At 37.8% G+C, this 72,089-nt stretch overlaps 1 protein-coding gene and 1 pseudogene across 1 annotated transcript; one reads left to right on the top strand and one right to left on the bottom strand.

The window, feature by feature from the left end:
• Positions 1-33,729: 33,729 nt before the first annotated feature.
• Positions 33,730-55,974, bottom strand: LOC120068953 (villin-2-like; annotated as a pseudogene).
• Positions 55,975-64,917: 8,943 nt separating this feature from the next.
• Positions 64,918-67,247, top strand: LOC120068947 (uncharacterized). Its single transcript, XM_039020586.2, has 6 exons — positions 64,918-65,129; positions 65,235-65,387; positions 65,989-66,151; positions 66,263-66,361; positions 66,461-66,599; positions 66,916-67,247. Exons 3-6 carry the CDS (start codon positions 66,074-66,076, stop codon positions 67,110-67,112), a joined length of 513 nt encoding a protein of 170 aa, XP_038876514.2. The 5' UTR covers positions 64,918-65,129; positions 65,235-65,387; positions 65,989-66,073; the 3' UTR covers positions 67,113-67,247.
• The last annotated feature ends 4,842 nt before the right edge of the window (positions 67,248-72,089 follow it).

Genomic DNA, 72,089 nt, shown 5'->3' with positions numbered 1-72,089 from the left:
GACAACTTAGCTGATTCGTTTACAAAGGCTCTCTCGGCTAAAGTGTTCGAGGGTCACCTAGTAGGACTAGGTCTACGAGTTTTGTATCATTAGGGCAAGTGAGAGAATTTATGGGTATTGTAATGCCCTAGTTTATTGTACTTGTACATTTTATTCTCTCCATGTAAACTCAACATTATATATATTTTTATATATTGATCCACTAGAGTTTTTGTCCAAGTGGGAGTATTGTTGGGTTTTATGTCCTAAAAACTCGCAGTATATGAAATAATAAACATCTTCTATAATCAATATACTTGTTATTGATTTCATAAATTGTACAAAAGTCTAAAGCCAATAAACTAAGACCCATGACTTTTGTAATAGTTGTAACGTGCTACATACGATGTGATCCTAATTCGTACATGTTATGACATGAGGAGTGGGGGTGTCCTATGTGATGAGTTTACATAAGATCAGGACAAAGAAATAAGTCACTCTTAATTTATAATACTGTTTGCTGTATAAGACTGACTATTTCACCTAAATGACCTAGGTAACTCGATCTCAATCCTGAGCTAACTATGTGATAACTTGTAGAAATATAAGTTATTTATACTACCTTATTCAGATATTGCAGCCAAAAGAGAGAAAATATGCGTTGATTGTATGAAAATTAGCTCAGAAATACAATAATTATGAATTAACTCAATTACACCTACTAACATCATCAAGATGGTAGAAGAGGATATTTTTACTCTGTTTTGCAGGAAACCAAGTCACCGCTTATGATCAAGGCTCAACGAGAAACTGAATAACGCATCTCTGTCACATTGTGCCCGTCAATCAACAAGGAAGAGACGATTAATGCAATGACGGTGCAATGCGACAGTCAATCCCAAGTTGAATTTCAACCGCATGCGGTAATAAAAATAACACCGCATGCGAGCAACCGATCGAAAGATGCAAATGAGCAACGCAAAGGTGGAGGATTGCGACACGTATACAACTAACCATTGTGTATATTTGACGGTCTGATTGCATAACAGAAGGAATATTTATTCCTCCATCTCCGGAATTTCCATAACAAGAAGTGGGGTCTACAAGCCAAGAGTCAAAGATTTTCACCTATAAATACCCCCATAGAATTCAGAGAAGATATACTTGAGATGGGTATAATTGATACGAGGGCTAATTGCTGCTAAATTACTAAGAGAGAGGCTGAGCTGAGTATTGATCAGAAGAAATCCAAGAAGAAAAGAGACAAGGCCGAGAGGTGAGTCTCAGTGCTATTTTGCCAGATCCATGCCGCGAAGCTCTATACTCAGATCACTGCTACCGGTTGAGCGAGCCTGAGAAGGAAGCTCATCTATCTGCATGATCCATCCACACCGGCAAACAAATCTCCATCCAGATCGGTGTTAAGACGTTGGCACTCATTTTTATTTGTTTCTAACTCTATTTTCATCAAATGTATTTCATCTTCTTAATCTTTTCATTCACAAATCATGTATCAGACACTGAATAGAAATATTGAATGTCTTGATCGATTTCATATCCCCTTCTCTGTCTATTTTTGTTCCACCGTTTATCACTTTCTTCATAAAATCTTCTTAATCCCTTGGTAATTAATATGAATTAAACAAGTAACTTACTCTGTGCTAAAGAAATAAGAACGTTTAGCTAAAGCATGCTAGACGGCATCTTCACCTGTGAAAGCAGAAGTGAAGATGCCATTCTGATATGTCGAGAGAAGATTAGAAGAATGTGTTAACTAAAGAAAGAAGTGCTTCTAGAGATGGAAGCAACCTTGCGTTCATTACATTTGTCCCTGTTTCACCACAGAGATGTGGGAACGCGGCCGATCACCGAGAGGTGTACGTTAAGGGAAAAGCGGAACCGTATTTATGCCTTTAACGCAATTAAGGAACTTGCGATGTTTGTACTAATTATCTTTTCTCTTTATGTTTCACACATCAGACTTGCCACCACATAACACGTTTTTTGTATATCTTCACAGTCAGCTGACCTCGGTATCTTGTATCATGAAGCCTGTATTTTGTATCATCTTAGATTAGATTTACTTTATCGCAATTTACTTTAACGCAATTTACATTATTATCGCATCTTTACCGCTTTACTTTACTTTATCACATGTTTATATTCTTGTACACAACAACTTTTATTAATTGAAAACCCTTGGTGGCATGTATCACAAGCATATAACAATAATCTCAAACAGTCCCTGTGTTCAACCCCGGATCACACCAAGAAACTTGCAGTGAAATTATACTTAGTTTCAACGCAAGGAAACTTGTACAATGCAGAGCATGCTACAAGAACATTGTTAATCAACGCATATCTAGAAGTAGTATCACATGGATTTGTATCTTGCATGCATCTATTGTATGCCTAAGATAGAAACATTCATTCATCAAATTTTTGTTACAAGTTTATGGCGCCGTTACCGGGGATTGGTTAATGGTATTGTTTGAGTGTGTTTGTGGTATTTGCAGGACATATCTCATTGTACTGGTTGTTCAACACGGAGAGCATCTTGACAGTTTATGAGTACTGGTGCTGAACCAGAATTCGAAGTTGACCCTGAGATCGAGCGTACCTTTCGCGCACGGGCACGTTAGAATCGGATAAGGCAAAAGAAAACAACGAGTATGGTAGATAATAACGACAATACAGTTCCCGTAGTAAATCAAGAGGTTGTTAGGCCAGTGCAGGATCCTGTTTTCATGGCTGCTGACCACAACATCCCCATGAGGAATTATGTGGCACCCAACCTGTATGATTTTCCACCTGGGATTTCGAGGCTTATTGTTGAGGAGAACACAAGGTTCGAAATAAAGCCGGTCATGCTACAAATGATCCAAAATGCAGGGAAATTTGGGGGTCTACAAGGTGAAGACCCGCATGCCCACTTGAGCAACTTTGTCAAAATGTGTGGCAACTTCTCATTACCTGGCGTAACCCCGGAGAGTATAAGACTGTATTTGTTCCCTTACACCTTGAGGGACGAAGCTAAGAGGTGGGCTCACTCACTGGAGCCAAACGTGATCACATCATAGGATAAACTAGTGGAGCGATTCATGAAGAAGCTCTTCCCACCAGCCGTCAACGCAATGAGACGAAAGGACATGCTAATCTTTGAACATATGGAAAATGAGACCCTGAGCACTGCCTGGGTGCGGTTTAGAAGATCGGTGAAAAAGTGCCCACATATCGAGATACCGGATTGCATTTTAATGGAGACCTTTCATAACGGCCAGAATAGATCGACGCAGGCTGTTGCTGATGCCTCCATGGTAGGAGGTTTTATGGACAAAACGTATACTGAGGCTAAGGTCATCCTTGATCGCATATCACAGAACATGGATGACTGTATTGATGATGGTTATGGAGGTCGAGGCGCCGAACGAAGAAAGAATGAAACTTCCATTGTCCCTATGGAGACAATGACCATGTTGGCTGCACAGATGGCCGCAGTGACCTCAATCCTTCAATCGATGGCAATCAATCAAGAAGTCATCTCCCCACAATCAACGCAACCCACAGCCCCAGCTCAAGTGGCCGCAATAAGTTGCATTAATTGTGGAGGGGCTCATGTAGCAGAAATTTGCCCATCGAATCTCTAGCAAGTTGCATTAATTGTGGAGGGCTGCAATAAGTTGCATTCTTCCTCCTACAGTTCGTCCTCCTTCAACTGTCATTGATCTTCCTCCCGGGTTGTTTGGTGGTTTTACATTTCCAATATCCATCAACTGAGGACATTCTCATTTAGAGTGTCCTGGTCTACCACACTTAAAACATGTGTGTGACCGTTCTTGGGTTTGCTCCCAACATCTTCCTCAGTGATATTTATTACAGATCGGGCATCTTGGTCTTTGGTTAACGCTCATCATTGATTCCTTTATTTGACTTTCCCGTTCAGGGTCTGCTTTAGTGTTTGTAACTTCTCTTCTTTTCCATCCACTTCTGCTTTCTACCCTGGGGGTAAAATTTCTTGGTTCTTCCCTCCGCCATCGACTTATTGATGAGTCTCTTTCTAGTCTTACTTCTTCCGCCGTTAAACTTCTTTCTACTCTCATCACGGCTTCTATTAGTTTTGAAAATTCTCCACATTCCACAGTTGTTGTAACAGGAGTTCAAATCTCTTGTTTTAATTCTGTTTCAAACCTCCGACAGCGTTCCTTTTCATCCACCACTATGTTTAAAGCATACTTGGATAGTTTCGTATACTTTAATTCATACTCTACAGTCATGTTTCCCTGTATGAGCTGTAGGAATTCATCTTGCTTCATATCTCTGAATGATCGGGGATAGAATCTTTCGAAAAATGCCTTTCGAAATTCCTCCCAACATATTTCATCTTGATCGCCCCTCCTATTCTTTAGTAGCTTCCACCAATCTTCTGCCTATTTTTGCAGTAAGAATGTGGCAAGACTTACCTTACGATTTTCATGACATCTCATCACTTGGAAACATTTTTCTATTTGATTCATCCATGCTTCTGCATCTGCAGGATCTTTTGTTCCTTCAAAGTTTGTGGCTCTTAATGCCTTTAATCATTCTATCCCATATTTCTTCTCGGGATCAGGTTGTATATTTTCTAAGCTTACTTGAAGTCTTTGGGTGAATTTATCCATTTGTTCTTCCTCCCTGGATTTTTCTTTTGGATGGCTTGAGGCACTTTCACTTTCGTTTCCAAAGGGTTGCCCCGTTCTACATTTTCCACTTCTCAGCATTTTTTCTACAACCATTCACATATAAATTAGACACATGCTATCAACATACTATTTTTATTTATGAACATGATTTCTATTTACATTAGTAGTTTTATTTTCCAGTCTACATAGTCTTTCACTCATTTTTTGGTAGTCGTAATTTCTCAAAGTTAAGATGCATTCTCTCATCTCTCCATACACACCATTCCTGAACGTGTCCTATTTCCTTACAGAAGATACAGAATTTATTGGATTCCACGTTGTTAGAGTCATATGTGGGCTGTTCCTCAAATTCAATTACGATTCGTCGAGGAATGTCCTTCTTTCCTGCACGTGCCCATTCTTGGTCCACCATTAGTTCAGGCAATATGTTATTGCTTCCTGAACTTGAACCTCCGGCCAGCTCTCGTTGATATTTTTCTTGAATCTCCCTTTTTTTTCTCTGGAAAGTATAACAGTTTTTGCAGATATGGCCAAACTTGCCACACCCGTAGCAAATTTCGGTTCCTCTCAAACACATACCACTATGGTTTTTTCCACACTATGGACATCCCATGTTAGTTCGGGATCCCATCAAATTTACATTGTTCAAGGTAATAGGATATTCAATATTATTATTCACACTATCTTCAGATCGTTCAGGGTTTTCCCCTGGGTTAGCATCGCGGTCTCCAACTTGTGTTCTGGAGTCATTCCACCACCAATTGTGTCTGCTCGGATTCATTACCTACAGTGGACATTATTCAAGTTATTACTTACTAATTATTTTCACTTCCTTCTTTTCTCATGTTTCTCTATGCCCACTTATTATCCTTATTTCTTTTTCCTAACCCTTCCTGATTCTACTTTGGGTTTTCCTAGTATACTTATTCCTCTTTAAGTTTTGACCTAGCCTAGTTTCTATTATTATCTGGCTTCGCTACCTTAGGTAAGCCTTTTCCTGATGCCGCTTTGGCTTTAACCCATCCCTTTTTCCTTTATTTTTCCTAGATTCTATTTATACCTATGCTAGACTCAACTTTTCATACTCAATCTTTTTCCAAGGTTTTACGTAAACCTTTGCTCTAATACCAAGTTGTCACACCCCCTCCCTAGCCTTAACCCCCAAGACCGGGAAGGAGCGTGAGGGTAACCCAGTAGTATTTCAAGACAACATTTAAATTTAATATTTCGCCTCATATCTATTAAAGACTTCAATATGTTTACAACACTCTATCTATCTTTCATACACATAGTTCAATTTCCTATATTCTTTATTACATGATTCGAGCCGTACCCTGAGAATTTACCAAGTCTTGGTGGGATGGTGAGTAGTAGACTCCTCCTTGAACGCTCCGCTTTGCTACCTGGGGGGGGGGGAATATAAGAAAACATTTGGAAGAGTGTGAGCTACTAAGCCTAGTGAGTGGTTCTTTTAATATAATAATCACTTTGCAAATCATATTTTTGGGAAATCAATCACACAATCATAATTCCAGCATAATTTATGCATGATCATGTATATATTCATTCAATCAACTTCCTCCAGTCTCATGCTATACATGGAATGCTCATATCATGGACACATTATCAATCATCACAACTTTCTATGGAAACTTTCCTATAACCCACTTTCCCGTCAATGTGCACACCGACAATTCTTTATCCCGCTAGTCATGTTTAGGTACTTGACTATATTTCTTGCCGGTTTTCACCGACTATTATTTCCCGTCGACCGAGGCCAACTTATATTTTCCCGCCAAGCACCTTTTGTTGAGCATGCTAACTATGTAATCAGGGTATAATCTCAATTTTCATAGCAATTCCACAAACAATACCATGGCAATCATCATAACATCATAAGCATGTATTTTGCACTTACATATGCATTTATTCAAATATCAAAGCATAAAGCTAAGTAAACACTCACCATCAGCAAGTTTTCCTCTAAAATCACCTTCGGACTACTTTCCTATGAATTTCTCCATATCAATGGAAATTCCTTCATTAATATTTGTTATGTCAATAAATAATGTCAAACTTAGCCAAAATATCATTATATATAGAAAACACCAGCTTACCCTACTCAAAATTAGCCAAAATACCAAAGTTAGCCTCTTTAGAGGTTATTTGGTCCAAGATAGGCAGCTGGGCGTTGGGCAGTAGGCAGGGTGGGCGTGAGGCGCTGCACGGGGCTGGTGCGTTTGGGTGTGCATTGCGTACTGGGCGCTGGGCGCTGGGAAGTCAGAAGCGTTGGACTGGCGCACGGGATGCGTCGAGCGATGCACACGCGGACGGACAGATGGACACAGCGCTGCGTGCGTGCAAGGCGTGGGCTGGCTGTGCGTCCGACTGCCTTGGACTGGCTATGCGTCCAGCTACCTCAATGCCTCACCAACGCAAACTTATTTCTTTTGATCTCAAATCAGCCTAATAACTCAAACATCACTCTCTAAAAATGCTCTCAACACACGATTTAGGTGCTGGTATGAATGAATTTCACTTGCCCAACTCCCCTATTTATAGCCATTTCAAACTCACCCCATGTTGACAACACAACTCCCATTTGTCTTAATTTGAAGCTGCCAACATTAAGTCTATCCAGCCTATCCCTAGCCTAGCCTTGAGTTGTTCTCCTTTCAACTTGCCAGCCAAAATCCCTTTTGTTGCATGAAATCTCCTTCACCCACCTCATGCTTAGGTGAATTGCATGAAATCTCCTTTAGCCACCTCCTACTTGAGTTTTATGTGATCCTCCTTTTGCCACCTAAATCCCTTAAATACCTCACAAATTTCTCTACTCAAATTGTTTAAGTCTTTTATTCGTATACCCTTGGAATTCTCCCTTGAAGTTTTCCATCAATTAGCCTCACCTTTGATCCTTAACGCATAGCAACTCACCTTTCCTTCATCAAAGTCCAACTTAGCGAATGCATGAGTTGGTCTTCATCAACGCATAGGGTGGCTACTCACCCTCAATGCATGGCTTGCTAGATGTGCTTACTCGGCCTACTAGGCATGAACGCATGGGGCTAACCATCGACGCATGGTGTTCTGCCTAGGCGCTTGCACAGTTGGTCGCATGGCATGCTCGGCCACATAGGCACTCTCAACCGTGTGGTCGTGCGCTTGGCCTGGTGCATCGACGCATGGTTGCTCGATAGCGCATAGGATGGCTTGCTTGCTTGTTCGTTCGACGCATAGGTAGGTGCTCATCGACGCATGCTGCGCGCTCGACATATGCCATCGACGCATGGGCAGTGCTTGACGCACGGCCTGCAGTTGTCCTTGCCGCATGGCCTGCATGCTTTGGCATATGGCCTGTGCGTTGGGCCTCGATGCATGGCCTGCGCGTTTGGCGCACAGCCTGTGCACTTGGCCTTGACGCATGGCTAGCGCGCCTAGCATGCTCACTTCCACGCATGCTTGCTGCCCTGTCCGCATGGATCTTGTATGCCTTTACTTGGTTGTATGCAACCCTTAGCCATTTTTTCCATGTTTTCTTGCTTCCATCTTTCATTCCTTCTTCCGTCTAACATATTTTAAGTCCTTCCTAGCCGTTTAGATTTTGGTTACCTTTTTGGAAAATTTTGATGTTAACCTTCCTTTGTTTCAATATCCTCACTTTGGATTTTTCTTCTCCATTTAACTTTAGTTCTAGTGTTAGGGTCTTATATATGCAAGGCGATAATCGATGCATCTTGAACCAATGAGATATGCTTTGCATTCACCCAACTTGACTGTGTTGAACTGAAGGGTGTGTTGCACGTGTATATGTACTTTGCCCGTCCTTAGCTAAATGCACTATGTTGAGGTATCCTCCAGAAATGTGTTTAGTTGAGGGTTTGTTGCGGGGGTGTATGCATTGTTGCCCATCCTCTGTGAAGATGCATTTGCGTTGATGAGCATATTGTGTTAATCTTTACATTGCGCCCAGTAGAATAAAATATTAAAGAAAATTCTTTTTGCACTTGAGAAGTCCAATCGTTTCGTATCCCAAAGCAATGATGATTCTGCAGACGAAAGGAGACTTTTCTGAATTTTCATAAATGAGGGAAGTTCGAACGACGGACCTTTTGAGCTTCTCGAGGCCCGTCACCGCAAAAATCACGTTGGCCCCACTGCGGCCCAACCTATAAATAGGAACCCTTCCCTGTCTGTGAGATTTTTACCTCATTTTCACTCTGAAAACCCCTAGCGCCAACATATGAAGCCTTCTTCTTCCTTAAACCCTAACGATTTTCTAGCTCTTTCAACCAAGCTCCCATGGTTGACCAAGCTTCCAAGTCTTTTACTTCACCCTCAACCCCTTCATTTGACCAAATCGCCATACGAGAGGCAGCATTCCTTGCTGCCAGTTGCTGGCTTACTGTCCAACCCCATACCGTCTCAAGAACCACCGGTAGAACCTGGAGAAACCCACCGTCCGTCCGGCCTCTTCAATTCAAGAGGAGGCACAACACTGAAAATACCTCAGTTCCAACTCCTTCCGTCTCAACTGAGAGCGAGAAGAAGAGGCATGATGATAAGGAAGTGTTTGGCAAAATTTTGAGTCATTTGGAGCAAGGAGGAGGATTACCCAAGGTAGGGGTTGTAAACCAACCACTGTCCATGGAGGAGGTGGCAACAGTGATGGCTGAAGAGGTGGCGGTGGCTGAAGAAATAGTGGTGGCAGAGGCAGTGGTGATTAAAGAAGAGACAAGAAGAGACACTCTGACCTTAGAGACTCCTGAAGTAACTGCCAATGTAGAAACCTATGACGGACCCTTCAGAGTTATGATGGAAGAGATTGCGATGGTGGTTGAAGTTGCGATGGAGGAGGTTGCAGTGGAGATGCAACCGAAAGTAGTTGAAGAGGAAAAGAAGAAAAATAAAAGCAAAGGGAGAAAGGTTGGAGAAGCTGAGTCATCTCATCATTGCAAGGAGAAAAAGAATAAAGAGAAGAAGAATGATGATGAAGATGAGGAAGAGAAGAAGGAAAGGAAGAAGAAGGAGAATGAAGAAAGAAGAATGCGCTGGCGGGAAGTAAAGCGCCTAAAAAAGGAAGAAGAAAAGAAATAGAGGGCTACGAGCCTGGAAAACGATGGTGAATCAACCTCTATAAGGGAGGACAGGGGGGAAATAGTGCAATTGATGGAGCCGGCGCAACCTAAAACAACGCAAATGGTTGCGGTGGAGGAAGGCGAAGAAGGAGAAGATACCCCCTTGATGCAGCATCGCAGGGAGAATGCGCCTTGCATGATAGAAGAAGAAAATTGCATGATGAGGAAGTTCGCATTAGAAGAAAAAGAAAGAAGAAGAAAAAAAGAGGAGGAGAAGCAGGAGAAAATGGAGCGGGCAAAACTAATCACCACAGAAGGTGATAGAAGAAGAAAATTGCATGATGAGGAAGTTCGTCGCAATAACGAGATCTCAAGGCTTGAAGAAATAAGGCAGATTGAAGATGAAAAATGCCTTTTGTTGGCCTCTGAGCAGTTTGAGGAGGAGTTTGAAAGAGAAGAAAGAGAAAAAGAAAAGGAAGAGACAAAGAAAAAGGAAGAAGATAAGAGGAGATTGGAAGAAGAGAAGGAGAAGAAGCACGAAGCTAATAGGAAGCGCTTACAGAAGAAGAAGGTCAAGGAACTTTCTGAGCGAGAGAATAAGGAAAAATGCAAGGAACGGGAAAGAAAACAAAGGCAACAATCCCGCCTTGCATTGGCCAAAGGAAAGGGCAAAGCAATCGCAGAAAGCAGCAAGCCTGCATTGGCAAAGGCACGTTCATCCAGAAAGAAAGAAAATGATGACTTGTTGATGGAGATGGGCTTTAACCCTGTGCCAACGCCACTACCTGATCTCATCACGAGCGTGATCGTGGAGCATGGTTGGGACACATTTTGCCAGTGCCCAGCCATTGTTGTTCCCAAGGTAGTGCATGACTTTTACCATAGGCGGCTACATGGCACTAGGGATGTGGTAACCATAAAAGGGCAAGTGGTGCCTTTTAGCGCAAAGGACATCAATGAACTATACCAAATGAAGGATAACCCGGATGCACTGGGTAACAAAATCATTGATGATCCCACAGAATAATAGTTGGAAGATGCACTGCGAGTATTAATGCAACTGGGCACAAAGTGGTTGGTTTCTTTAAAAGGCATCAAGACCCTGGCATCCAAAACTCGGCTTCCAGAGGCAAGGCTTTGGGTTTATCTAGTTAAGAAGCGATTGATCCCAACTTCCCATGACAAGATCATTTCAAGGGATCGAGTTATGGCCGTATACTGCATTGCGCGCGACATTCCAATCGATGTGGGCCAGTTGATCGCAAGTCAAATTCGAGGCTTTGTAGGGCACATTAGAGGACAATATTTCTTTCCATGGACTATTTCAAGTCTGTGCCTGTCAGTGGGGGTAGGCATTGAGGAAGAACCCAAGCAAGAAGTCCATGGCCTCATCAATATCAAAATCCTGAGGCTGCTCCTCAAAGACTCCCCGTATTGCCCAGAGTTACCTTTAAAGAGGCCCGCAATCAATCTTAATACGCCGCAAGAACCCAGGCCAAAGAGACAACGCATAGATGATAAGGGAAAAGGGAAAATCCAAGAAGAAATAATGCAAGATCCAGAACTATTGACCCTTTATCCTTAGTTATCCGCCCCTCAAGCCCTTCGAGCCCACCCGCACAACCTTCTTCTCCACTCCATGAGCACTTAACCAACCTTCTCCTCACTCCAAATTCTCTAACCACATACTCACCAGTCTACTCACCTGCAGCATCATCACCGTAACCTTCCATTCCACCGCCGCATATTTATGAACCACACAATTTGGGTGAAGGCACCTCTGCCCAACCCCATAACGATGCTGACGAGACATCGCAGGCGCAACCTTCCATCCCTTCTTTGGCTGCTAAGTTAGCTGAAATGCGGTCCCTCTTTTCCCAACAGCAGCAACTTTTTGCTCAACAACAAGATTTCTTCAACCAAAGATTTAAGGTGGTAATGGAGCAAATTGATGATATACAGTGTAATGCTGCCACATCAAGGGAGGTGTTGATCAATATTCAGTGCAATATTTTTAAAATCCATTACCATCAAAGACAGATTGCGGAGAGAAACCATGAGTACTTTAACTTTCTCATAGCTTATCTTCATGGTCCCATGGTGCCTCCGCATCTCAGGCAGCAACTGAATTTTGAAGAAGCTCCTGCAGCACCACCTCAGAACCCTCCTCCAGATCCTCCTACTTCTCAACAATAAGTTTTACATTTTTGCGGCCATTCTATATTTTTGTTCAATTCATTATTTTTCAAGTTAACGAAATTCTTTGATTTTTTGTATAGGTAGAAATTTTTGTATTGCGTTAATTTTTAATCTTTGTATACTTTGTTAATATTCAATACAATTGAGTACATATTCACTCCTTTCTGTCTGGGCCTTTTAATTTATTATCCTTTGTCAATATTTGCGATATTTTGATCTTTTGCTTTTGCGTTATTCATTGTGTTGCCATGATGTAATACATGTTTATACTTAGAAACATTTCCCATACTTTGTAAATTCTGATCAACACTGAGTTAAATTTTAGTTTAGCAATACTTTACCTTTTATCTTTCAAAGTTCTGCTCAAACCTTGTTTTTGAAATTTTTATTCTAAGTGTTTGTCTAGTCTATCCAAACAACGCAATAAGGACCTTGCTTATCTTTAAATTTAGGGGTGGGGAAGGTCTGAGTAGATAAGATTAAGAATATGCGATGATTAAGTAAATGTGTTCATTTTCAATTTCATAAAAAAAAATTCTATGATAAAGAAATTTCATAAAAAAAATTTCTATGCAAAACTCCAATGTCAGCGCAAAGGAAAACCTCAAAAATGTTCCCAACTTGATAAGAGTTTAGTTGTGAAAGGAGTCTGCTCATAGTTGGATGTTCGTATGAAACCCGTAGAAGCAAGCCAAAACGAAGGTGGGTTTCCAAGAACAATGCAATAAAAGAGAAAATAAAAGAATGCAAAAGACAACTCCTCTGAATATCATGAGTTAAAGTTGAAATTGGTAAACAACCGTAGTTGGATGTTCACATGACACCCGTGGGAAAAAACCAAAATAAAGAGTGTAAACATGACCAACAGTCTCTAATAAATAACTCTGTGCTAAAGAAATAAGAATGTTTAGCTAAAGCATGCTAGACGACATCTTCACCTGTGAAAGCAGAAGTGAAGATGCCATTCTAATCTGTCGAGAGAAGGTTAGAAGAATACTTTAACTAAAGTAAGAAGTACTTCCAGAGATGGAAGCAACCTTGCGTTCATTACGTTTGTCCCTGTTTCAACATAGAGATGTGGGAGCGCGGCCGATCACCGAGAGGTGTACGTCAAGGGAAAAGCGGAATCGTATTTATGCCTTTAACGCAATTAAGGAACTTGCGATGTTTGTACTAATTATCTTTTCTCTTTCTGTTTCACACATAAGACTTGCCACCACATAACACAACTTTTGTATATCTTCACAGTCATCCTTGACCTTAGTATCTTGTATCATGAAACCTGTATTTTGTATCATCTTAGATTAGATTTACTTTAACGCAATTTACTTTAACGAAATTTACATTATTATCGCATCTTTACCGCTTTACTTTACTTTATCGCATGTTTATATTCTTGTACACAACACCTTTTATTAATTGAAAACCCCTGGACGTATGTATCACAAGCATAACGCAATAACCTCAAACAGTTTCTGTGTTCGACCTCGGATCACACCGAGAAACTTGCGGTGAAATTATACTTGGTTTCAACACATGGAAACTTGTGACAATGCACAACATACTACAAGAACATTTTTAATTAATGCATATCTAGAAGTAGTATCACATGGATTTGTATCTTGCGTGCATTTATTGTATGCCTAAGATAGAAACATTCATTCATCAAATTTGCATTACACTATGAACTTCTGTTTATTCGGGATTGCCTTTAGATTTGCATAGGTGAGGGTTGGCTCAACAATGCCGACTCAATAAGACTCTCATTTCAAGGGTAAGACCGAATAGATAGTTGGAGACATAGGATGCAAGGCAAAGTTCACGCCTACCCGATTTAGGGATAGGAGAAAGGTTGTTCTCTCAAATACTGAATCCAGGTCTTGAACAAGGGCCCCCACCCTTTCACTGGGCTGAGAGAGTTTGGTTCAGTGATTGGATCACAAACCGGATGTTCATTAGAGGATCAGTAGGAACTTAAGGAATAAGATGTAATCTCAGCGGTAAAAAAGATATTTGACCCAACCGTTATTACGAACAACCTGTGAAGGGCCAACTTGCTTGTTATGCTTGAATCATGTGGACATAATATATCTACAGTGAGGGGAGTGAAACTATGGGCTTTAGTGGAGTGACCCATTAGTTAACGAATGGGGATTAATCTAGTCTAATGAGTTTAGCCAATTAATCTCGGATCATTGGAGCTCATGATCTGTAGGTCCGTGAGGTCCCCCTACTAGCTCGTAATGGACTAGCTCTAGAATAGCGTGATAAGTTAATTTGAATCCTTCAAATTAGAATTAAGGGAATTATTAATTATATTAGATATAATTACATGTTTAATTTGAGTATTAAACGGAATAGAAGAATTTATATATTTAAATATGATTTAAATATATAAAGATGGACATGTGTTAAAATTAATTTAGTATTTGATATTAAATTAATTAAGTTTTATTTAATAATTAATTTATGAAATTAATTAACATTTTCATTTTTAAAATCAAAATTTGATTTTTGAGATAAAATTAAAAAGGAAAAGACAAAACACAAAAAATGGAAAAACGAGATTTTCCATTATCCACCTCCTTAGTTGCTCACTCAAAATGCATCTTCTTTACCTTGTCTTCTCCAAGCATGAGCTGCAACTCATGCAAGTCTCTCCTTTGCATGTTGATCTGAAATATAATGAAGAGATTGGAATGAAAATCGGGCATGCAATCTATAGAGAATTTGAGAGAAAAGTCGGTTTGAAGAAAGAGTTCTTCAACTAGATTTCTGCAATGAGCATTTCTCCTTCATCCCTTGATTCAACCTTGTTTTGAGTCCCACAACTCAATCTAGAGCACCAAGAGAATAGTGGGGAAGAACTTGAGGTGGTCTACAACAAGATTTGGAGAAGATAGTAGTTGGAGAAGGAGCTTTGAAGAAGTTATACAAGAGGTATGTCTTGACACTTACTTGTTTACATGAAGAGCATGTTTTATATTTTGCCAAAATTAGAGAATTTGAGTGCTTAGATGATTCTTATGCTTCTGCCATTGCTGATACAATCCTATAGGATGGTCCTTTGATTAGTATGGTTGAGAATGGCTAGATTGCCAGCTCAACATGCCTACCTTTTTTAAGACTTGTCTGATTTGGGAGTTGGGAACTCAGTTACACAAGATGGAATTTACTCCATTCCCAAAGCAGGCGTAAGTAGATAGATTGCTCCCTTAAGGGTTGATTCCAGGGCTTAAACATAGTGGCCACAACTTCTCTTTGGAAGAGAGGACTCAGTTATAGTAGGACTATGACTTATGTTCATTAGAGGGATTAGTGGTACTTAAGAAGTTAGATGTAACTACAAGGGCAAAACGGTTATTGGCCCAATTGTACTTCCGGGAAATCTGTGAAAGGTTATCACACTATTGATTAGTTGATATGGACACATAATATATCTGTAGTAAGGAGAGTTTAGTTGTCGGTCTTTAGTGGAGTGCCTGGCAGTTAACGGATAGTAGATCCCATGACTAAAGAGTTTAGTGAGTTATTCACGTACCGTTGGAGCTTCGAGCTACAGGTCCATAAGGTCCCCTTGGTAGCTCAATGGATTCAAGTTGAGGATAAGTTCTTGGTGTTGATTTAAAATGTTCAAATTGACAAGAGGTAATTCGATTATATATGATATGATCGGTTTGATGTATGATATACATCAAGTGGAGGATTAATGTAAATGAGATTTACATTAAGTACCATGAAATAGAAAAAGAGCTATGGTTTATATGTTTCATGAGATAAAATATTAAAACTATAGGTTATAAATATAGTATGGTAAGATTATTATCATGTATATTTATAATTATATTAATTATTGGATAATTATCTCTTTTTCTCTAATAACCAATTGAGTGGGGGGTTATTGGTTGTTTCATGGTAACCGTGAGATAAACGAAAAATTTTTTTCCTAAATTTAGGATGATTTGTGAGAGTTTTTATTCTCGCAAACACCTCACGCAAAGGTTGTCAAGTGAATGAGATTCACTAAATGATAGCTGGAGAGAGATTATGCGATCATGGAGTGACACTACACGATAGTCACTTAGCTAGCCGATAGCGAAATGATCGCGGAGCTTTTACTAAACGATTGTGGGGCTTCTTCTAAATGACGGGCATCGTCTATGTGATAGACCTTGTTATCTCCCACTTGCTCAATCGTTTACACAATTGTTCTACCTCCAATCTTGTCCTCTAACCAAGTCCACAAAGAGCCCACACTTCTGGATTTTCACACCGAGAATACCAAGGTAGCCATTGTGGTGGTGTCGTACTCAACTCGACATAGTTCGAGGTTTTTCGAGGCTGTTTATTGAGTTCGTGATGTTGTGTGGTGGTTGCTGATTGATCGTGATCTTGTAAATCACTAAGTTCGAGCATTTGTGAGTTGCAGTCTTGGAGATCGAACGAGTGTTCGTGATAAAGGGAGATTGAAGATGAGTCTTCAAAGGTATGTATATTCTTTCCCTTGATCTTATGTAAAACATGCTGTAATTTCATTTTGAGCATGGTCTGTATGTTTCTGTTTCTTGATTGTAATTGTGTATGTTCACATCTGAATGAAATTTGGAACGATCATGCCACTACTCATGGAAATCCTCATGTCTGATTTCCTTCAATTGGTATCAGAGCCAGGTTGTTCTGATATTCAAAATTTCACTTCTGTTTTGAACTTTTTTACGATCGTGGTGAGTTTTCTGCATTGCGTTTAATTGTTAAATGCGTTTGTGATGGCCTTGATGAATGTTTACGAGTTTAATTGCCTCTGTTTACAGCTTTCTATAAATTACAAAGTGTTAATTTGAAAGGGCCCCTATGTCGTTGGGCATAATTAACAAGCAGTCGAGCCTGTAATTCAAAGTGTTTGAGTTAGTCGAGTCATTTGTGATGAAGTTTCGAAGCATGGAGATGTGGTTCTCAACGAAAAAGAAGATCAAGAGTTGGTCGTGTCATGTAGCCTCAGGTAAACGGTTGTTGGAATTTAGCTAAACGACCATGTAGATTTTTCTATGCGATCGTGTAGTATTTACTAAACGATCATTTAGCTAATGCTAAATGATGGGTAAATCGTTTACTCTATCGCGTAGCGTTGGTTGCCCAATCGTGTAGATACTGGAGGTAAACAATCGAATGGGAGAATTTGATGCTTATCGTTTAGAAAAAGGCGTGCGCTAAACGATCCTATAGTTAGCATGCTCATCGCATAGTCACTGACTACATGATCACGCAGTATATGATACGAAAGCGCTTGCTCAGCGATCGTTTAGACGATAGTGCTTCACTACATCATTGTCATTTAGACGATAGTGCTTCATCGCACCATTGTCGTTTAGATGATCGTTTAAGGCTTACATTGGGGAGCGTGCTGCACGATCGTGTACCTCGTGCTTTATCGCATAATAAAAGGTAAACGATCGTTGCTAAATGATCGTTTAGCTCTAGAAGCGTAGGTAAACGATTGAGTAAAGCGTTTACTCTTTTGTGTAGACGATCGTGGAGAAGTTTTGGTACACGATCAGTAGAGACGCGTTGCTTTGCTCGGATGGTTCAAGAACTGATTTGCCTGTTTGAACTGGAGACTCCTTGTTGTTGTAATAGTTAGCTTTAGTTTTTTAAGGATTTGAGGCAATGTTTCCCGGTTCATCAACTTTTTATTTATATACATGAGATGTATGTGGTTTATATGGCATAGTGTATGACATATAGATTTGAAACCCACCTTAGGTTCTGTAATTTTTCATGCATCATGTATTATAAGTGTTATAATATGGCATGATGAAATTACATGAAAGCATGTGCATGCATCATGAAATATAAGAGTTATATTTATGCATGAAGTGTTATAATATGGCATGAAGAAATTGGATGGCATAAAAGATTAAAATTGTATTAAATCTATCTATATGGGACCTTTTTTTTTAAGGAAAGTTCTGTCTAGGCTGGGGTACTTAAGCTGACAGAAAAAAAAGCAACCCTACCTGAGAACCTACCTTGAAAGGTGAATTAGATAGATTTTTTGCAAGCATGCGGCAGTTGGTTAAAGACTCCACTAAAGAGTTTAATGGATGATGATCAAAAGTTGTTTCAACTATCCAATGTAAAAGTTACTCTTGGGCAAACCTAAACATTCACTTAGTTAAAATTCTTAGTTGTGTTTTTTCTAAGTTAACTAAACCCTAGGTTATAAAATACTCAGTGTGAGGAAGAGATGTATCTGATATGTCAATGATTCCACCCACATTTCTCCTTAAATGTTCATGTCGTGAGATTCATGCTTGGCCTCTTCGTGCCCTGAGCATCCCCTTCGAATGGTGTTTTCATGAGTCAATATCAAGATGGATGAAGAGAGTGTTTATAGTAAGTGGGTAAAGAGTGTGTGTCAACACGTCTTACAGTCTCTGTCATTGGTTCGCACCGTGAGATCATTCTGTACTCCATCATGGTGCCCTGGGAGCATCCCCCTTCAGATGGGTTTTGTGCAGTTGGTCAAGACCAAAGTGAACTCCAGAAATAGATAGGGTCACTTTAGTTTTTGTCCTAATCGGATTTTTCCCCTTCAAATTGGCTGCTTGGGGTGGAACTCTAGGGCCTAAAATAGCGAGTCACACTTATGGGAAATTTTTAAGCAAGTTAATGATTTCTTGACCAAATCAATGATGGCTAGTCATTATAGGAGCAAGAGTTGTTCTGGTATTAATGACTGGTTGAGAATTTCTCAATTCAGAGGAGGGATGAATTGACCTCCCTTCAGTTGCTTTTTTCCTAAACCTTTGAAGCATCATTGCGAAACTAGATGTCACACTGGGTTCATGTTAGTTTTGCTACACCGTATTGGATGTTGTATGTTTTTCAACAGGTATTTGCTTAAAACCTAACGTAGGTCAATGTGTTTTTGTTTTTCAGTAACTTGTTTGTATTTCCATTAGCCTCTAATTTGACCAAGTATATACAGTGGAAAGAATTTTGTAAAACATATTTCATGGTAAACGACCTCGAGTTTTTCATGGTTGAGGAGTGTCCTCAAGTCCCAACCCTTGATGCACCATGAAGTGTTCGTAATGCATATGAGGTGTGGATGACGGCTAATTCATTGGCCAGACTTCACATTTTGGCTAGCATACCCGATGTTTTGGCTAAAAGGGTTGAGAACATGGTCATTGCATGTGAGATCATGGACTCGTTGGAAGATTTGTTTGAACGTCAGTTTTTACTTTTCGAGAACAAGGGGATGGATGACAAAACCAGTAGTGTCAGTTCCCAATTTAAACTCTAGGAAGAAGAAGCAAATGTTGCTGATTCTGTTGAGGTTCATAGAAGAGAAATATTCTCTGACATGGAATTTGGAGCTTATTTAGGTTCTGATACTGATCCCACTACTCTCCAAAAGAAGAGGATATCCAAAGACAGTAAATCTAATTTATTGGTCTTGGAGACGTGTTTGGTAGAGAATGATGATTCTTCCTGGATCCTATATTTGAGTGCTACTAATCACATCAGTTCCTCTTACGAAGGATTTAGTTCCTAGCAAACGTTGAAATAGGGAGAGATGACTCTTCGAGTTGGTACTGGTGAGGTTGTTTCAGCTGTTACTGTAGGCAGACTGAAGTTAATTTTGGACAAAAAACGCTATCTGTTACTGGATAATGTTTTCGTAGTTCCTCATATTAAGAGGAACTTAATCTCTGTTTTTTGTCTCATTGAACAAGGTTATACCCTCTCTTTTTCTAAGAATAAAGTGTTTATTTTCAAGAATGGAATGGAGATTGGTTTGGTTTAATGGAAAGTAACTTATATGTACTAAGGCCGTTAATCATAAAAGTCTTGTTTAATACTGAAATGTTCATTACAACGACAACAGCTAAAAGAAGAAAGGTTTCCCCTAAGGAAAACGCCCATCTTTGGCATCTAAGGTTAGGTCACATCAACCTCAATAGGATTAAGTAGTTGGTGAAATGTGAACTTCTAAAGAGTTTAGAAGAAAACTCCTTGCCAATGTGTGAATCATGCCTTGAAGGCAAGATGACCAAACGACCTTTTACTGGAAAAGGTTACAGAGCTAAGGAATCCTTGGAGCTTGTACATTCTAATCTTTGTGGTTCGATGAGTGTTAGGGCTCAAGGTGGACATGAATATTTAATCTCTTTCATAGATGATTATTCAAGGTATGGGTATCCCTACCTAATGCAACGTAAGCCTGAAGCCCTTGACAAGTTCAAGGAGTATAAGGCTGAAGTTGAAAACTTTTTAGGTAAGACGATAAAAACACTACGATCTAATCGTGGTCGAAAGTATATGGACCTCCAATTCCATAACTACATGATAGAACATGGGATTGTATCCCAACTCTCGTCCCCAGGTACACCTCAGCAGAATAGTATATCAGAAAGGAGAAACAGAACCTTGTTGGACATGGTTCGATCTATGATGAGTTATGCTCATCTTCCAGACTCGTTTTAGTGTTTTACAGTGAAGATTGCATATGGTGATAGGAAATTAGAAGTCAAGTTTACTCGATAACTAAAATCCCTTGGACGCGGTATGCGATGCATGTTCCTAAGATATGCATTGATAGTCATGCGTCAATGGTCATGCATTGGAATGATAATGCATTAATGAATGTATGCGATGACCATGTGTCTTGTCACAAGTTTTCTTGCGCTCACGCCAAGTATAATGCAAACGCAAGTTTCTCGGGTAATCCGAGGTTGAACACAGGGACTTGTAGCTATATGTATGCGGTAATGGGCATGCGGCGGTTTAAATAAAAGAATGGAAGGGAGGTTGTTAAGTTAGCCCTACTCCTACTCATACTCCTATCTAACAAATAACGCAATGAGAATATGCATGAGAGGTAGAGATACGACACCCCTTGACATGAAATAAAAGTATGGGAAAATAGATAAAATGTGGAGATGATTTCATTGCAACCCTTAAGAGTGACTGTAAAGGCAACCCTAGTCAACGCAAACCATTCAATCATGCTACACACACGTGAACCTAACTCTAGGACGTATGCGGTGTATCTGCAATATTGCCGAGAAGCCTATGCATACCTAGACCTCCATAACCAGCTCTCCAACTCCCGCCCCATGAGTATGGCTGCCACATAACCCCTTATCCTACTTCCTGGACCCATGCAAATCTAATTTGTAGGGTGCATACACTGTGTGAAGCAAATAGAGCTTATCTCTAAGATCCCCATTCTTGCCTATGCGTTCCAATCCGCTCTCTCGAGTCTTAGATTTGTGTTTTAGACTACTCTCCCAAGTATGCCTAAATGATGAATGAAGCGCTCATAGGACAAGGTAACCGCATGAACTTTGCTGACCTAAGATTGTTACTATCCCTAGTGAACAATGCCTACAATGCTCAATGTGACCAACCACTTACCCTCCCGAGCAGTTGATTGTTGCTGACTTTACTCATAGACAAGCAATGTGTTAGTGTATAGACAGGCGTTGCAACAGCTTCACATTAAGCAAATAAGATTACTCACACACTTGCGTAACGTACACCTCTCGGTGGGTTGCTACATGCTTCATATCCCTAATCCATATGACTAAGTATGTGATACCCAAGCAATCCCACTAAGTGTTGTAATGAAAGTAAAGATGCTAAGTGAAGAAGATAGAGATTGAGTCGAAGGAACAAAGAAATGCATTGAAAACAAATTATATTAATTCCTTAATCACAAAATGTCATACAATACAATATATGAAAAGAAAGGGAAATGGAATGACCGGCTAGAAGCAAAGACTTGCTTCCAGCAGATGGGCAAAGGAGCTGACTCTCTCGAGATCTGGTTCGGATCGAAGGCTCCGATCGTCACTCGGAATAGATGAAGGAGGTAAAGAACTCTTAGCGTCTTCTCACACATTTTTTCTTGATCGCAGGGAAAATCCCCGGATAACTTGAATTTCATCTCATCGGCTTCTATTTATAGAGCTTAGGTCACCGACAGCATTAATTGGATTGCTCTGAGTCTGACATTCAACACGTTAGTCCTCTCTGAACCTCTGTCACTAACGGCGTGGTAGGTGAAATGTCAGCGTCATCTTTTGGTTTTTCTCGAGATAGATGCGTTCATGCATTCATTCCACCAACCTTGCGTTGATCCCATTAGTATGCATTGTCACATAGCTGCAATCATTCAATGACCGCATTCGCTTAATACCGCAACTCTACATGATGTCCACAATCGCTTGACGAGTGCAACTCCCATGTGATAGATGCATACGGCTGATTACCGCAACATCCATGCATTGATCGATGCGTTTGCCTTTGCGATGGAGAGTTTCTCCATATGCGATCATCTATGCGGTGGTCTGGTTTTCGCATTTGAGTTCATTTCCTGCATTAGCTACAAAAATAGAACATTGAACGCATAATTAATGCAAAATAATGGGTTAGCTGAGATTCGACGTGCTGATCAACGCAAGCTCACTTTCTTGTGAATTCATATCATGATTAACGCATATTCTGCCTAACAACCTTCATAATTCTAAGTAAAAGGCCTAAGATGACATGCATTTCTGCATGTCATCAGCATGCTACATTCTGAACAACGTTTCCTTGAAAAGTGTGTCTGAAACACCTTTTAAGTTGTAGAGAGGTCGTAAAGGTAGTTTACGCCACTTCAGGATTTGGGGGTATCCGACACATGTGCTTGTGACTAACCCAAAAAAGTTGGAACTGCATTAAAAAATTTGCCTCTTTGTAGACCACCCCAAGGAAATGAGGGGTGGATACTTCTATGATCTGAGTGAGAACAAAGTGTTTGTTTCTACATCCGGGATCATAAGTCACGAAGTAAGCTTGTTTTACGTGAGATTTTTAGGGAGACTGGGACTACTGAGGGTTCAATAAGAGTTGTTGAACAGACCGACAGATCAACAAGAGTTGTTGAGTTTGGTGCATCTAGTCAACTAGCTCAAGAGTTGAGACTACCTCGATGTAGTGGGAGGGTTTTGAACCCACCGGATCGCTACATAGGTTTGGCTAAAGCTCAGAATATCATTTCTAATGATGTGGTTGAGGATCCATTGTCTTTTAAGTAAGCAATGGAAGATGTTGACAAGGATGAGTGGATTAAGGCCATGAACCAAGACATGGAGTCTATATACTTCAATAATGTCTGGGAGCTTGTAGATCTACCTGATAGGGTAAGACCTATAGGGTGTAAGTGGATCTATAAACGAAAGAGAGATGTAGATGGAAAGATGCAAACCTTCAAGGCTCGACTCGTGGAAAAGCGTTATACCCAGGTCAAGGGAGTGGACTATGGGGAAACTTTCTCACCTGTTGTCATGCTCAAGTCTATTAGGATACTCCTGTCCATAGCCACATTTTCTGATTATGAGAAATGGCAAATGGACGACAAGATTGCCTTTCTTAATGGTAATCTTGAGGAGATCATCTACATGGCACAACTAGAGAGGTTCATAGTTCCAGTTTAAGAGCAAAGAGTTCGCAAGCTTAATAGGTCCACTTATGGGCTGAAACAAGTGTCTCGATCGTGGAACATTAGATTTGACACTGAGGTCAAGTCGTTTGGCTTTGATCAGACGTTGATGAGCCTTATGTCTACAAGAAGATCATCAACAACTCAGTAGCTTTCCTGGTACTGTATGTCGATGATATACTACTCATTGGGAATGATGTAGGGTATCTGACTGACACTAAGAAGTGGTTAGTTGCCCAGTTCCAAATGATAGATTTGGGTGAGGCATAGTATGTTCTAGGGATCCAGATCATTCAAGATCGTAAGAACAAGAGGTTAGCCTTGTCTCAGACATCGTACATCGATCAAATATTGATCAGGTATAGGATGTAGGATTCCAAGAGGGGTTTGTTACCCTTCAGGCATGGAATCGTATTATCTAAGGATCAATGTCCTAAGACATCTCAAGAGAATGAGGAGATGAGATGGATAACCTATGCTTCAGCTGTTGGAAGCTTAATGTATGCAATGTTGTGTACCAGACCCGACATTTGCTACGTAATAGAGATTGTCAGTCGTTATCAGTCCAATCCAGGATTCGATTACTGGACGATAGTCAAGACCATCCTCAAGTATCTTTGGAGAACGAGGAACTACATGCTCGTGTATGGAGATAAGGATATGATCCTTACAGGATACACAGACTCTGACTTTCAGACTGATAGAGATTCTCGTAAATCGATATCGAGGTCAGGGTTCGCCCTGAATGGCGGGGCTATAGTATGGCGAAGTGATGACATGCAGAAATGCATGTCATCTTAGGCCTTTTACTTAGAATTATAAAGGTTGTTAGGCAGAATATGTGTCAATCATAATAGGAATTCACGAGAAAGTGAGCTTGCGTCGATCAACATGTCGAATCTCAGCTAACCCGTTATTTTGCATTAATTATGCGTTCAATGTTCTATTTTTGTAGCTAATGTAGGAAATAAACGCAAATGCGAAAACCGGGCAACCACATAGACGACCACATACGAAGAAACTCTCCATCGCAAAATCGAACGTGTCGATCAATGCATGAATGTTGCGGTAATCAGCCGTATGCATCCATCGCATGGGAGTTGTGCTCGTCAAGCGATTGCGGTCATCATGTAGAGTTGCAGTATTAAGCGAATACGGTCATCATGTAGAGTTGCGATATTAAGCGAATGCGGTCATTGAATGATTGCGACTATGCGATAACGCATACTAATGAGACCAACGCAATGTTGGTGGAATGAATGCATCAACGCATCTACCTCGAGAAAAACTAAAAGATGATGAATTTTCCTTTCTTTCTTATATTGTATTGTATGACATTTTGTGATTAAGGTATTAATACAATTTGTTTTCAATGTATTTCTCTGTCTCCTTCGACTCCATCTCCATCTTCTTTGCTTAGCATCTTTACTTTCATTGCAACACTTAGTGGGATTGCTTGGGTATTACATACTTAGTCATGTGGATTAGGGATATGAAGCATGTAGCAACCCACCGAGAGGTGTGCGTTGGTGAGTGTGTGAGTAACCTTATTTGCTTAGTGTGAAGCTGCGACAACGCCTGTCTATAGGCTAACGCATTGCTTGTTTATGACTAAAGTCAGCAACAACTAACTACCCGGGAGGGTAAGTGGTTGGTCTTATTAAACAATGTATGCATTGTTCACTAGGGATAGTAACAATCTTAGGTCAGCAAAGTTTATGTGATTGTCTTGTATTATATATGCTTCATTCGTCCATTAGGAATACTCGAGAGGGTAGTCTAAGGACAGGATCTAGGCTTGGAAAGGTCAGGTCAGAATCTAGACTCAGGAGGGTCAGATTAGAACGCATAACACAAGAGATGGGAGCTTAGGAATAAGCACTGTTTGCTATTAATTCATCGCATGCATCCTAGAGATAGGATATGATTATATGCGATCATCTTGCTTTTATGCATTTTACATCATCGCATATGACAAGAGACTTAGGAATAAGTTCTATGGACACTTTTGCATTCAACACATGCAGCCTAGACTTAGGAGCACCGCATTTTCATTGGAAAATGATTTCTTGTGTATGAGTGTAGCATGATCGCATAGCTTGTGTTGACTAAGGTTGCCCTTGTAGTCACTCTTAAGTATTGTAATGAAATCATCTCCGCATTTTATCTATTTTCCCATATATTTATTTCATGTTAAGTGTTGTCGTGTCTCTACCTCTCATGCATATTCTCATTGCGTTGTCTGTTAGATAGAAGTAGGAGTAGGATTAATGTAGCAACCTCCCTTTCATTCTTTTATTTAAACTGCCGCATGCATATTACCACATACATATAGCTACAAGTCCCTGTGTTCGACCTCGGATCACTCGAGAAAGTTGCGTTCATGTTATACTTGGTGTGAATGCAAGAAAACTTGTGATAGGACGCATGGTCATCGCACACATTCGTTAACGCATTATCATTCCAATGCATGACCATCGACGTATGACTATCAACGCATACCTTAAGAACATGCATCGCATACTGCGTCCAACGGATTTTAGTTGGTGAATAATTTAACTTCCAAATTTTCGTCACCACAAAGCATCAAGCAAGGATGCATCGTAGACTCCACTATGGAAATCGAATACGTAACCATTTATGAAACAACTAAGGAGGTTGTTTGGCTAAGGAAATTCCTTATAGATTTGGAAGTCGTTCCAAATATGGATTTTTCGATCACTCTTTATTGTGATAATAGTGGGGCGTGGCAAATTCGAAGGTACCTTGGAGTCATCGTCGAGGCAAGCATATAGAACGAAAATACCACTTGATTAGAAAGATTGTGCATCGCGGTGATATGATAGTCAGGAAGATCGCGATGGAGCATAACGTTGCTAATCCATTTATAAAGGCTCTCACGGCTAAAGTGTTTGAGGGTCACCTGAAGAGTCTGAGTTTACGGGACATATAACATCTTGTCTAGGGCAAATGGGAGATGATACTAGGGTATGCTCTAGTTTATTGTATATTGTACATTAGTCTTCCGAGGCATTAGGACAAGTGGGAGATTTTTGGGATTAGTGTCCTAATTCTCCCTGAGTCTCGTAGTTTGTAATCTATACACATTGTTATAAATGAAATAATGGTTATTTATTCGACATTTACTCATATTCAATAAACAAAGCTCTATGGTTATCATATGTAAACTTAAGCATGTATATGAGATATACAAGTGGATCATGCCTTAAGTGATAACCTAAATAGATATGTAGTATAAGAATTAAGAAGGGATACCTGATCCTGGTGACACTATGGATGGCCCGTTTTATAGAGGTTTGCAAGTGTTGTGAACTACTACAGATGGTAGATCCTGACTATTCATGTAGAGACATGCGAACGGGGGTGTCCTATACAAAGAGTTTGTATAAGACCGGACCACGAGATGATTTGTCTCTATATATAACGCCATTGATACTGGAGATTTACATCTTACCTAATCGACCATAGGTGACATGACCTCAATCCTGAGTGTTTTGGGAACTTCTGCCTTTGAGGACGAACCTTTGATTAGTATGGGTGAGAGTGGCCAGATTGCAAACTCGACATGCCTACCTTTTTGGGGAATTTTCTGATTTGGGAGCTGGAAACTGAGTTACACAAGATGAAATTCACTCCTTCCTCGAAGTAAGGGTAAGTCGATAGATTATTCCCTTAAGGGCTTATTCCAAGGCTTGAACATAGTGGCCATAGCTTCTCTTTGGAAGAGAGGACTCAGTTATAGTAGGACTATGACTTATGTTCATTAGAAGGATCAGTGGTACTTAAGGAGTTAGATGTAACTACAGGGACATAACGGCTATTGGCCCAACTTTACTTACGGGAAACCTGTGAAGGTTATCGCACTGTTGATTAGTCGATATGGACACATAATATATCTGTAGTAAGGAAAGTTCAGCTGTCAGTCTTTAGTGGAGTGCCTTGTAGTTAATGGATGGTGGATCCCGTGACTAAAGAGTTTAGTAAGTTATTCACGTACCGTTGGAACTTCGAGCTATAGGTCCATAAGGTCCCCTTGGTAACTCAATTGATTCAAGTTGAGGATCAGTTCTTGGTGTTGATTTGAAATGTTCAAATTGACAAGAGGTAATTTGATTATATATGATATGGTCGGTGTGATGTATGAGATTCATCAAGTAAAGGATTAATGTAAATGAGATTTACATTAAGTACTATGAAATAGGAAAAGAGTTATGGTTTATATGTTTCATAAGATGAAATATTAAAACTATAGGTTATAAATATAGTATGGTAAGTTAGTTATCATGTATATTTATAATTATATTAATTATTAGATAATTATCTCTCTTTCTCTAATAACCAATTAAGTGGGAGATTATTGGTGGTTTCATGGTATCCGTGAGATAAAAAGAAAAAGGTTTTCCTCAATTTAGGATGATTTGTGAGAGTTGCTATTCTCGCAAACATCTCACACAAAGGCTGTCAAGTGAATGAGATTCACTAAACGATAGCTGAAGAGAGACTATACGATCATGGAGTGACGCTATACGACAGTCATTTAGTTGGTCAATCGCGAAGCTTTTGCTAAATGATCGCAGAGCTTCTTCTAAACTATTAGGCATCGTCTATGTGATAGACCTTGTCATCTTCCAGTTACTCAATCATTTACATGATTGTTCTTCCTCTAGTCTCATCCTCTAACCAAGTCCACAAAGAGCCCACACTTCTAGATTCTCATACCAAGAATACCAAGGTAGCCATTGTGGTGGTGTCATACTCAACTTGACATAGTTCGAGGTTTTTGGAGGCTGTTCGTTGAGTTCGCGGTGTTCGTGTGGTGGTTGCTGATTGATCGTGATCTTGGAGATCGCTGAGTTCGAGCATTTCTGAGTTTCAGTCTTGGAGATTGAACGAGTGTTAATGATCAAGGGAGATTGAAGATGGGTCTTCAAATGTATGTATATTCTTTCCCTTGATCTTATGTAAAGCATGCAGTAATTTCATTTTGTGCATAGCCTGTATGTTTTTGTTTCTTGATTGTAATTGTGTATGTTTGATGAACGCATTATTGATGTGATGCTTAGATGATGTGCTACAAGCTCATGTTACCATAAACTTGTAGACATGAAATTGATGATATACAATGCAAGCACAATTCAAGTCCAAAGATATACAATGATGACCTGACTTGATTCAATTTATGTGATACTACTTCTAGATATGCGTTATTAATGGATGTTCTTGTAGTATGTCGTGCGTGTCACAAGTTTCCTTGTGTTGGAACCAAGTATAATTCCACCGTAAGTTTTTCGGTGTGATTCGAGGTCGAACACAGGGACTGTTTGAGGTTATTGCGTTATGTTTGGGATACATGCGACCAGGTTTTTTAATTTATAAAAGTATTTGTGTACAAGAATATAAACATGCGATAAAGTAAAGGAAAGCAATAAAATGCGATACTAAAATAAAGTGCAATAAACCTAAGCTAAAATGATACAAGATACAGGTTTCATGATACAAGATACTGAGGTTGAGGCGGGCTGTGAAGATTATACAAAGATCGTGTAATGTGGTGGCAAGTCTTATGTGTGACGCAGAAAAGAAAAGATAACTAATATCAACAACGCAAGTTCCTTAATTGCGTCAATGATATAATTGCGGTTCCACTTTTCCCTTAGCGTACACCTCTCAGTGATCGATCGCATTCCCACATTTCTATGGTGAAACAGAGACGAACATAATGAACGCAAGGTTGCTTCCATGTCTAGAAGTACTACTCGCTTTAGTTAACACGTTCTTCTAACCTTCTCTCGATAGATCAGAATGGCATCTTCACTTCTGCTTTCACAGGTGAAGATGCCATTTAGCATGCCTTAGCTAAACGCATTTATCTCTTTAACCCAGATTAAGTTACTCGTTTAATCCATATTAATTACCAATGGATTAAGAAGACTTTATGAAGAAAATGATGAACGGAGGAACGAAAATAGACAGAAAAGGGAATATGGAAACGATCGAGACATTCAATATTTCTATTCAGTGTTTGATACATGATTTGTGAATGAAGAGATAAAGAAGATGAAATACAGTGATGAATAGAGTTAGAAACAAATAAAAATAAGCGCCAACGTCTTTGCACCGATCTGGATGGAGATTTGCTTGCCGTGTGGATGGATCGTGTGGAAGGATGAGCTTCCTTCTCAGGCTTGCTCAACCGATAGCAAGGATCTGAGTATAAAGCTTCGCGGCGGGGATCTGGCAGAATAGCATTGAGACTCACCTCTCGGCCTTGTCTCTTCTCTTCCCGGATTTCTTCCGATCAGTACTCAGTTTAGCCTCTCTCTCAATGATCTAGCATCAATTAGCCCCGTATCAAGTATATTTTTCTCTGAGGTCTATGGGGGTATTTATAGGTGAAAAACTTTGACTCTTGGCTGGTGGACCCCACTTTTTGTTATGAAAATTCTGAAGATGGTGGGATAATTATTCCTTCTTTTATGCAATCAGACCGTCAAATTTGCACAACCATTGGTTGCACACGTGTCACAATCCTCCACATTTGTGTTGCTCAACTGTATCTTTTGATTGGGTGCTCGCATGCGGTGTTGTTTTTAGTACCGCATGCGGTTGAAATTCAGCTCTGGATCGACTATCGCATTGCACCATCATTGCATTGATCGTCTCTTCATTGTTGATTGTCGGGCACAATGTGATAGAGATGCATTAGTCCGTTCATCTTGAGCCTTGATCGCAAGCGGTGACTTGGTTTCCTGCAAAACAGAGTAGAAATCTCTTTTTCTTCCATCTTAATGATGTTAGTGGGTGTAATTGCGATAATTCATAACTATTGTATTCCTAAGCTAATTTTCTTACAATCGACGTATATTTACTCACTTTTGGCCGCAATATCTAAATAAGGTAACATAAATAACTTGTATTTCTACAAGTTATCAATGTTCATATACGAATGAAATTTGGAACGATCATTCCGCTACTCATGGAAATCTTCATGTCTGATTTTCTTCAATTTAGAGTAAGTACTAAGTAGAGTGGATTTTAACTTTTGAGCTGGTTTTTGAAGGCAGAACAATTTTGAGAGTTGTGTGCTTGAATTTTCTACTCTCATTATTGGGGGTCTATCACATATACTTTATATGGAGTATTTATATATTTGAAGCTAAGCTTCATAATTTTGGACGTCTAAATGCATATATCAAAGTCATTTTCTCCAGGTTCAAAATCACTCTAAAATACTACTTTATCCCTCAAAATTAATTTAATATCTAGTTACACTTTTAAATATAAATGAAAGTTAAATTGTAAACATGGTCCCTATAATTTGAAAAAGTTAAATTTGTCTCTTGGTTTGTAATTAGAACGTAGTTCCTAGAGTTTGATAAAAACTTTTATGGATAATCTCTACAATTTATGAGGTTTTATCAAACATAGGAACTAAATTCTAACATTTTAAAACTATACAGGCTAAGTTTTAACAAATTTTACTACATTTGAAAAGATTTTTTTAAAAAAAAAGTTACACCAATTTATTTATTTATTTTTTTTTTTTTTTGACAAATTTTAGTGCATTTGAAAATATGAAAAAAAAATAAAAACAATAATTCATTTGAATAGTAAAAAGAAAAGAAAACGCGCGAGTGACTCTATATATAATGAGTAGTGGGAAGAGGCAAAGTGTGAATTTATTTATCTGATCGATATGAGAGCGATGGTTAGGTTTACGTGTGATATCAAAGAATTTTCGGATGCTTTGTCCATTCTTAGAGGACTTGATGTGAATAAGGTGGGGTGGGAGAGCACTCCGGCACGTTTTTCTTTAATCACCTCCCAACCGATCTGCTCATCAGTGGCCCTTAGTTTCTTGCCTGACTTCTTCACCGAGTATTGCTGCCATGACGAATGCTACAAAAATATTTCCATGGATCACCTCTCCACATTCATTTTGGCTGAGGATTTCACATAAAAAAACATTTGACTATCCAAGTCAAGGTTGAAGGTATTTCTTTGAGTTAGAATCTTGATCTTTTTCATTTGTATCTTTCTTTTTTCTTGCAGTAAGGTTGAAGGAAAACATTTCTTTAAGTTGAATCTTGATTTTTATTTCTTTTTTCATTTTTCTTTCTTAGATGGCCGAGGAAGGCAGCCCGTGTCACACTGACCAAATCACAAATCCGCTTCAAAATTCCTCGTATTTTCTTTTCCTGTTAATGAGTTATTGCATTTCCTAGATTGTATATGTATTGATGATTAGTTATTGTTTTATTTTACAGAGCTGTATAATTGCAGGTGTAAGCCAGAGAATTGTATCCTCGGTCCTATTCAGTCCTATTCATTTTTACCACAATTTCACGTCCAAACCCGAACAGAGCTTATGGTTGTTCAACTCGAATGATTCCACCGGTTTTGTTCTGGTTGCTACAATGGGATTGTATGCTCACCTATCAACCTATTTCTTTGATCCAAATTGGTAAAATTTGTAAGCATTTTCTCTTAATAAAAGTTCCAACTATATTTTGGTATTAGAATTGTCTTTTAATGACTTCAAATCCTATTAAGTTTTAAAGAGATTATACAGGCTTTTAGGTCCGTTTGTGTTCAAAAGAGGAAATACATCAATTTATACTTGAATTTTAACCCTATACTAATCATTGTATTTATTTAAATCTTAAACTTTCGTAGTTATAATTTTATTAATTAAATTCTTAAACTTATATAATCGAATCAATTTAGATGCTTGTCCCAGCAACGATTCAATAGTTCATTTTGTTAATTATGATATTGAAAAAGTTACACACATGTAAGAATGAATGCATGGATGATTTCAATAATAAACTTAATAAGTAGTCTAAATTGATTTATTTATGACAATTTAGAACCTTAATTGATACAATAATAATAAGTCTCAAATAATGTTTCCTGAACGATATTTAAAGGAGAAGCATAAGTAAATGCACTTACGAAAGTGAGCTTTAAACGATAAAACTCCAAAAATTTAGGAGTATAAATTGACTTTTTCCCCATAATATATAGGTTTCCGGGCAATTATTTTTGTTTCTTTTAAAAAGAAAAAGAAAAAAAAAATTGATATAGGCACCTCACTTCAAGAAAGCAAACAGTAAACACCCATAGGAAATTATTTTAAATTGTTGCTTCAAAAACAAATTTCAATTTGAGATAAAATATTATTATTATTACCGAACATTGCAAAAACTATCTTTGAAATATAGTGGTTATCATCAAATTTATACAAATGTTAAAATTGTATCTTCAAGCTTACATAATTATAGAAATGTGATACTAAAATGAAAAAATTGAATCATCAAATTTGTATAATTGTTGCAATTTCTATCATTATGTAAGTTTAAGGGTCCAGTTTTAACAATTGTACAAGTAAGACTCAATTTTTACAATTGAAAGTTTGATGGTATAATTGTAACTACCATCATACTTTAGGGTAGTTTTTGCAATTTATCCTTATAATTATTGTTAATACATTTAAGACAATATGAGTTAATATTTATAATGCAATTCATTTACTGAATTTGATAATCACATCTCTCTTGTATAAATAATCGAAGGTATGGAAGACAAAAGGACAAACCTCGCAAGTGTCTGCATCCTTCTTTGCTGGTAAAGTAGCAACTATATCCGTAACACTTCTGACAAAAGAGGATGGAAGGGTAACAACAAACGATGATAGTTAGGCCACAAGCAATAATTGTGATTACATAAGACTACGTAGTTACACATTAAATATTTCCTTCAACAAGAAGAAAATATTTAAATATTGCCTTGACCTTATAATCAAATACAAGCTACGTATTTTCTAAGATTAAGAGTCCCAGTTATTTAAAGGAGTTTGCCTAAGGCACATAAGTTCTTCTATTAAGGACGAGAGTAAATAACTAATGAAGGAAGAAAGCCTTCATATAGGCAACAGTACATATCAGAACACAAAAATAATTAACAGACTTTATAGCAAACTCGTAACAGCTTAACAAACTTATTCTCTAATACTCCCTCCTCAAGATGGGGACAAAAAATGGTGAACTCCCATCTTGGATAACTAAGAGTGTAAAGTAGATTGTGGCAGAGCTTTTGTGAAGAGGTCTGCAAGCTGAAGATGAGTTCGAATAGGCATGAGCTTCACAGTTCCATGAAAAACATGCTCGTATAAAGTGACAATCCAACTCTATATATTTTGTGCGTTCATGGAATGATTGAATTGGTGGCTCACAAAAGATCAAGGTCTTACCTTGAGGTTGTATAAGAAAGTCACTTAACAACTGAGTATTCCAAACAAGATCACTAGCCACAGCTGCCAAAGCTCAGTATTCTGCTTCTGCTGAGGAATGAGAAACAATAGTTTGCTTTTTAGTAAAGAATCTCCCAGAAACACGTAGAACCCTGAACTGGACTTTCTGGAATCGAGACAAGAGCCCCAATCTGCATCGGCAAAGGCTTTGAGCTGAAAGGATATTGAAGGTTGTATAAGGACTCCTTGACTAGGACAGCCCTTTAAGTACCAAAACAACGTATGAGCAGCAACAAGATGAGATTGTCTTGGTTGGGCTACATATTGAATTGATTCAATTTATATAAGGTAGTGTCAGGCCTTGACACAGTGAGATATGAAAGGCACCCAACGACACTATAATACATGGTGGGATATTCACTAGAAGAATTTCAGGCTTTAATGTCGGTTTTAAACCGACATTAAAGTCCTTAATGTCGGTTGCAACTGACATTAAAGCCCTTTAATGAAATTTGCAACGGCCTTTAATTTCGGTTGCAACTGAAGTCCAAGAATCAAATGAAGCCTTTTAAACCGACATTGAAGCCCAAAATCTGTCCGTTTTATCAATTATTGTCCTTTTTTTAAATTCCGTTGCCAAATCCATTTTTTCGGTCAAAAAGTATAACATGACACATCATCATCAAACACTCGGTAGAGTTCAGTGAGGTTGCAACCTAGATAATCATAAGTTGAGACGTTACCATAAGACTTGCAGTGGCTTAAATTAGTACAGGCTTTCAGCATAAACATGAAACATGACCCAATGACAATGTTATAACATTATTTCCAATCAGCTTGAATATGTATGCACACATATATTTCAAACCTCAAGAGGGAAGATTGAAAGGCATTTTAAAAAGCATGAACCGCACTTAACATAGAAATAAACCGATCAAAATTACTACTACGTATAGCTTCAACTTGTGTTGCTTTATTGTTGTGAATGGATGTTCGTGATATCCTAAATAAGGGCAACAGAATCTTCTGTGTAAGTTTCATCAGCCAAAGCTTTATCTGCTATAAGTTTCTTGTAACCAGAGCTCAAGCCACCCTACACCAGAATTCATTAAGAAAATGATGGTTATCTATGTCTCTCCAGGACCCTCTCAGTTCCACATCAGAACCTTGTAAAAGAAACTACAACGTGATTCTAATCAAAAGAGATGAGTTAAGAAAGAAGCTTTATAAGACTACCACCTTGAGCACCACAAAAGGTTGAAAGAGGGCAATAAATTGGAGTGGCTCTTTGCCTTGAAATATGTGACCCTGCAAAAAAAAAAGCATATAATAAGGAAATTCCCAAAGATAGAAACTATTTATCACGTATACTTTATGTTTATGGTACCTAAACAGGCCTCCCTTTCAGCGAGTTGGATATTGTATTCGTCAATTGTGTAGCCATCTTTTGATCTTCGTGAGGTTTGAAATAATAGAAAATGGTTTAACAACAATAAACACATATGTTTATGTACAAATACAGTTAAATATGTCATGATATGAAAATGTAAGGAATGAGAAAACATCCCTACACTTGTACGGATTACAAGCAATTATTCTTTTACAGGAATCAAGAGTACTTTCATTAGATCAAGGAAACCATCTTTCATTATTTCTTTTCTTAGAGAATCAGCACTAGTTATTCAACTGAATTGGCAAGTGTACCACCACATTGCAAGTTTAAATATGTAACTTACAATGGTTAGATTTTCTCAAAATAAACCCTAAATGCTAACTAACCTCGATGCTATCCTTTCCAAACCAAAAGCACAAGAAATAATCTTCTTTCCTCTCACCAGAGTGGTAGGTGTAAAGAATGATATAGCAATCTCCATTATAAAATTTACCAATATCTTCGGCAAGCAATGGAGTTTTGGCACTGCCATTGATTCGCCATACCTAGAGAATGAAAACCATCAGGACCCCGATTAAACAACAAAACTAATATAACCATTTCAAACAACCAATACTAGTATCATCTAAACCTCCATTTTCCCGCCTCCCTCCAGCAACGGTGGAACTTCCTCATTCACTAGTACACTTTTTGTTAATCCCTTGAGACCGAAACCTTGTTGCTTCAATAGAGCTGTTTACAAAAAGAGTATCATTTTTAATAATAATTAAAGCAAGCAGAATAAAAAACTCATTTTATCAATTAGATGTGGTAACTACCAGCTACTTTTCCTCTTCCTTCCTCAGCACCTGTAGTCACTGATCCAACTGGCTAGGACTCGAAGTTGGACTTCAAAGAATGTGTTTCATAGCCTTGTATAACCCGAGTCACACGAGTTGCCTTTGGTTTATTCTGGCTAACAATAAATTCCTGAATATAAAGTATTGTTTGATAAATCCCGTCCATAGCTTTAATTACTTGAAATTTTGGCATAGAAGGTTACCTCAGCTATTTGAATTGCTGCTTTTCGCTCCTCTACTTGTGTCACTCTTCCAACCCAAACAAATATTTCAGCACCACAGTCCAGGAGATAACACTTATTATTTTTCAGTATGGATTTTGATAGTTCATCATCAACAACTTTTACTTCACCACCATTAATGCTAAAGAAATCATTGACAGAAATTAGAAATACGTAACACCAGGAGTGAGGATCAAATCAACAGTTAATAGAACTCATTAGGCACAGCAAAATTTAAGGTTTCCATATATACAAATAAAAGTTTCAAGAAACAAGCATCCAAAGCTAAAAAGGAAAGCACTTCTTCCATCACATCCAATACCAAGAATAAATAAATATTTAATTTTTATAACAAATTAGTAGAATTAAACCTTTTAATTTTTTTTAATTTAACAAGTAAAACTACCAAAATAATAATAATAATAATAATAATACTAAGTAGGAAAGTTGGAACTTTTGTACGTTCACAATTAACCCTACAAATTGGCCTAGTACCATTTGAGCATATAAAAGGTTTGTTGTCTTTTTTTTTTTTTTTTTTTTGGCCTTGTATTCTTTCATTTCTCTTTGTTTCTTATTAAAAAAACGTAAAGAAACTTTTGCAAATGGGTTCAAATCTCATGGTGGTCACCTACACAAGAGTAAAATATTAAAATTCTACAAGCTTCTTAACAGTCAAATTTTGTAGGGCGAAGCGACTATCCTGTGATCTTAGTCTAAATGTGCAGTGACCCAAACACTCTTAAGATATAAAAGATGTTGTAGGTTCACAATTAAACTGAGGTATATGTATTAATTTTATTCTTAGGAGAGACCAGGTGCTTCAGTTGGCTTCCTTAATCTGTAATGGTGGCTACACAGACTGACTTATCCTGGAACTTTAAGTAGATGCCTTTAAATTCCAATGATCTTGTGCTCCTTGAGTTTTATGCTTAAACAGGACAGAAGGAGCAAATCTTCAAATTGGAGGAGGGAAAAAATATCAGCTAATACTTTCTAATGTAGGTTCATTTGCTTGTGAATATCAAAATAGGCTCATTATAAATTTCTGTTTGCAAAAAGGACTGTATTAGGCCAGGAAGACTATAGATTTTTTATTAGGAGCCAATATCCACTCTAAATTATTTGCCACATGAAATATACTTCAAATAGTGTTTCTGATTATTAATAAAATCAAGGAATTCCAAACAAATACCTGAGAAGCTTAGCAGGAGCAGGTTCTGGAATTACATCATCTTCACTTGCGACTTTCTTCCCAATGGGTGCAAAGCCACCAAATAGGACCCAAAATTCACTAAAGTCAGACTCAGTATCCAATTTCCCATCATCTGGTATGTTCAATATAATGTTTAAATCATCTACCATGAATAAAAAAACAAAATTGAAAGGGGCAAGGAATGATTAAAATAGAGGAGGATCAGAATAACAGTGTACCTTCTATTCCTACCAACAATTGCAACATCGCACTTTCCCTCATGATTTTTATCCTTCAAGAATTGGACCACTTCCAAAGCTTTTTCCCTCTCCTGGATATTAGAATTTGCACCGTTGAATTGAAATATCTTGCCCTCGGTGTCTAAGATGAACACATCATCATGGTTTAGTGATGAACGAGCAAAAGGAACCTGTATAGCCAAATACAAAAATAATCATCAAAACTCCATGTCACTGGAAGAAACACTGTTGAATACACAAACTCCTAGAAAGAAAAATTAAGTACCTGTTTCATTCGGACAACTCGCTTTCCTCTACCAAAGAGCCATCATCATTCGCAACTTTACATTTAGGTCCAACACATCTTCTTGCTTCATGATGGTGTTCTCAATATAAAGCTTTTGTCAATTATTATCCTCGTTAACTTTATTGTTCCTTGTATCTTGTATTTTGGTTCACTTAAGGCATGATCCACTTGTATATCACATATATATGCTTAAGTTTACATTAAGATAACCATGGAGCTTTGTTTATTGGATATGAGTAAATGTCAGAATGAAATAACAATTATTTTATTCATCAAACGATGTGTATCATTACAAACAACGAGACTCCAGGAGAATTAGGACACCAATCTCAACATCGAGTACCTTTGGGGTAGCCTATAAAGAGGCACAACCTCGACCATGATTCCAATTTCTTTGGATTAGCCTCAAGCACATGTGTCGGGCAACCCCATATGTGGAAGTGACATAAATTAGCTTTACGCCCATTCCACAACTCCAGAGGTGTTCTCACAACACGCTTGGAAGGAACTCAGCTGAGCATATATATTGCAGTCTCCACTGCAAAACCCCAAAATAAGTCCGGTAAGGAAGCGTAACTCATCATCGAACGAACCACGTCCAACAAGGTTTTGTTTCCCCTCTCCGCTACACCATTCTACTGAGGTGTACCCGGTGCTGAGAGTTGGAAAACGATTCCATGTTCTATCAAATAGTTCTGAAACCCGAATCCAAAAAATTTCCACCTCGATCTAATCAAAGTGTTTTAATCCGTCTATCCCATGCATTTTCAACTTCAGGCTTGAACTTTTTGAACTTTTCAAAGGATTTAGACTTCTGTTGTATCAAATAAACATACTCATACCTAGAGTAATCAACAGTAAAACTGATAAAATACTCATAGCCTCCCTTGGCTCGCATATTCATAGGACCACAAAGGTTAGAATGTACTAACTCTAGAGGCTCTTTGGCTCGATAACCTTTTCCAGTAAAAGGTGTTTTAGTCATCTTACCCTCAAGGCAAGATTCACACACTAGTAAATAATTTTCTTCTAACTCGCTTAGTAGGCTATTCTTCACCAACCTCTCAATCCTATTGAGATTGATGTGCCCTAATCGAAGGTGCCAAAGTTGGGAATTTTCTTTTGGAGAAACGCGTTGATGTTTAGATTAAGTTACGGTAGTTTTAAACATCTCTATGTTATGGAGTGGAGGGAACTTAAGGCTAACGGGCTTAGCACATATAAGTTATTTTCCAGTTTTGCTGTACAAATTTCTACTCCATCTTTATGAATAAACACTTTATCCACATTAAACTAAAGAGTATATTTACATTGTAACGAGCACTTTACAGAAATTAAGTTCCTTTCCAACTCAGGAACTACAAATACATCTTTTAAAACAAGAAATCTATTATGTAAAGTCAACTGGATTCCTCCCACTACCACAACTAAGACGACGTGACCGGTGCCTACTCGCATCATCATCTCACGAGCCTCCAGTTGCCGCCAGGATCTAATCCCCTGAAAACAAGAACAAACATGATTAGTGGCACCCGAATGAATAATCCAGGCAGAGTCATCATTCTCCACTAAACAAGTTTCTAACACCAGTAAATCACATTTACCTTTGTTCGCCTTGGCTACCTTCTCTTCCTTCAGATAGTGAGGACAATTCCTCTTCCAGTGCTATCTTGGTTGCATTGGAAACACTTTCCTTTGTCAATCAGTGTCAGATGCCTATTCCTCTAGGCGACAGGTAGCGGGTTAGTATTGGTGGAAAATTGGGGTTTGAACATAATCATGCGTTGTACATGGCTTAAGCTATGCGTTTATGTCTATGCGTCGGAGGTCATGCGTTTGAATGGAAATATGCGTTAATCTAGTATGTAATGACCACGCGTTCCTATCACAAGTTTTCTTAAGTTCTCGCCAAGTATAACAAGAACACAAGTTTCTCGGGTAATCCGAGGTCGAACTCAGGGACTTGTCACTCAATAATTCTTGTGAAACAATACGTTTGAGGCGATGAATAAAAGTAATAAGAAGAAGTTTAATGGATTTACACACTACTCCTACTCCTAACTAAACAGATTTAGCAATGTAAGACTTGCGATAAGAATTGGTAGATACACAACAACTATTAACGCATAGTAATGTTTATTATCTTAAATCACTCGAGTAATCACAGCTCGTCACACTAACGCATCGCACACCTCTCGGTGGTCAGCTGCATGACTATATCTCTATAGTGAATGGTTGCGTCGAGCATAAGATTGTGCCTATCTCTAGGAACAATGCATACTTTGCTTTAGTGCATTCCATCTCCTACCTTTTCAGGTAGTTCGACGCGGCTAATTAACTTATAGACAAGCATTGCAACAACTCATAGACAAGCGTTGCTACAGCCTTTCACCAAGCAAAGAGGATTAACTCACTATACTCGCACAACGCACACCTCTCGGTGGGTTGCTACATGCGTCCTATCTCTAGGCTACACGATTAAGTATGCGATCACCTTTGATAAACAAATAATGAAGGTAAACGATGATAAAGATAAAGATGATGAAGAAGATGGCGTTGAAAGAATCAAGATATGCATTGATTATAAAATGTCTTAATATCTTAAGCTAAAATGTAATACAATACAGAGGTTAGAGGAGAAATAAAAGACTCTGCGTCAAGGCTGCTGGTGGTGCCATGGATGAATGGTGGAGATGTCTCTCTCGAGCTCTATCTTCGGTAAAAGCTCCGGTCATCACTCAGTCTGGTTTGTGGAGATGAAGAATTCTCACTGAAAATCTCGCTCATGCTCTCATCTATGATCGCAAACCTCTGCCTTAAGGCAAAAGTTCGGATATCTTGAAATAACGGTCCAAAGGGCTATTTATAGAGTTTAAATGCCGATAGCTATCATTATTGCGTTATGTCTCACTGCTACCTTTGTTGCGGTATGGGCAATGTCACATCATCTTATCTTATTGATACTCCCAACGTATGCGTTCGAGCTTGATTCAACTGAAGTATCAATGCATTCTACCCATCTTGCGATCGCCCTTCTATTATGATTATCACTCCGTGGTCGCAATCTCCAAGTGATCACCACATTCGCTTGATCACCGTAACTTCCATGCGATGGACACATTCGATCACCGCAACTTCCATGCGATGGACGCATTCGATCACTGCAACTTCCATGCGATGGACGCATGTGATCACCGCATGCATTCGTTTTTGTGGTAACTCGGCTTTCAGCATATGCGTTTGTCTTTGCAGTCGCCTGGCTTCAATGCATGCGCTTGATTGCGATTGCTTATTTCTAGTGCATGCGTTTGATTCTTGCAATAGCTACAAAAATAGACACTTTGGCACGGAGTAACGCATAATATTGGGGTCAGTGAGGATTTAGGTACTAATCGACGCAAAACTTAATTTTTCAGAAATTCTAAGTATTATCACTGCATTTTCTACTTGTTAGCCCTCATAATTCTAAATAAAAAGCTTATAATAACTGGCATTTTTTCCAGTTATTAGTTAGCAAATGTCTTCCCTTTCCCCTTACCACCCTTCTTCTTCTTCCACTATCTAGTGTTAGAAGTAGAAGGTGCAAACTTTGTCCTAGAGGTTGAACCTCGATGGAACGTCTTAGAAGAGGAAACAATATTTGCCTCACCTTTTTTCCTCTCCTTACTTTTCAGCAAGGATTGGTATGTCTGCAACTCGTTGAAGAGAGTTGTAAGGGTATAATCCACTTTGTTAAGAATCGCATAGCTAACAAAGTGGAGGAAGTTTTCCGGCAATGAATGTAGGATTATGCTAACCTGATTGCCCTCATTGATTCTAGACCCATTCATCTCTGTCACATTGAAGTGGACCATCATATTAAGCACGTGTTCACGAACAGAGGTGCCTTACTCCATTTTGGAGTTGAAGATGTATTTCAGAGCCTCGTGCTTGAGCTATCCAAATGGTTGTCCAAACATCCCCCACAGGGACTCCATGATCTCACGCGCTGAGACCATAGGTTCAAGCTTCTTGGCCAACACGTCACTAAGACTGACCAAGATATAGTCTCAGGCCTTCTTGTTCGCCCGTGTCCATCGCTCGTACGCCTCCCAAACATTTTGAGCGGCGTTTGGAGTTGGAATAGGAGGACAAACCTCCGTAAGGGCGAACATGAGATCCTCGATGATTAGTATCATCGTCATCATATGTTTCCAACTAGCGTAATTGTTGTCGGTTAATTTTACAGCGCTTAGTAAAGCAATAACGGCTGTAGCCATTTGAAAATCGTGGTTGAAAAACGAACAAACTTTTATAAGTCTTTGCTTAAACCATATTTAACACCAATCAATTTTAGCAAAACAGTTTTCAAGTATCCTACGTGATAAGACTTCTATTTTGCAATGATGCCCCAGCGAGGCAGGACAAACGTCACCAGTGGGGTGATCAGATGCCCCTTCACTGGGATGAGGCATTCTCAACCATTAGGCATAACCAACACTTGTAACTGAACCTAATAGCCACCATTTGTTCGGTCCAGAACTGTTAACCCTTAACAATTTCGCGTTAGTGTAACCCCTCATTTTCGACCCTAGAGTCCTGCTCTAATGCGCCCACCATAGGGAAAAAGAAGATTAGGACAAGAGACTAAGTAACCTTATCCTATACAAGAGATAAAATAAAGAAAAGTTCAAAACTGCCATCCTATAGGGGGACACTCCCAGGGTGCCTCTAGGTGATGTGCAGTAACTTTATCCAACCTAACGAGAGAGACCGTGGGATATGCTGTCGCACGTCTTGCTCCCACTTACTACGAACATTCTCTCCATCCACCTTGATATTGACCTGCCTAAACACCATCCTTTAGGGGGACACTCCCAGGGTGACATGAGGCCAAGGATAGATCTCACAGTGTGGACAATAAAGGGAGAAACGTGAGAGGTTTAAATGAAGCATCAGATTCCCCAAGATCTCCCACTGAATGTTCTACCTAGGCGTTCATTAACCTAGACAATCTAGCTACTGATTTTAGTCTAAGTCGTTTTAATCCGCTCAAAAACAACTTTTGTTTTTTAAATGAAACAAGTTTAAGTAGTCACATTAAACTCTTTAATGGACTGTCCTTAACCTTGCGTGCATGCATCAAATCTATCTAATTCACCTTTCCAGGTAGGTTCCCATATAGGGGTGTTCCGTTTCCGTCACCTTAAATACCCCAGCCTAGACAGAACCCTCCTTAGACAAAAGGTCCCTTATAGATAGATTTGCTACACTTTAACCTTTTATTAACCAATTTAATCCTATTAAGCTAATTAAAAGATTAAAGCCTAAGGTTGCTAATCATATTAGAACCGTGATCTTAAGTCTATCTCATCCAAGTTTTAAAACATAAAACCATGATTTAAACCTAAGTGAGCATGCATGTCTTTCTTATAGATTTTAGTTCTAGTTTCCTTATAACTTTTATAAAAGAAACAACTAAAATCATACATTGCCACACAACTAGGTATTTATAACTCTTATAAATTTAACCTATGTGTCATGCTTCATGCAATGTCCGGTCATTGCTATACATAACTTTCACATACATGTAACAAACCAAGCACACATGCTCCATACACTCTTATACTATAACACTTATAATATAAAGATGATGCATGTTAATGCTTTATGCATGCATAAATATAACTATTATATTATATGATGCATTAGCATGCTCTTACGTAATTTAAATCATGCTTCTCTAAATCATAACACTTATAATAAAGAGATGATGTATGACCAATGCATAACCTAAGGTGGGATTTTTCTATATGGCATACCATATCACATATAAATAAAACATACATCTCCTGTACATTCATAAAGAAATTAATGGACCAGGATGAACTGCCTCTAAAACCGGAAAGAAAAAACTCCATCTATTACATTTTTCCATTGAGCAAACCGGTTCACAGGCAAATCGGTTCTTGAACCACCGGGCGAAACTCCCCATTGTTTAGTAAATGCGGCCAGGTACACGATTGTTTAGCACACAAGACAAAACCACGCGGATGCTAAACAATCGTTTAGATGACAACGAAGCTACGAAGCCCAATCTTCTAGATGGTCACTAAACAAGCGCTAAGCAAACAATTTACTCTGTGATCATGTAGTCAGTAACTAAGCGATGAAGCTTGTTGAGCTACACGATCGTCTAGTGTGCGCGCATAAAACCAGCTCCCGAGAATTCGATACTAAATCGTCTACCCCATCGTTTACACGTCCCGACCAACATTTGGTCGTCTTCATCCTCGAAGAACAACAACCCTTGCTACGAAGCTTCTTCACGAATGACTCACAGACTCAAACAATTTTGAAATTACAGATTCGACAGCAATTAATATGCCAAAAATGCAGAGGCCTTTACAATTAACTTCAAATGTAAAAGAATTAAACAATCCAGAGGCTTCATCCCAAAAACTCCATTAATCCATACATCCACAAACGATTTAACGCTTAAACAGAGAGTAGACATGCTTTTACCCACCAAGAATGTAAATGCAATTCTTTGCATCAATGAAATTGGAATATCAGAACGTGGCTCTGATACCAATTGAAGAAACTCTTATACAAGAGTACCTCTGAGCGGAAGCAGATCGTTCCAAATACATTGTGATAGAATTTCCACATCTACATTCAAACAGAACAGATATTCATCATACTACAAAATTACAAGCATGCTCTGAACAATAAACAACAAAGAGAAGAGCTACGTACTAATTGAAGAACCTTTCTTCACCGAAAACACGTTCTCTCTAACAGGGACTACTCTCGCTCTCACTGGAACGTCTAAGCAACCGTTCACCAACACCCGGTCGTCTACTCATGAATGGCCTCCACACAAACACAAGAATGGGGATGACACCACCACTTGGATCCCTCGGTATTCTCGGTGTGAGAATCCAAAGAGTGGGCTCTGTTGGAATTTGGTAGAGGGGAGGAGGATATAAAGATCGTATACAACGACCAAGCAAGTGGGAGAAGGGCACGGTCTATCATATAGATTATGCTTGATTGTTTAGAAGAAGTACACGATCATGTAGGAAATAGGCAGCGATCTTCTAGACAATCGTTTAGTAAAACTTATGTGATCGTTTAGAAAGATGTGCGATTGTATACTATCGTGTAGCAACATAGAGCTATCGTATAATCTATCGGTTAGATAAGCGATGAGCAGTATACACTATGCTTGAGAAAATTACGTGACATTTTGCAAAAATGAAAACAATTTTCATTTTATTCTTCAGTTACGAAAACTTATTGAAACTTCCCACTAACACACGGTTACGAGAAACTGTCGGCCCAATTAAACTATAGTTTAATATCACATATAAATCATAGTGTTTTCTCCTCGACTAGATATAAATCATATTTATATCATTTTCTTCCAATTAATGTATCTCATACATAAAGTCAATCATATCATATATAATTAACTAGTTCAATCATATCATATATAATCGAACTCCCTCTTTTCAATTTAAACACTTCAAACTGACCCAAAAGTTGATTCTCAACTTGAATCCATTGAGCTACCAATGGGACCTTATGGACCTATGGCTCGAAGCTCCAACGGTACGTGAATAGTTGACTAAACTCTTTAGTCACGAGATCCACCATCTGTTAACTATCAGGCATTCCACTAAAGACCGACAACTGAACTCTTCTTCCCACAGATATATTTCTGCTTCCATGGGATATAACCAATCAACAACACGATAACCCTTCACAGATGCTCGTAAGTACAGCTGGCCAATTTACCGTTTTACCCCTATAGTTACATCTAACTCCTTAAGTACCACTGATCCCTCTAATGAACAATACAACATAGTCCTACTATGTGTAGACACCTCTCGGGTCATGAGAAGGTGTGTGGCGCCACATTGTTCAAGCCTCGGGATCAGCTCTTAAGGAAGCAATCTATCTACTTACCCCTGCTTTGGGGAAGGAGTGAATTCCATCTTGGTAGCTGAGTTCCCAACTCCCAAATCAGACGAATCCCCAAAGTGGTAGGTTTGAGTCGGCGACCTAACCAATCACACCCATGCAAATCAAAGGACTGCCCTCAAGTGCAGCAGTTTTCAACTCACTCAGGATTGAGGTCATGTTACCTATGGTCATCCTAGTTAAGTGAAGTCTCTGTCATGAACGACTTTACATGACAAGACATTAATAGTTCATGGTCAGGTCTTATACAAACTCTTTATATAGGACCCCCCGCTCACATGTTCCCACATGAATGATCAGGATCAGACCATCTGTGGTAAGCCACACTATTCTACAAAGTGGGCTACATCTGTAGTGTACTAGGATAAGATTTCCCTCCTATATCCATATACTACAGACCATTTTGGTTATCACTTAAGACATGATCCACTTGTATGTCTCCACATACATGCTTAAGTTACATAATGACAACCAGAGATTTTAGTTTATTGGTTTATGGTAAAGGAAATAAAACATCCAATGTGATGGAACACGAGACATACACAGCGGAAAAAAGACCTAATTGCACTCTAATTGCTTTTAATTAAAAGGAAATTTAGCATACAATTTGAAGGAAAAATAGTAAATTAACTTACCTTTGAAGCTCCCGAAAACTGCTTTTCCTCGCTGAATCTCGACCCGAACTCTTCCGAACCACCACTAGAGTTGACCTACTATCCTTTGGACTCAGAACCAGGTTGTGGGACCCGATGGATGAAGAAAACCGAGAGAGAAAGAGATGGAAAAATAAGAATGAATTTGGGTTTGGGTTTTTAATTTTTCAGCCCATTTATGAAAACTAATTTTTTGCAAAAATGACAAAAGTCTTTAATCCAAATTCAAAAGCCCATTTTATAGAAAAAACCATGCAACATTTGCATGAAACAAATCCATAAAAACTCAACACCTAGAATCCACTATCTAAGTGGGCTTAATGTCTCCACTATAAGCCAAGACCTAGCCCACTATTTTGTTAGTGAAATTATCCAACAAAAGTTTGGATTTTCCCACTAACTATAGTCAAAGGGCAAAATAGTCATTTTGTCAAAGTCCAACTTTGACTAAAAAGTCAACATTTTGAATTTTTATGATTCTTTTGTGTTGACTAATTTTCACCTCTCGAGCATGAATTCGCATTCATTTTCTCGAAATTCAAATCATATTTGAATATAAGGTCGGTCAAAGTTTGACTTTTCAAAGTCAAAAGTCAACTCTTTGACTTTTTACATCTTTGACCATTTCCATTATTTCTGAGCTTCCGAATATGAACGTATTCATATTCTTGATACTTAAATCCTATTTAAATGTTAAAGCTATATCTCTAAACTGTAAAACTGACCGTCACATATACTTGTCGATTTCTCTCTCTTCATCTAATTCGAACAATTCGAATTATTCTATCATACTGTTCTAAGTTTATTCCATATGAGCTAGTAGAGAAACCTGATGGACCTATAAATCATGGGCTCCAATGATCCGAGATTAGCTGGCTAAACTCTTTTAGACAAAGCTAATCAACATTCATTAACTAACGGGTCATTCCACTATAGTCCCGTAGTTGCACTCCCCTCACTATAGATATATTTGTGTCCATTTGATACAACCATGATTAGTAAGCTAATCCTTCACAGGTTGTTCGTAATCTCGGCTAGGTCATAAAAATCGTTTTACCCCCAAGACTACATCTTGTTCCTTAAGTTCCACTGATCCTCAAATGAACAATTGGTTTAAGGTCCAACCTATAAACCGAACCCCTCTCAGGCCAAGGAGAGGGTGGGGCCCCTTGTTCAAGACTTGGATTTAGTATTAAAGGGAACAACCTATCTATTATCCCTATAACAGGTAGGAGTGAATTCCGTCTTGCACCCTATGTTCCCAGCTATCCACCTGATCTTACCCCTGAAATGGGAGGCTTATTGAGCTAGAGATGATGAGCTGCCCTCACCTATGCAGATCTAAGGATAATTCCGAGTGAACAGGAGTTCATAGTTAGCTCAGGATTAAGATTAAGTTACTTAGGTCATAAATTAACGAAATTGTTAGTTTTATATATAAAACGGCATTTAGAACATAAAAAGTGACTATTTCATGGTTCAGTCTTATGCAAACTCATTGTATAGGATGCCCCCACTCACATATCTCTATATAAACGGTTCAGGATCACATCATTTGCACTAACTACAAAGTGGGCTGCATCCATAGTGTCCCCAAAATAAGGCGCCCAACCTTATTCATATACTATAGACCATTTTGGCTATATATTTTAACTTGATCCACATTTATGTCACTACATAAAGTTCAAACTACATTAAATAGCCTCGGAACCTTAGTTTATTGGATTTAAGATTACAATTTCAATAACAACTTTATCGAAAAACAAAACAGAATATGTTTATTAATTTACAAACTACGAGTTTTAGGACATAAAATCCAAGAAACTCCCACTTGGACTAAAACTCCTAGTGGAGTATCACAATGTTGAATTTAAGTGAGAAACATATGAGTACAATAAATATATGAATACAATAAACTAGGGCATATACCCAAAAGTTCCCTCACTTGTCCTAGTTTACAAACTTCGTAGACCTAGACTCTGTAGGTGACCTTCAAACACTTTAGCCATGAGGGCCTTTGTAAAAGGATCAACAATGTTTTGCTCAGAAGATATCTAGGTTACTACAACGTCTCCACGATGTACAATCTCCTGGATCAGATGGTATTTGTGCTCAATATGCTTGCCGCGCTTGTGGCTCCTTGGTTCTCTTGTATTTGCAACTACACCACTATTATCACAATATAGGGTGATAGGCAGATGCATATTTGGAACGACTTCCAAATCTGTCAAGAATTTCCTTGACTATACTGCTTCTTTTGTTTCTTCACATGCAGCTACGTATTCAGCTTCTATGTGGAGTCTGCAATACAGTTTTGCTTCACACTTCTCCACACTACTGTTCCTCTATTCAAAATGAACACTGGTCCCGATGTAGATTTTCTTGCATCTTTATCGGTTTGAAAATCGGAGTCAGTGTATCCAATAAGAATCAAATCCTTAATACCATGCACGAGCATGTAGTTCCTCGTTCTCCTAAGATACTTGAGGATATTTTTAACGGCAGTCCAATGATCATATCCAGGATTGGACTGATACCTACTGACTATCCCTACTGCATAGCATATGTCAGGTCTAGTACGTAACATTGCATACATCAGGCTCCTTACAGCGAAAGCATAGGGAATGCATCTCATATCCTCAATCTCTTGAGGTGTCTTAGGACATTGATCCTTTGACAAATGAATTCCATATATGTAAGATAACAGACCTATTTTGGAATTCTGCATCTTATACCTAGACAACATTTTGTCTATATAAGTTGCTTGAGACATGGCTAATGTTCTGTTCTTGCGGTTCTGAATAATCTGAATCCCGAGAACATACTGCGCATTTCCCAAATCTTTCATTTGGAACTGCGTTGCTAGCCATTTCTTGATGTCAGTTAGGTAACCTACTTCATTCCCAATGAGTAGAATATCGTCAACATATAAAACTAAGAACGCTATAATAGAATTGACGATCTTCTTGTAAACACAAGGCTCGTCAATATTCTGTTCAAATCCATAAGATTTGATCGCAGTATCAAATCTTATATTCCAAGATCTAGAAACTTGTTTCAACCCATAAATGAATTTTTTAAGCTTACAAACATTTTGTTCTTCACCCTATATAATAAACCCCTCTGGTTGAGCCATATAGATACTCTACTCAAGATCGCCATTTAGAAAGGCTGTCTTGACATCCATCTGCCAAATTTCATAGTCATAAAAGGTGGCAATGGATAAGAGTATTCTAATCAACTTAAGCATGGCAACGGGAGAGAAAGTTTCTTCATAGTCCACTTTCTTTCTCTAGGTATAACCCTTTGCCACAAGTCGAGCCTTAAAATTCTGTACTTTACCAACTTGGTATCGTTTTCTCTTGTAGATCCACTTACAACCAACTAGCTTTACATCATTTGGTTGATCTACAAGTTCCCAGACAGAATTGAACTACATAGACTCCATTTCGAGGTCCATGGCTTTGACCCACTGATCACGGTCCACATCTTTTATCGCCTGTTTATAGGTCGATGGATCCTCTATGTCGTCATCAGGTATGACGATTTGTGTTTCTATTAAACCCAAGTAACGGTTAGGCTGATGACCAACCCTCCCACTACGTCGAGGCATTCTCAACTCTTGAGAAGGATGTGACTGACCAAATGTACTAGTTTTATCTACTACTTTAGTAGATGAACTAGCTCTATCTGTAGCGTTTTTGAAAATTCCATTCAATACTAGTCTACTACGAGGTTGATGACTTCTTATGTGGTCTTCCTCTAAGAATGTGGCATTTGTCGATACAAATACCTTATTCTCTTGAGGATCGTAAAATAGACCACCTTTTGTTTCTTTTGGATAACCTACAAATAGGCATAGTTTTGAACGACGTTCCAATTTTTTAGGATTTTGCACCAACACATGTGTCGGGCATCCCCAAATTCTAAAGTGACTTAAACTGCCTTTACACCCTTTTCATAGCTCATAAGTTGTTTCTGAAACACTTTTAGAGGGAACGTTATTCAAAATATAGACAGCAGTCTTTAATGCATGTCCCCAAAAGGAATCAGGTAACTTAGCAAAGCTCATCATTGAGCGAACCATGTCCAAAAGGTTCTATTTCTTCTTTCAGATACACCATTCTGCTGAGGCATATTAGGTACAGAGAGTTGTGTCTTGATTCCGTGTTCTATCATATAGTCCTGGAATCTTAAGTCCATGTACTCCCCAACTCGATCTGATCGTAGTGTCTTAATTGTTTTACCTAACTGGTTCTCAACCTCAGCCTTATATTCTTGAACTTTTCAAAAGAACCAGACTTGTGATGCATTAAGTAAATATGACCATACCTTGAATAATCATCAATAAAACTAATGAAATATTCATACCCACCTCGAGCTTTAACATTCATCGGTTCACAGAGGTTCGAATGTACGAGCTCTAAGGGTATTGTGGCTCTGAGACCTTTTCCAATAAAAGATCTCTTAGTCATTTTTCCCACAAGACAAGACTCACATGGAGGTAAAGAATTGTCTTCTAACTCATTTAGGAGTCCATTCTTGACCAATCTCTCAATCCTTTTGAGATTTATATGGCCAAGTCTTAAATGCCATAGATAGGCATTAGAAAAAACTTTTTGTCTTTTATTCTGAGTTTCGATTTTTCTAAGCATCTCAGTATTTAAGACAAATTTTGCTTTAGTTGGTCTTAACTTATATAAGTTGTTTTCAAGTATAACAGAAAAAATTTGAATACCTTTTCTGAAAATGAACGCTTCATTAACTTCAAAAGATATTTTATACATTTGTTCCAATATACATGTGATAGATATTAAATTTCATCTCATTTTAGGAGCATACAAAACATATTTAAGTATGATATATATATCGTTGAAAAACAACTTCAAGTCTCCCACTGCTTCGGCCGAGACAACCTCTCATGTTCCAACCTTGAGGGTGATCTCGCCTTATTCAAGCTTTTTCCAGGAACTAGTTTCCTGAAAAGAGAAGCAAATATGATTAGTGTATCCTGAATCCAATATCCAGGTTGAGGTATCATACTCCACCAAACATGTTTCAGAAACTAGTAAATCATATTTACCTTGTGCTTCTTTCGAGGTAGGGGCCTGAGGACATTCCTTAGTTAAAAAAAATCTCAGGTCATCTATTACTAGTGTTGAATTCAGATTTTTTTTTCCATGTTGAGTAGTTGTCGCCGTTAAGTTTTTCAGAAGCTAATATTTGATATAAAGAGCTAGTCATGCTGAAAAGAAAAACATATCCTTTTTAGTAAAAAAACATTAATCTTTTAAATCCAATCAAGTTTAGCAAAAAAAACTAATAATGTACCCTTCATTATTATATTTTGCAACGTATTTCAACGGTTTAGAATAACCTTCACCGAGGGGTGATCGACGATTCCTCCGTTGAACCAAAACTATCTTGACTAGATACTATCACCAGAATAACTCTTATTCCTATAGGAACTCAGTTATCGCTAATTTGGTCAAGAATTTACTAACACTTAGTAATTCTCGTAAGTGTGACCCTCCATTTTCAGACCTCAAAGATCAGAATCATTATGCTCCCGAAGTTGGAAAGACAAGAATGAAAATGGACCTGAGAGACCCTATCAATTTTTAGAGTTTGTGGAGTTCTGAATCCTATAATACAACCCTCCGATTAGTAAGGTCGCTCCAGGGCAAACATGCAGGCGCATTATAGGAATCTTACGGTGTGACCTAATGGAAGAGACCGCAGGATGTGTTGACACACTTCCTTCTCCCACTTACTATGGACAACTTCCCCTATTCACCTTGGTATTGACTCATGCAAACACTCTCCGAATGGAGTCCACTCCCAGGGCGGCCCAAAGCCAAGCATGAATCTCACAGTGTGAACTCTTAGGGACACTAGAGCTAAAAGTACATTATTCTCTCCAGCTAAAGTGTTCTAGACGGTTAGGGTATAAAATACTTAGCGATACATTTCGGCTAACTAAACATATCTTAAGTTTAGGTGATTCATCCGAGTATAACTTTTATACTGTATTTTTAACCTACGATGTCCAGGTGATAAACAAATTTTATTACCTCACACCTCTCACGCATGCTCATAAAATCGGTTTAATCTAACTCAAACACCGGCTCGATCTCCAGGTAGTAGATGTTTCGTGAACCGTCAACTTAAAAACCTTCAACCTTAGTCATCTTATCTGACTTTTTGCCAAGATCTTGCCGGGTGAGTTTTCTTGTAACATCGGTTTTACAAGATATCAACCTATTTTCTATGAAAATTGGGATTGCTCGATGGTTAACCCTAAATGAGCATGCATCTTATCTTTGTATAGATTTTAGAAGTCTAGGTTATTTTATAACAATTATAAAATAAATTATAACAATTATAACCCTAGAGCATTCATCTATAACATGCTTCATTCAATCAAACATGCTTTAATATAACACTTATATTAAAACTAAGCATGCATAGTATATATTTTATAACACTTATAACATATAACAAATGCATGTCACATGCTTTTCCTATGGTGGGGTTTTAAAACTATATGGCATACTATATGCACACATAATCAAACAACATTATACATCACATGCATAATAGGTAAGCAACACTAAAGTGGACCGATTTTTGCATTAAAAACAAACAAACAACTAATTTATTACATAAATCAGAAACCAGCTTCCCAGAACCGGCTTTAAACACTTTGAACCATCTGGAAACGCTCAGAAATCACTCAAACAAGCCCAAAACCACCAAAAACCAAGTTGAACCGATCAAATTGGCTTAATCAGGTCAAACGGACCGATCTAGACCGACTGGTCAACGTTCGCTGGTGCAGTCAACAGAGGCGTTGGGCGGGGTGGGTCGATGGAAGGCGTGGGTCATGGAGCACGAAAGCGCGAGCAGGCACACAGTTGAATCCAGGTGGGACAGGCATACGAAGCCAGGCGCTCGTGCGGGCTTCTCCGAATCGGGTCGGATCTCGGGCTGCGAGTTGGTTCTTAGAGTTTATCTTGGGTCTGGTGGCCAAATTCGGATCTGTGAGCAATTATTCCTTCATTTTGCTGTTGTCCTATCTCCCAGAATCAAGCAATTATAGCCTAATTTCAACTCTAATGACTCCAACAAATTTACAGACCCTTTTTCACACATTAATGCTCATAAACATGTGAGAATTACAAATTTCCACAAGAAATTTAGAGAAAAAAAATTCCAAAATCATAATAAGTCCACTTTAGTCCATATTTCATTCAACCTTTGAATAGAAAGGAAAAAACACCCACCAAAAGAAATTGAGCGTAATTAAAGCATGCTCTGATACCACATGTTGGAACATGAGGCATACACAGCCGAAAAAGGACCTAATTACACTCTAATTGCTTTTAATTAAAAAGAAGTTTAGTATGCTATTTGAAGGGAAAACAGTAAATTAACTTACCTTTGAAGCTCCCGAAAACCACTTTTCCTCGGTGAATCTTGACCTAAACTTTTACGAACCACCACTAGATTGACCTACTATCCTCTTGACTCAGAATCGGGTTGTGGGACCCGATTGATGAAGAAAACCTAGAGAGAGAAAGAGATGGAAAAATATGAATGAATTTGGGACATTTTAGCTAAGATTTTATGAGCTAAAATTTTATGGTAAGCTTCTTGAGACATTTTAGAACATGTTTTCAGAAGGAAGTATCCTAAAATAAGGTCTGGAACTGTGAGTAATCTAAGCTGATATTTGAATCTAGAATTTAGGATTCAAAAAAGAAACCAAGGATACCTAAGGAACTTCAGAAAGGAAAGTTCCTAACCAACCAAGGTGCGTGGTTATTGTGTGTTGTATTATTGATATAATTACTATATATAGGTAAATATATATAGGGTATAATATTAAATTGGCATGATCAGGGATATATGTTTATCTGATTACTATGCTTGTTAAGATATTACTTGTATATTTGTGTTGGAAACTGGAATTGTACCCGGGATATATAGTTAGCATGCTTGAAAAAGTACTTGGCAGGAAAATATAGTCGGCTTCGGTCGGCGGGAAATTATAGTCGGTGACGACCGACAAGAAATATAGTCAAGTTACCTAAACATAGCTAGCGGGAAAAATAGTCGATGTGCACATTGACAGGATAATAGGGTACAGGGAAAGTTTCCATAGGAATTGTTGTTGTCTTAGTATACGTGTGCAAGTACTGGGAAAAATGTAGGATCGTGCCAGGGATAAACAATGGTAGAGCTAGGGATTGTCTAGCGATAATGTTCTTATTAACTATGCATTGCTTTCCCAAAAATATATTTCTGTTGACAAAGTTATTTGTTTATCTAAAGGTACCACTCACTGGGCTTTATAGCTCATGTTTTCCATGTTTTATATTTTACCCCACCCCACCCCCCAGCGAAAAGTGAGAAGTTCTAGGGTGCTGCTAAAGTCAAGGTCTGCCACATGCCACAGTTACGCTTCCAGAGAGTTTTACAGTTGTTGTTGTAAACTTTGTTGTTAAGTCTTTGAGTTGAATAAATATTACATTGTTGTAATATAAAATGGGCCTACATAATCAGTTGATTTTTCAATTTGTACATTGGTATCAGAGTTATTTCTGCAAGAGTTATTAGGCAGTAAATGTCAGCAAAAGGGTTGATAACTACTGTAGTCACGCCCTTTCCTAGGCTAAGAGGGTGGTTTGGGGTGGGGTGTGACAACGAAAGACACCACTTCCCCTTTCATGGTCACCGCATCTTTGGTGCCATGGAGCCGTCCATTGTAGAAGTCTCGCACTACCGTTGGTATGACTATGGATGGGCACTGCCAAAATTTTTCCCATTCATGTTCTAAAATAAAAATTGTAATCAGGTCCAGTAGTGCTGTTGGTGCAAGGAAGAATCTCATCTCTATCATCATATCGTCATTTTCTTTCTTTCTTGATGGACATCCCTTGACCAACGCGGACTCACTACTCTCCACTACTGCTTTGCCCTCCTCCTTCGTCAACACAAGGCGGGATTTTTGTTTTTGTTTCCTTTCCCTTTCCTTGTGTTGTTCCTCTGTCTCCCTCTCGGCAATTTATTTGCCCTTCTTCTCTTTTATGCGCTGAACATTAGCTCGGCGCCTCTTCTCCTTCTCTTCCCTCTTCTTCCTTTCTTCTTCTGCCTCTTCTCTCAACTCTTTTTCAAATTCTTTTTCAAACTGCTCTAAGGCCAGCAAAATGCACTGTTCTTCCTCGAGCTTTTTCCTTTCCTCTTCTACTAATATCTCATTGTTGCAGCACACCTCCTCATCTTGTAATTTTCTTCTTCGACTACCTTCTGCGATGATTAGTTGTGCCCACAACATTTTCTCTTTCTTTTCTTCCTCCTCTTTTCTTCTCCTCTCCTTCTCTTCTAATGCATCTTGCAAAATTGGCGTGATGATTGACCCTTGCGGTGTATTCTCCTTGTGAAGCCGCATCAAGGGGGTGATGTCTGAATCTTCCCCATCATCAGTCGCAACCAATCCAACTTGCGTTGTTTCCTACTCGGGTTGTGCTGATTCTCTCAATTGCACTAACTCCCCCTTATCCTCCCTTACAGATGTGGATTCTCCATCCATTTCCGGGCTCTCGGCCCTCTTTCTCCTCTCTTCCTCCTTCTTCAGGCATCTCTCCTCCCACCTACGTTCCCTTCTTTCACTTCTTCTTTCTTCTTGATTGGACGGGCTTCCTCGTCTCCTTCAGCCCTCTTCTCTTTAATCTTATTCTTCTTCTCCTCGTCCTTAGCCACTTTAGGCTGTTTCTCCACCACCACTTCCTCTAAAGGAACTCTGGAGGGTCCTTCATAGGATTTTGTGGTAGCAGTTTCCTTAGGATCTAAGATTTCCAGAGCGCTTCTTCTTGATGCTTCCTCCATCTTCTCCTCTGAAGGTAGTGGCTGGTTTACAACCCCAGCTTCGGGTAGTCTTCCTTCCTTCTCCATGTTGCTCAAAATACTCCCGAACACCTCTCTATCATCTCTTCTCTTCTTTTCACTCTCAGAAGACAATGTTAAGAGTGGGGTGCTTTCCGAACTCTGCCCCCTTTTAAACTGGAGTGGTCTGACTGCTAAGTGCTTTCGCCGGGGTTTTTCGGCAATTCTAAAGATGGTTTGTGACTGGGCGGTGAGACGACGGCTTGCCACGAGGAATGTTGCCTCTCGTGCAGTGATGTAGGCTGACGAGGGTGATGAGGATGGTTGGGAAGACTGGTCGGCCATTGAAGAACTTAGTGAAAAAGGTCTGAAAACTTTTTAGGCTTTAGGAAGAAGAAAACAAGTCTGGTATGCAAAAGCTCTTAGGGTTTCCATTTGCAAAGATGACTCAAATAGGCTCTCAGACGAAGGAAACAAAATTTATAGGTTGGGCCTTGATGGGCTCAACACGGATTCTGCGGTGGCAGGCCTCTACTCAAAAGGCCTACCGCCACGCTCCTCACATTTATGAATTTGCAAAGACGTACGTCCTTTCATCTGCAGATTCATCATGTCCTTGGAAGCCGAAGCGATTGGACTTCCCAATTTGCAAAAAGAATTTTTCTTTGGTGTTTTATTCGGATGGGAGCAAGTTAAGAATTAACGCAATGAATCCATCAACGCAAATGCATCTTTGCAAAGGACAGGCAACAACCATCGCAACACACCCCTTAACTCAACGCATTTCTGGAGGACAGACGCACAGTATTTCTACCAGCGCAACACTATCTCAACATAGTGCATTTTTGCTAAGGACGGGCTAACAATACACACGAGCGCAACACACCCCTCAACGCAATGCATTTGGGTAGAATGGATGCAAAGTGTATCTTGTTATTACAAGATGCACCCATCATCGCAATGCATACCGGATGTGTTTTATTATTAAATTTTTTTTTTCATCAACGCAAGTCACAAGGAATTTGCGGTAATCAATTAATGTTAACCAATCATTCACCAATTTTAAGAATAACGCATTTAATACAGAAAAGTAAGGAAATTAAAGAGAACACGAAAATAAAAGCAAGTGAATTAAATGAGAATTGAATTCATAAATCATTGAAAGAAAATTTAAGGAAGCATTAAATAAAAAAATTCATGAAACAATAAATTCAGAAAGCAAGTAAACATTGAATTTAGAGATATGAACCGGAAGACAATTTTCTCCTGACGAACGCAATCCACACCTCCACAGGCGATCAAGCTTGCCTGCCCAATGCCATCACGGACATTTCTCCTTCCCGTGAGATCCAGGGGCTTCAAAATTGCTTGGCAACATGTCAGGTGTTCTATTGCGAAGTTCAGCTGCCCTACTTGAATCTCCAAATTTCTGATTGAAGATGCCTATGACTGCATTACTGCATCGTTTTTATCCATATATTGCTTGAGCAAGGACTCCAATGAATTTCCATAGGTGTTGGAGAAGGATGATTGGTTTTGCGGTTGTCTCTGTTGACCCTGATTCTGATTGTGGTGAAAAGGTAGAAGGTTTCCTCGATTCCCGGAGTTGCTGTTCTGATGGTTACTTGGCCCACCTTGGTTATGATTTCCTCCCAACCGAAGTTAGGGTGATTCCTCCAACCAGGATTATACGTGTTGCTGTAGGGATTATTCTAGATTGCACATACTTATTGTGGGTTTGATGGGCACATTTCCACCGCATGGCCCCCTCCACATTGGACGCAACTAATTGCGGCCACTTGTGCCAGTGCATTGGGTTGCGCTGATCCTTGGGAGAGGGCACCTTGATTAAGCGCCATCGACTGGAGGATAGAGGTTACCACAGCCATCTGTGCGGCCAAGGTTGTCATTATCTCAGCAGGTACAATGGCAGTATCATTTCTTCGTCTCTCGGAGCCTCTTCCTCCGTACCCGTCATCTACCCAGTCATCTATATTCCATGAGATGCGGTCAAGGATGACCTTGGCTTCAGTGTATATTTTGTCCATGAATCCTCCCACCGTGGATGCATCAGCAACAACCTGCGTTGATCTGTTCAAGCCATTATAGAAGGTTTCCATCAAAACGCAATCGGGTATCCCGATATGCGGACAATTCTTCACCTGTCTTTTGAATCGCATCCAGGCAGTGCTTAGGGTCTCATTATTCATCTACTCAAAGTTCAGCACGTCCTTTCATCTTCTTGCAATAACTGCCGGAGGGAAGAACTTCTTCATATACCATTCAACCAACTAATCCCAGGAAGTTATTTCATTCGGCTCTAGTGAATGAGCCCACCTCTTAGCCTCATCCCTCAAGGTGTAAGGGAAGAGATAAAGTCTAATACCTTTTGGGGTAACGCTAGGAATGGAGAAGTTACCGCACATCTCAACAAAACTGGTTAGATGGGCATGTGGGTCCTCAACTTGTAGACCACCCAACTGCCCCGTATTCTGAATCATTTAGAGCATGACCGGTTTAATCTTAAATCTTGCGTTCTCCTCAACTCCAAGCGAGAAGTCATACAGATTAGGCACCGTGTAGTTCCTCATTGGGATGTTGTGGTCAGCAGCAAGAAAAACGGGATCTTGCGCTGGTCGTCCCACCCCTTGATTCACTTCGGGTGCCTCGTTGTTATTGTTGTTTTCTGCCATGTTGGCTCTCTTTCGCCTCGCTTGGTTCTGGCGTGCCCTTGTGCGAAATGTACGCTCGATCTCTAGGTAAGCCTCGAATTCTGGATCAGTTCCAGTACTCCTAAATCGTCAGATTGCTCTCCGCGATAAGAAGTCAGTACAAAGAGATCTGTCCTGCAAAATATCACAAATGTACTCAACACTAACCATTACCAATCCCCAGCAATGGCGCCATAAACTTATGAACCAAAAATTGATTTCGTGTTGTGCATGCATGATAATGTGCTACAAGCTCATGTTTCCATAAACTTGTAACGCTATTTTTATATCTTACAGCATGTGAACAAATGTGAATATGAATGAATGAGCAAGTATATGCATTAAAGACATAAACTTGGTGACATAAAGAGGGAATGTTATGCTGTGTTATTGCTCATGCACACTTTATATGATACTACTTCTAAATATATGCGTTGTTAATAATATGCTTGCAGTATATGCAATGGAGTAATGCATGTCACAAGTTTCCTTGCGCTGAAACAAAGTATAATTCCAACGCAAGTTTCTCAGAATAATCCGAGGTCGAACACAGGGATTGTTTTCGTTAATGTGTTACTTTTGTGATACATGTGACCGGTTTGTACAATTAATAAAGAATTGGTTGTTTATATAAGAATTTAAAGTGCGGTAGAATAAAGTTGCGTTAATAAAATAAATTTCGATGAAAATAAATTCAAACTAACATGATACAAGATACAAGATACATGATATACTATACTGAGTTCGAGACTGACTGTAAAGTTATACAAAGGATCGTGGTATGTGATGGCAAGTCTTTATGGATGAATCAAAAATAGAAAGAATAATTAGTAAAAACAACGCAAGTTTGTTAATTTCGTTAAAGATACAACTAAGGTTCCGCTTTCCCTTGGCGTACACCTCTCGGTGATTGGCCGCGTTCCCATATCTCTATGGTGAAACAGGGATGAAGTGATGAATGCAAGGTTGCTTCCATCACTGGAAGTACTTCTCGCTTTAGTTAACGCATTCTTCCAACCCTCTCTCGGCGGAATAGCATCTCACTTCTGCTCTCACAGGTGAAGATGTCGTCTAGCATGCTTTGACTAAACATAATTATTTCCTTAACCCAATTAATTTACTTGCTTAATTCTTGCTACTTACCTAGAGGATTAAGAAAACGTCATGGAGAAAATGTTCTACCTAGGGGTTCATTAACCTAGACAATTTGGCTACTGATTTTAGTCTAAGTCGTCTTTTTAATTCCCGCTCATAAACAACTTTTGTCTATGAAATATAAACAAGTTCAAGTAGTCCAGGTAAATTCCCAGGTAGGGGTGTTACGTTTCCATCAACTTAAATACCTCAGTCTAGACAAAACCCACCTTAGTCAAAAGGTTCCTTATAGATAGATTTGCTACACTTTAACCTTTTATTAGTCAATTTAATCCTATTAAACTGAGTAAAATATTAAAGCCTTAGGGTTGCTAATCATTTTTGAACCGTGATCTTAGGTCTATGTGATCCAAGTTTTAAACATTTTAAAACCATGAATTAAACCTAAGTGAGCATGCATGTCTTTCTTATTTTTTTTAGTTCTAATTTCTCTTGAACTTTTAAAAAGAAACAACTAAAAAACCCATTGCGCACAACAAGGTGTTTATAATGCTTATAAAGTAACCTACGTGTCATGCTTCATGCAATGTCCGGTCATTACTATACATAACTTTTATATACGCGTAATAACCAAGAAAACATGCTTTCGATTCACCCTCATACTATAATAATTATAATATAAAGATGATGCATGTCAATGTTTTTTATGCATGCATAAATATAACTCTTATATTATATGATGCATGAGCATGCTCTTACATAATTAAATCATGCTTCTCTAAATTATAACATTTAAGATAAAGAGATGATGCATGACCAATGCATAATAAGGTGGGATTTACTATATGTGCATACCATATGACATATAAAAACCATACATCGCATGTAATAAACTAAGGATTAATGGATCGAGATGAGTCTTTCCAAAAATCGGAATGAAATAACCCTATCTATTACACTTTCCATCAAGCAAACCGAGTCTTGAACCACCAGGAGAAGTCCATCGTTTAGTAAACGTCGAAGGTAACGATCGCCCAGCGTGCACTAGATGATAGGCGCAAAAGCTAAACGATCGCTTAGACGACAATGAGGCTACGAAGCCTGATCGTCTAGGCAATTGCTCAACACGGTGAAAGCTAAACGATTTACCATGCATTGCTAAGCAATCATGTAGTAAGTTACTAATCGATGAAGCTTGTTGAGCTAAACGATCGTCTAGTGCGTGCATGCGTTAAATGATATGCAAGCATCCCATCGTCTACACGACCCGATACTCAGCATTCGCTTAGCCCATCATCTACACGACCAACCATTGATCGTCTCCTTCCTCGAAGAACTGAAACCCTTGCTCTGATCTTCTTCATGAACGACTCAAGACTCAAAGTGACTTTAAATTACAGACTTGATAATGATTAATAATGCCCAAAAACACAGGGGCCTTTACAATCAACCGAAAATGTAAAAGAATTAAATCAAACCGAGGCTAACATCCTAGAAAAAATCCATTAATCCACACATCCATAATAATTTAACAATTAAACAGAGCAGATATGCACCCACCTAGAATGTATATGCAATTCATTGCAACAATGAAATTGGAACATCATAACTTGGCTCTAATACCAATTGAAGGAACTCTTAACAAAGAGCATCCATGAGCGCGTTCGGATCTTTCCAATTTTATTGTGACTGAAATACAACACACATATTCTAACAGATAGTTATGCAAATTACACTAATTAATGGCATGCTTTGATAAATAAACTACAAGGGATTAAGTTCACATACCAGTTGAAGACTCTCTTCAAACTCAAACTCAACGCAATGGAAGAACCTCCACACGAACTCTATAGCCCAGCAAATTAGTCGGCTACAGCAGCACGATCACGAACGACAGCAATACGAACAAGCACAAACAAGTGAGAACACTACTGCAAGTGTTGATCCCTTTTTCTATAGATTTTTGGTTGAATATACCTTGCCTTGTATGTGTTTAATGTAGCTTTGTGTGCATAGGTATTATGAACGCCTATAGTTGGAAACAACAGAAATTGGAAAGCATTTCATTCTATTTCCCACAAGAATCAAGGAAATAAACAATTTGTCCCTTTTGGTATTGACTTTGAAAGTGGAAGTATTGCAAAAAATAATCCTCAACTACACCTTCAATGTAAGCAACTGACTTTACCATATATTTCTTTTGCACTGTTTAATGAATCTAAAAAAAGCCTTGTACAATATGAATGTTTGATTAATATGAATGTTTTAAGAAGATTCAAGGCAGTTCTTTTTGTTTTCCCTCTTGTAATGTTGTTCTTTGCAGAAGCGGAGAGATGTTGAAGCACTTAACTCAATTGAACAGATTCTTAGCAATGTGCATCTCTAATTAATTAAGACAAGTCCTCTTTGACAACGATTGGCAAGGCTAGAAAATTTTATGGTTTATATGTTATGCCATTCCTTCGTTACTGGCTGGTAGTTCATCACATTCATATATTACTTGCTCTAAGGTATCCTTTGATACTTGGTATTTTCGTCTAAGTCATCCTTCTATTAAGCATATGATTGTTGTCACACCCCGCCCCAGACCACCTTCTTAGCCTAGAGAAAGGCGTGACTGCAGCAGTTACCAACCCTTGGGCTGACACTTACTACCTAATAACTCTTGCGAAATAACTCTGATATCAATTATAATTTATATGCAATGGGACGTCTTTAGGCCCACAATTTATTAACTTAGAAACATAATATGTTTAGAGTCATTACAACACTAGATTTACAAGTCCAAAACCCACAAACCCTAGTTCTTATATGAACAACAGTAACATGTGTACAATATTAACAGTAACCACCTAGCAAACGGTTACAAGTCTTTTGGTCCTTTAGTGGTAGAGCAAATACTGAGCTATCTTCAGAGGATTTGACCATTATCTTGATTTCTTAGGAGCTTTTCACTCTAGTAGCTCCTCGGGCTCCTTTTCACCCCTAGAATCCAAATTCAACTTACTGCTTAGATTACTCATAGTTTTGAACCTTATTTGGAAATAATTCCTTCTACAAACGTATTCTAAAATGTCTCAGGAAGCTTACCCTAAAATTTCATCTTAGAAATCTTCGTGGTTTGGCCGAAATCACAGAATCTTCAAGTCTGACTCAGACTAATCCGACAGTCTGACCCTTCTACCTTCTTTTCAATCTCCAGCCCGGTTCCTTTGAGCTTTTTCCTCTAGCATCCCTATTCTAAAATCTAAACTTCTAGAGCTTTCAAATGGCTTTGAAATCACTCTAAACACACTAGTAGATTGGGAGATCTCCTCGTCCAAAATTGATGTGTTCTCCTCAGCCCTCACTACTCTCCCTCTCTTTTTATGAATTTTATGATTTTGGTAATTTGAAAATGAAATCCCAAAGGTTCTATTTATAGGTATCCAAATTTTTCCTGGTGTTGACACCACCTACTTGGTTGCATGGCCAAGTGTTTACCTCTCCCCTTATCAACGCAAGCTTGCATCATCTTGGCCCAAAGAGTCTTCTTCATATGCGTCCACCACAATTCCTTAGCCCTTAAGAATTTCTCTTAAGAAGACACATAATTTGGCTGACGTTTGCCCTTGCGACCTCACCCTCCGTATGTGTTCAATTTAGAGTTTTCAACGCATAATCCACAAGAATGCAGCCAAATTCATCGCATAGATGCTTGCCCGGCCGTTTGATGCATAGGCGAGGCTCTTCGATTGTGTGGGCGAGGCATTCAAATGCAGCACTGGACGAGGCGTTGCTGCACGCATAGGCTGCTCTCGCTCTCTCCACTCTCGCTGGTGTCGCTCTCTCCCACTTTCTCGCTCATAATCTCGCTCTCTCCAACTTTCTCGCTCAAAATCTCATTCTCTCCAATCTCGCTCTCTCCCTCTTTCTCGCTGGTCTCGCTCTCTCCCATTTTCTCTCCAACCTTGCTTTCTCCCATTTTCTCTCCAAAATCTCATTCTCTCCAATCTCACTCTCTCCCATTTTCTCTCCAATCTCGCTAACCTTGTTGTTAGCTACTGTGAACAACAATGTTCTCCGTGCAACTTCTACACGTTTTTTCCAGATTTTTTCCAAAATAATTTTCCATATTTTTCTCAGTTCCTCAATCCTTTCTTCAACCATAATGCATTTCACATAAATTCCATACTTAGCTAATTTTTCCCAAATTTCCCAAACTCAATTTCCATATTTTCCTTTTCAAATCTCCACTCCTTCTTCACCATTTCATACTAGCTTTTTCATCAACCTACCTATTATACAAATTTCATTACAATTTTACCAATTAAAACTCAACTTAAATTATTCAAGGAAAATCTACTTAACACTTAGAAATTTCCTTCCCTTTAACATAGGATTTAACTTTCACTTAGTTAATTCCTTTTATCACTTGCTTAAGTAAGGAAAATAGAAATCTGGGTTTCACAATTGCTCTTAAGGATGTTATTCCTATTGAAACTAAGAATTTGAATTTTTCAAACCTCTATCCCATTTGTCCTTTAGCCAAACAAAAGAAGCTATCTTTTGTATCATATAATTATGTTGCTTTACCTAGTTTTGATTTAACACATTGTGGCATTTGGGGTCCTTATCAACATCCTTCTCATGCTAGTTATCGTTATTTGTTTACTATAGTGGATGTTTTTTCTCGTTTCACATGGACTTTTATGAAGAAGTCAAAGAGTGAAGCTTTAATAATTGTTCCTGGTTCTTTACTGTGGTTGAAACTCAATTTAGTGTGCATATAAAGCAGTTTAGATCTGATTATGTTCCTAAATTAGCTTCCACATATTCTTTTAGTTCTAAAGGTGTAATTCATCAGTTTTCATATGTTGCTCTCCCTAAACAGAACTCTGTTATGGAAAGAAATCATCATCGCTTACTTAATACTGTAAGATCTTAGCTTTTTCAATCTCATGTACATATTAAATTTTGGGTTGATTGTGTTCTTACTACTGCATTCTTGATTAATCGCACATCTTTTTCTCTTTTAAAGTGCCAAACACCTTATGCTCGATGGTATGGCAAGATTCCTGATTATTCTATGATGAGATCATTTGGTTGCTTGTGCTTTGCTTCTACTTTGCATCTCAAAGAACAAAATTTCAGCCTCGAGCTATTCCAGCTGTGTTTATTGGTTATCCTGCCGGTATGAAAGCTTATAGATTATATGATAATGAATAACAGCGTTATTTTGTATCCTGTGATGTTGTGTTCCATGAGCACATTTATCCTTTTCATGTTGTTGTTAACGAAGAAGACCTTCATATGCCTTTTGATGACATTGTTTTGCCTAAGTCTTTTGATTTTGCTTGGTTACCTAATTAGAATTCGCTTGCTCATACTATTGATCATGCTTTTACTAATACTGTTGGTTGCTTGAATAATTGTGATGTTGATAGATCAATTTCGGGTATTGCTAATAATGGTGATGATAGTACATTGATTTCTTCTTAGCCAAATAATGTTCTTGATACATCTATAACTATTGATGAAATTGGTGTGCCATAGTTTGAATATTCACAGCCTAATACATTACCTATTAGTCAAGATTTAGTTACATCACAACCTACTAATCTCAGAAAGTCTTCTGGAGCTAGCCACCTTCTTGCTTGAAGGATTCTAACTGCAACTTGTTATATTCTCAAGATAATCTGTTACAAACTACTACTTCTTTTACCATATATCCTTTACAGAATTACTTGTCTTATGATCATTTGTCTGATGATTATCGTAGTTTTGTCTTACAGCTTTCAGCATCATATAAACCTCAGTTTTTAATCAAGGTGTCAAGTTTACACATTGGCAAAAGGCAAAGGATTCTGATTAGTTGCTATGGAGGCGAATCATACTTGGTTTGTTGTTCCACTTCCTTCAAACCAACATTCCATTGGATACAAGTGGGTTTATAAGGTGAAACAAAATTCTAATGGCACTGTAGAGCAAAATATATACTCAACAAAAAGATCTCGACAATATTTCAATCACTGGTCTTTAAGTCACAGATGTTTGATAAATCTGCAGGAACACGAACTTGCTGACTGGACTAAAGCAGAGGATCTGGCAAAGTCAGGAGACATAGCCGATGTGGAAGTAATAAGCTCGAGTACTCGAGGTTTTGTTGTAAGTATATTATAATCAGTTCATGTGTTTTGTCCTGCTTGTATTTGAAGTTAACTTATTTCTTTTTGACGTTACTTCTTCTTACTTTGATTTGTGAAGGTATCATTTGGCTCCCTAATAGGATTTATGACCTGGAAACAAAGTACGAGAGGTAAATTGCATGACCCTAAATTTTACACCAATTCATCCTTACTAGTGGACTTGATTGATGCACTTGATCGGCTTTGTACTGTTGAAGGTAAAGTTTAATCATCTAATATGAGAGTGGTTTATTTTATCTTATTTTCTTTATGACAGTGATATTGATTAGATGGGTGTATAAGATTATCATAATAAGTACCTATTGCTCTTATACAACAAGTGGAAAGGTGCTTCTTCTAGTTGAATATGGTTTTGATATTTTGTTTGTTTTTGCACATGCATACCCAGACTAGATATGTAAGATATGGCTATGGTTATCTTTATTGCACTAGTTGAGGCTACTACCACTTTTAGGTGTTTGGTTTTATTTTTCTCTTTAAGAATTACAGTTGAATTTATTCATGCTCTTTTAGGCGACATATTTGGCGTCCCTAAAGAAAATTTGGAAAGCATAATTGGTGCCACCATAGGTTCTTACCTTAAGTTGCTCTCTAGTGAGAAGGCTAGACTTGAAGAATTAAACAGACTTGTGTACCTTGCCAAAAGATATAGCTCATGTTCACAAGTCTTGGTAGTTGTAGCTGATTATTTGGATTTTATTTATGGGTAAGTTGGAAATTTTGCATTCTAGACAATTTTTTCTACCTTCTGTTCCAAATTAATACTTTTCTGTTTACAATTTGTTCATACTTTTCTGTTCCAAATTAATACTCTAATGCACTGATGCAGGGACATTATCATGATATATTCATGCTTTAGAAAAGTGTTCACTTTAATATTCATGCTTTGTATTTCTATGGCTCTTGTAATTGTTTCCTTGCTTTAGAAAAGTGCTCACTTTGGAATTTGGTTGTACAGTATTTTGGTTAATGGAATACCGTATGTGCGACAGCTTGTGATTATGTGCTTCACATGGCTCAAAGGGTGAGATGTAAATATATTTAATCAGTTTGTGCCATGGCTGATATGGAATGGGATATTGAGACGTTAGATACACTTGTTAGGTTTATAGTTGGTGGTTCATATGTGTGTGTTTTTTTTGGCCAAAGAACAAACTTTCCTTAATTAAAAGGAAGGTGGAAAGAATGATGTCGAAGTCTGCCCAACCCAAGTCAGAAAAGATTATTGCACCACTGGATTTCACTTTCTTTTTCCCCTTCAAATTTTTTTAGTTTTTCCTACAACTCTTTTACAGCCCTAGACTTGCATCAATTTAACTAGGGTACTAGCTTTTACACATTCACCGCAAGGAATCGTACCTAGTCAATTTCTAAGTGTCCTAACTGAAACAATCGATGAAGGTCCCATGTGGAAGTGTGATCTTTCCCAATTTTTGTTTTTCACGGGATCCCAATTTATAGAAAATAAAATTATGCATTATACAAAAAAAAAAAAAAAAAAAATACACCATGTTTTTAGAAGAGAAAATGAAATTAAGGTTAGAAAATAATCTTGAGAAAATGAAATTAAGGTTAGAAAATAATCCTACCCTTGAAGAACTCCAACGAGGAAGCTACCAAAAGAGAACCTCCCCTAATCTCTATTAGGGTTTGAGAATAAGTAGAAGGTGTGTGCTCTATAAATTTTGGAAGAGGGAAAGGAATTAAAAAGAGGAAAAATCTTTTATGTGGATTCTCTTAAATAATGAGAGAACGCACAAAAAAAAAAAAAAAAAACATTGATCTTCTATACATCTTTGAAGAAGATGAAGACCACACCATAAAACTGCCCACTATCATGTACGAATAAGAGATTCAAATTTTAATTTTAAATAAATATAATAAAATTTAATATAGATTTATATGATAACTAATTTATCATATAATATATATATTAAACCATATGTTATACCGTATATAGCACATAACTTATAGTTTTTATATTGTATTAGATACAATATAACCTATAGTTTTTATTTCTTTCATGCGTGCATAGTATTTAATATAAATCACATTTATACTAAATGTAATTATATGAATCTCATCCATTTAATTAATATTTGAATCATATTCATATATTTATTTTCTCTCAAATGAACTTTATATTATAATGTATCAAATACATTATATTAATTATATCATGTATAATTAATTCCCTTAATTAATTTGAACAATTCAAATTAATTCTCAATAATCCGTATTGAGCTACAGAAGGGGTCTTATAGACCTGTAGATTGAAGTTTAAATAATACTTGAATAATTAATTAAATTAACCAACATCCATTAATTGTCGGTCACTCCACTAAAGACTGACAGTTGTACTCTTCGCACTACAGACAGATTTTTGTGTCCATTGGATATAACCAGTCAACAATTCGATGCCTCTTCACAAATTGTTCCTAGATACAGCTAGGTCAAAATTTCCGTTTTATCCCTGTAGTTATATCTAACTCCTTAAGTACCATTGATCCCTCTAATGAACAATAAGTCATAGTTCAACTATAACCAAATCCCTCTCGGACCAAGAGAGGGTGTGGCCACATTGTTCAAGCCCCGAAATCAACCCTTAAGAAAGCAATTTATTTACTTATCCCGATATTAGGGAAGGAATGAATTTCGTCTTATGTAGTTGTGTTCCCAGCTCATCATTCAGAAGAATCCCAAAAATGGTAGGCATATTGAGTCTGCAATCTGGCCACTCTTATCCATGCAAATCAAAGGATTACCTTCATAGGCAGGAGTTCACAATTCACTAAGTATTCTGGTCATGTCACCTATGGTCATCCTAGTAAAATGTAAGTCTCTATTATTAATGGTGTTATATAATGAGACTAATAATTTTGTGGTCTGATCTTATTCAAACTCTTTGTATAGGATACCCTCGCTCACATGTCTCCACTTGAATGATCACAATCGGATCATTTGTGGCACTTTACAATATTTGTAACTTCTACAAAGTGAGTCGTATCCATAATATCACCAAGATAAGGTACCCAACCTTATCCATCTACTATAGATCATTTAGGTTATCACTCAAAAAGAATCAAACACAAATATAATTCAAAGAACTATTAAGCAAGAGAAAACATACCTTTTGATCAAACTCTCTACAGCACCGTTCTCCTCCTTTCCATATCTTCAATCTACCTCACGAGATCTTTCTCACTATGACTCTTGGCAAATATCGGCTTGTGGGAGCCTCTTGGGAAAATTGGAATTTTCGAAGGAGAGAGATTGTAGGGAAATTGAAAAACCTTTCAAAAAAAGATATCAGAAATAGCACTCTCGAGTTTTCACTTTTTAAAACTAGCACGTTTTTTGAAAACTCGTTAAACTGGTTTTTCTCGGTCCATTTTGGGCAAGATCGACCATCAATTTTGGATAAAAAAAAAATTAACTTTTTCTAACTTGCGATTGTTTTGGGCCTTTTCGGTACATCTCAGATATATTACATAATTTTACTAAGTTTTCTAAACATTATGTAATCTTCCCAAATCTTATACAAAATCTTATATATTTTCAAATTTTCTCCTAGTTAAGTTATCTTTACCAAATATTATATCGAATGATTATGTAATTTTACAAATCTTTACCCCAATTTTTGTCTATACAATTATATAAATTTCCAAACTTTCAAATGAATTTGCCAATTATCTAAATGGATTTCAAGTGATTGCATTTTGATTTTTAAATTTTGGAAAAGATTAAATTTTGCAAAAAAAAAAAATGTAATAGGTAAAATCTCGGTATTAATCATGGGCAGATTAACAACAATTCTATATATATCTCATATCTTAATTTTTCTTTTTGGCAAAATTTATTGATCTTTCTCAAATTTTAAAAATCACAAGTCAATCACTTGAAAATCATTTGGAATTTGGAAATTCATATAATTGTGGAAAAAATAATTGGGCTATAGATTTGAAAAGTTACATAAATATTTGATATAATATTTGGTAAAGATAACTAAATTTGTAGAAAACTTGAAAATATATAAGCTATGGTATAAGATTTGGGAAGATTACATAATATTTGAAAAAATTACTAAAATCTCAGTACCGAGATGTACCAAGAAGGTCTAAAAATAATCAATAAGTTAAAAAAGGTTAGTTTTTTAAATTTCGGTGGTCAATCTTGTCCGATATATAACAAAAAAAAAAACTAGTTGAATGAGTTTTTAAAAATTGTGCTAATTTTGAAGTACTATTTCTGACAATTTCCCAAACATTTTCTCCATTCTCAAAGTAGATATAAGAGGAACGGTGTTTTCTTTTTTAAAAAAAAAAAAATTAAAAATCATTTTTCCTTCCAATTGTAGAACCCAATTAGGTTAAAACCTAATTAATTATATTATTTATTTTAACATCTCATATTAAAATATTATTAGGATCATTCCTCAAATAAATGAATATAACTCTCATATTAAAATGATTTAAATATTTAGATCATATTTGAACATATTATTAATAATCACACCTTTATGCATTTTTAATATAAATCTTATTCATATATTAAATTCCTAATTTATTTGTACCATATTCAAAATAATTCTCATATATTATATATTTTTAATATGAATCTCATTTACAATTAACAATATAATAGTAATAATGTATATGAATATATAACTTATATTAATAGTATGTAATACAATAAATATATTTTTCACTTAATAATTTGAACACTTCAAATTATTCACTCACTATCTTGATCCTTTGTAATGATACAAGATAATTAATTAAACTCTTCAATTTAATTAACATCCATTCATTAACTATAGTTGCACTACACGTAAGTCGATCCTTAAGATGTTCCCACAAGTCTTTACAGGCACACTTTCACCCATGCAAATCAAAAAACAAGTCTTCATAGGAAGAGTTAGGATTAAGTTACATATGATCATTGTCGGATGTATAAATCTCATTCAATTAATGGATTTACAAAGACATTTTTGATAATTAACTGAATTCCCATTAAGGAATTTTCAAAAACAAAAAAACAAGGGAAATTATTTACACAAAATAAATTTAATATTTTTTTATAAAGGCTAATAGAGGTCGGATAGAAATCTATCCGTGTATATCGGTAGTGAAAGAAACTAATAGAAGGTCACCAATAAACGCTAATAAAAATCAATCAGTGTTTTTTCCCTTATTTTTGTAAATAGTTTGACATTTTTCTTTTGTTGAAAATTTTCTTTTTTTTTTTTTAAATATTAGGTAATCTATTCATTTTTTTTTTTAAAGACTTAAGACTCCATTTGATAACCATTTGTTTTTTTTGTTTCTGTTTTTGAAAATTTTGCTTAGACACTATATCCACCTCCAAATTTCTTTCTTTATTATCTACTTTTTATCAATGATTTAAAAACCAAACCAAATTTTAAAAACTAAAAAATGTGGGTTTTAAAAATTTATTTTTGTTTTTAGCATTTTGTTAAGAATTCAATTGTATTTAAAAAAGATGCAAATCATTATAAAAAATAGAGAAGTGTGCTTAATTTTAAAAATCAAAAACCAAAAATAAAAAAATTATCAAACAAGGCCTTAAAAGATTTTTTTTTTTTAATTTAAGAACCACATAAGATAATAGAGTTTTTTTCTTTTTTTTTTTTCTTTTGCTTTTGATCGCTAACGCATCTACGTGTG

This window comes from Benincasa hispida, chromosome 7 (assembly GCF_027475165.1).
Source record: "Benincasa hispida cultivar pf3 chromosome 7, pf3_genome.v1.1, whole genome shotgun sequence".
Classification (NCBI taxonomy): domain Eukaryota; kingdom Viridiplantae; phylum Streptophyta; class Magnoliopsida; order Cucurbitales; family Cucurbitaceae; genus Benincasa; species Benincasa hispida.
The sequence above is the reverse complement of the archived record's forward strand: the minus strand, read 5'-3'. Positions and strand labels throughout refer to the sequence as shown.

Excerpts from the sequence above, each read along its gene's own strand:
- LOC120068947 (XM_039020586.2), top strand. The coding sequence starts at position 66,074 with ATGGAGGCGAATCATACTTGGTTTGTTGTTCCACTTCCTTCAAACCAA. Across the intron at positions 66,152-66,262 it reads GATACAAGTGGGTTTATAAG|GAACACGAACTTGCTGACTG; the intron begins GTGAAACAAAAT and ends ATAAATCTGCAG. Across the intron at positions 66,600-66,915 it reads TCGGCTTTGTACTGTTGAAG|GCGACATATTTGGCGTCCCT; the intron begins GTAAAGTTTAAT and ends ATGCTCTTTTAG.